The 72,089-nt window shown below is 46.1% G+C and overlaps 2 protein-coding genes across 7 annotated transcripts; both read right to left on the bottom strand.

Annotated features, from left to right (window-relative positions):
• Positions 1–17,876: 17,876 nt before the first annotated feature.
• LOC147965020 (uncharacterized) lies at positions 17,877–18,326 on the bottom strand. Its single transcript, XM_087530250.1, has one exon. It carries the CDS (start codon positions 18,324–18,326, stop codon positions 17,877–17,879), a length of 450 nt encoding a protein of 149 aa, XP_087386376.1.
• A 24,037-nt stretch (positions 18,327–42,363) lies between these two features.
• HEI10 (RING/U-box superfamily protein) lies at positions 42,364–48,231 on the bottom strand. 6 transcript variants are annotated; one of them, XR_015608100.1, is made up of 11 exons: positions 47,874–48,230; positions 45,839–45,933; positions 45,651–45,723; positions 45,308–45,353; positions 45,197–45,227; positions 44,680–44,935; positions 44,434–44,597; positions 43,981–44,245; positions 43,721–43,821; positions 43,058–43,592; positions 42,365–42,974 (listed from the first exon to the last, which is right to left on the bottom strand). XR_015608100.1 is itself a non-coding variant. In XM_048678218.2 (9 exons), exons 2-9 carry the CDS (start codon positions 45,906–45,908, stop codon positions 43,815–43,817), a joined length of 912 nt encoding a protein of 303 aa, XP_048534175.1. In that variant the 5' UTR covers positions 45,909–45,933; positions 47,874–48,230; the 3' UTR covers positions 43,594–43,814. The 6 variants fall into 6 exon arrangements, 4 of the variants coding, with proteins under 4 accessions (XP_048534175.1, XP_048534176.1, XP_087383982.1 ...); XR_015608099.1 differs by having other exon boundaries at positions 42,364–43,592; XM_048678218.2 differs by lacking the exons at positions 42,365–42,974; positions 43,058–43,592 and having other exon boundaries at positions 43,594–43,821.
• Positions 48,232–72,089: the final 23,858 nt, after the last annotated feature.

Raw genomic sequence — 72,089 nt, 5'->3', positions numbered from 1 at the left:
CTTTCCCACCTCACCTACACCATTTGAGTTGAATGAAAACGGTAACATAGGTGACAGTGATGCTCTAGTCCCACTAGTGGACATTCTTCACATTGATGCTTTCATGATGTTGATCACCCTATTGACATGCTTCATGCTAGTATGATTTCCCCATGCGTTGATTTACCCATTTATGATGAGTATGATGATTGCCATGTGGAGTCTCTTAGTTGTGATGCCATGTTACATAGGATTTCTTGTGCTAATTCTCTCGGTCACATCATGTTTGCCAATCCGCTTGACTTGTCATATGCTATGCATGAGATCAATCATACGTCATATTTGCAATCTCTTCATAGTGACTATGCATATGCCATTAATATAAACCCAATTTGCACATATGGCATAGATGACAAGCCCATGGTTATCGGCATTTGTTTTTCTTGTGATGATATTGATATGCTCCCTTTGCATCTTTTATCTCATATGCCATGCCATGACCACCTTGCTTCGGATATGCATTGTTTTGGGTATTACCCATTTTCTCCATATGATGTTTCCAATATTGCACATGAGGAGACCCCCATAGTTTCCTCATACATTTTAGGAAATTTTTATCACTCCCATCAATTGCATGATCCTTATACTTGTATGCTCAATTTGCATCCCCATCATGTTATACACAATAACTATTCTTTCATGATGGATGACATGTTCTTATACCATGCATCAAATTTCTTTGAGCGATGCTTATCTTGTACTAACTCTCACATGCACATACACATCATGATGGATGATGTGTACATTTACCACACACACAATTTCTTTGGTTTGTGTTTCTTTTGTGTAGGTACCCATGAATACTTGTCAACCTCGCAATCCCACGAGTTGACAAAACGAGCTCTAGAGAGCAACGATGACTTGGGATCCCATGGATTGTCTTTCCCACCGCTCTCTTCGCGCAAAGACTTCGCGCAATTCTTCTACATGACCCTCTCTTGGCTATGGGTTATTGTCCACTACATATTCTATGCCCATCTTGCCATGTTCACTTTGCATGATGTGCTCATTACTATGCTTTTGCCATGCATTCGTGACCCATGCTTTGCATTACACATGATGATTGATTCTCATACTTGTATGTGTATTTGCAAGCTTGGTGGAGACATTGCTTGTTATTACCATGTTTGCTTTGTGCCCCATGCCTATGATGATACTATGATCTTGCTTTGTGTTCGTGCTTGCGATATGTCATGTACATTGCCTATGACTATTATTTGCTCACATGACATGATTGCCATGCTTTCCTCTAGTATGTTGCATCTTTGCACTACTAGCTTGCACGACATGATTCCTATGATTGCTTGCCTTGTTGCATCACCAATGATTCATACTTGCTCACTTCATGCGGTTGATGACAACCATTTACATGCTTGTCCCCATCATATCTTTGCTTGTGCTCAATTTATGCACTTATATGCCATGTCACAATCCTTTGTCACACCATATGCTTTGCATGATGACGACACTTGTTTGGTGAATCGCCTCTTGAATGCTTGGTTTTGCACTAACGCTAACCAAATTCATTTTTCCAAGTGTTTGTTGTCCTTGCTCATTTTGAAGGAATCCCAAGATGGTGCGACATTGGAGAGTGCCCACTTCAAGCTTGAAGATGACGACTACTTGGTGAACGTCCACTCCTACACGGCGAATCCATCTCTTTCCCATGGTGATTTGGTTTTCGATCCGAGGTCGGAACTTTCCCAAGGGAGGGGAGATGATGCGGAGCATCCTATGGACATCACCATGTCAAGAGTACGTTTGGCAAGTGACACGTGTGACCTCTACTTCACATGCACAAAGGTGAATCATATCCTTTACACGTGCTCACTTGACCCGTTCGAGGATGGTATACTACTTGACACTTCTCCCGTGTGCATGCATAGGTATTGTCGGAACGCTGCAGACGACGTGGAGGAGTGCAAGCGCCAAGGAACACCTACACCATCCGCGAGGGAAGCGTGGAAACGAAGACGCAAGAAGAAGAGCTATCGAAGAAGCTCCAGCCACCGGACGACCGGTCGGGTCCAGACGTCCGGCGCCTGAAGATCCACCGGACGACCGGTCCAGACCGGACGACCGGTGTCCCTGCACCCGAGCCAAACGAGCGGACGTCCGATGCCACCAGACGGCCGGCGACCGGACGACCGGTCCAGACCGGAAATCCGCTACACCAGCATCCGAGTCAGAACGAGCGGACGACCGGCCCCTACCGGATGTCCGGCCGCCCACGAGCCACTGGACGACCGGTCCCCAGCGGACGTCCGGTACCTGGCTGTGTCCAGTTGCGGGCTGAGGCCCATGTACCCCTTCACTTCACCCCCATTTGCACTAAGACTATAAATAGACCTCTCCCTCCTCCTTTCTAGGGTTAGCGTTGTGATAGCTCATTTGAGAGATAGAGCTACGCTCATCCATATCGGATCTCCTCCTTGCGAGAGACCGCGGCCTCTTCGGAGAAGATCCCCTTTGGATTCAAGCCCCCTTTCTAAGGGAAGATCCCCCCGTGTATTCAAGACCTCCTCACGGAGAACACCGACTACCCTTGTATCGTCCTTAGTTGTCCGTGGATCGTGTATCTTCTCTTATGTATTCGAGGATCTAGCGCATGTGTGATCTATTCTTGTTGGTTGAGTGATTCTCTCGTGTTTCCTCTTGTGTTTTCCCTCGTTTTCCCCTCGTGTTCTTCGCGTTCTTGGACGGGAACCGCTCCTTTCGTGAAAGATCGGCCCCTAGGGTTCCTACCCTACATCACCCGACTCCCGCGGACCCCTGCAGCCTCGCCTCCGGCCGCGCAGTCCCAATCGAAGCCGCCACTGCCGTTCAGGTCGATCCCGGCCTCGACTTTCCCCTCATGCGGCTCCTCTATCTCCGCACGCGTCCAACCATAGGCCTTCGTGCCTTCATCCTACCGCTACCAGCCACTCTGGCCCTTGCACATCATGTTTGACCCAAGGAGACCGACACCGCCAGCAAGACCAAGGATGCCCGAACGAGTGCTGACCGAAACGCCTAAGTACCACTACTTCCACGACGACCGTTGTTCGCCAAGTTGTTGGAAATATGCCCTAGAGGCAATAATAAATTAGTTATTATTATATTTCCTTGTTCATGATAATCGTTTATTATCCATGCTAAAATTGTATTGATAGGAAAATCAGATACATGTGTGGATACATAGACAACACCATGTCCCTAGTAAGCCTCTAGTTGACTAGCTCGTTGATCAATAGATGGTTATGGTTTCCTGACCATGGACATTGGATGTCGTTGATGACGGGATCACATCATTAGGAGAATGATGTGATGGACAAGACCCAATCCTAAGCCTAGCACAAGATCGTGTAGTACGTATGCAAAAGCTTTTCTAATGTCAAGTATCATTTCCTTAGACCATGAGATTGTGCAACTCCCGGATACCGTAGGAATGCTTTGGGTGTACCAAACGTCACAACGTAACTAGGTGGCTATAAAGGTACACTGCGGGTATCTCCAAAAGTGTCTGTTGGGTTGGCACGAATCGAGACTGGGATTTGTCACTCCGTGTAACGGAGAGGTATCTCTGGGCCCACTCGGTAGGACATCATCATAATGTGCACAATGTGACCAAGGAGTTTCTCACGGGATGATGTGTTACGGAACGAGCAAAGAGACTTGCCGGTAACGAGATTGAACGAGGTATCGGGATACCGACGATCGAATCTCGGGCAAGTATCATACCGATAGACAAAGGGAATTGTATACGGGATTGATTGAATCCTTGACATCGTGGTTCATCCGATGATATCATCGTGGAGCATGTGGGAGCCAACATGGTATCCAGATCCCGCTATTGGTTATTGATCGGAGAGTTGTCTCGGCCATGTCTGCATGACTCCCGAGCCCGTAGGGTCTACACACTTAAGGTTCGATGATGCTAGGGTTATAGGGAAAGTATGTACGCGGTTACCGAATGTTGTTCGGAGTCTCGGATGAGATCCTGGACGTCACGAAGAGTTCCGGAATGGTCTGGAGGTAAAGATTTGTATATGGGAAGTCCCGTTTTGGTCACCGGAAAAGTTTCGGGTGCTATCGATAACGTACCGGGACCATCGGGAGGGTCTCGGGGATCCACCAGGTGGGCCCACCAGCCCCAGAAGGCTGCGTGGGCCAAGTGTGGGAGGGGACCAGCCCCAGGTAGGCTGGTGCGCCCCCCCCCACCAAGGCCCAAGGCGTGTGGAGAGTGGGAAGGGGGCAAACCCTAGGTCCAGATGGGCCTTAAGGCCCACCCAAGGGCGCCCCCCCTCTCTTTCCCCCTTGGCCGCACCCTAGATGGGTTTTGGGGGCTGCCGCCACCCCTAGGGATGGAACCCTAGATGGGGGCACAGCCCCTCCCCTTACCCTATATATATTGGGGGTTTTGGGGGCTGCGAGACATAGGAGATCATCTCCCTCTTGGCGCAGCCCTACCTCTCTCCCTCCTCGTCTCTCATAGTGCTTGGCGAAGCCCTACTAGAGTCTCGCGCTCCTCCACCACCACCATGCCGTCGTGCTACTGTTGGACGGAGTCTTCGCCAACCTCTCCCTCTCTCCTTGCTGGATCAAGGCATGGGAGACGTCACCGGGTTGCACGTGCGTTGGACGCGGAGGCGCCGTTGTTCGGCACTTAGATCGGAATCGACCGTGATCTGAATCGCCACGAGTACGACTACCTCATCCACGTTCTTGCAACGCTTCCGCTTAGAAATCTACAAGGGTATGTAGATGCACTCCCCTTCCCCTTGTTCCTAGATTACTCCATAGATTGATCTTGGTGATGCGTAGAAAATTTTAAATTTCTGCTACGATCCCCAACAGTGGCATCATGAGCTAGGTCTATGCGTAGTTTCTATGCACGAGTAGAACACAAGTTGTTGTGGGCGTCGATTTTGTCAATTTACTTGCCGTTACTAGTCTTATCTTGATTCGGTGGCATCATGGGATGAAGCGGCCCGGACCGACCTTACACGTACTCTTACGTGAGACAGGTTCCACCGACTGACATGCACTAGTTGCATAAGGTGGCTAGCGGGTGTCTGTCTCTCCCACTTTAGTCGGATCGGATTCGATGAAAAGGGTCCTTATGAAGGGTAAATAGAAATTGGCATATCACGTTGTGGTTTTGGCGTAGGTAAGAAACGTTCTTGCTAAGAAACCTATAGCAACCACGTAAAAATTTGCAACAATTAGAGGACGTCTAACTTGTTTTTGCAGCATATGCCGTGTGATGTGATATGGCCAAAAGGATGTGACGAATGATATATGTGATGTATGAGATTGATCGTGTTCTTGTAATAGGAATCACGACTTGCATGTCAACGAGTATGACAACCGGCAGGAGCCATAGGAGTTGTCTTAATTTATTTATGACCTGCGTGTCAACATAAACGTCATGTAATTACTTTACTTTATTGCTAAACCGTTAGCCATAGTAGTAGAAGTAATAGATGACGAGACAACTTCATGAAGACACGATGATGGAGATCATGGTGTCATGCCGGTGACGATGATGATCATGGCGCCCCGAAGATGGAGATCAAAAGGAGCAAAATGATATTGGCCATATCATGTCACTATTTGATTGCATGTGATGTTTATCATGTTTTACATCTTATTTGCTTAGAACGACGGTAGCTTAAATAAGATGATCCCTCGCAATAATTTCGAGAAAGTGTTCCCCTAACTGTGCACCGTTGCAAAGGTTCGTTGTTTCGAAGCACCACGTGATGATCGGGTGTGATAGATTCTAATGTTCGAATACAACGGGTGTAAGCCAGATTTACACACGCAATACACTTAGGTTGACTTGGCGAGCCTAGCATGTACAGACATGGCCTCGAAACACGGAAGACCGAAAGGTCGAACATGAGTCGTATAGAAGATACGATCAACATGAAGATGTTCACCGATGATGACTAGTCCGTCTCACGTGATGATCGGACACGGCCTAGTTGACTCGGATCATGTATCACTTAGATGACTAGAGGGATGCCTATCTGAGTGGGAGTTCATTAAATAATCAGATGAACTTAATTATCATGAACATGGTCAAAAGGATTTTGCAAATTATGTCGTAGCTTACGCTTTGGTTCTACTGTTTTAGATATGTTCCTAGAGAAAATTTAGTTGAGAGTTGACAGTAGCAATTATGCGGACTGGGTCCGTGAACTGAGGATTGTCCTCATTGCTGCACAGAAGGGTTATGTCCTTAATGCACCGCTCAGTGTGTTGAACCTCGAGCATCGTCTGTAGATGTTGGGAAACATATGACATACACGTTTTGGAGACTACGTGATAGTTTAGTACATAATACTAACGGTTTAGAATTGTGGCACCAAAGACGTTTTTGAAACGTCGCAGAACATATAAGATGTTCCAAAGACTGAAATTGGAATTTCAGACTAGTGCCCACATCAAGAGGTATGAGACCTCTGACAAGTTTCTTAAGCCTGCAAACTAAGGGAGAAAAACTCAATCGTTGAGCATGTGCTCAGATTGTCTGAGTACTGCAATCGGTTGAATCGAGTGGGAGTTAATCTTCCAGATGAGATAGTGATGGTTCTCCATAGTCACTGCCACCAAGCTATTGGAGCTTCGTGATGAACTATAACATATCAGGGATAGACATGATGATCCTTGAGCAACTCGCGATGTTTGACACCGCGAAAGTAGAAATCAAGTAGGAGCATCAATTGTTGATGGTTAAACCACTAGTTTCAAGAAGGGCAAGGGAAAGAAGGGATACTTCATGAGACGGCAAATCAGTTGCTGCTCTAGTGAAGAAACCCAAGGTTGAACCAAACCCGAGACTAAGTGCTTCTATAATGAGGGGAACGGCCACTGAAGCAGAACTACCCTAGATACTTGGTAGATGAGAAGGCTGGCAAGGTCGACAGAAGTATTTTGGATATACGTCATATTATTGTGTACTTTACTAGTACTCCTAGTAGCACCAGGGTAATAAATACCGGTTCGGTTGCTAAGTGTTAGTAACTTGAAATAAAAGGCTACGGAGACTAGCTAAAGGTGAGATGACGATATGTTGGAAGTGTTTCCAAGGTTGATGTGATCAAACATCGCACGCTCCCTCTACCATCGAGATTGGTGTTAAACCTAAATAATTGTTATTTGGTGTTTGCGTTGAGCATAGACATGATTGTATTATGTTTATCGCCATACGGTTATTCATTTAAGGAGAATAATAGTTACTCTGTTTACTTGAATAATACCTTCAATGGTCTTGCGCCTAAAATGAATGGTTTATTGAATCTCGATCATAGTGATACACATGTTCATGCCCAAAGATATAAGATAGTAATGATAGTACCACATACTTGTGGCACTGCCATTTGAGTCATGTTGGTGTAAAACGCATGAAGAAGCTCCACGTTGACGGATCTTTGGACTCACTCATTTTTGAAAAGATTGAGACATGCGAACCATGTCTATTGGTAGATATGCATGAAGAAACTCCATACCGATGGATCATTTGGACTCACTTGATTTTGAATCACTAGAGACATGCAAATCATACCACATGGGCAAGATGACTGAAAGGCCTCATTTTCAGTAAGATGGAACAAGAAAGCAACTTGTTGGAAGTAATACATTTTGATGTGTGCAGTCCAATGAGTGCTGAGGCACGCAGTGGATATCGTTATGTTCTTACTTCACAGATGATTTGAGTAGATGCTAAGTATATTTACTTGATGAAACACAAGTCTGAATTATTGAAAGGTTCAAGTAATTTCAGAGTGAAGTTGAAGATCGTTGTGACAAGATGATGAAATGTCTATGATATGATCATAGAGATGAATATCTGAGTTATGAGTTTGGCACACAATCAAGACATTATGGAAATTGTTTCACGACTAATACCGCCTGGATCACCATAATGTGATGGTGTGTCTGAACATCATAACTGCACCCTATTGGATATGGTGCATACCATGATGTCTCTTATAGAATTACCACGTTTATGGGTTAGGCATTAGAGACAACCGCATTCACTTTAAATAGGGCACCACACAATTCCGTTGAGACGACACCGTATAACTATGGTTTAGAGAAACATAAGCTGTCGTTTCTTAAAAGTTTGGGGCTGCGATGCTTATGTGAAAAAAAAGTTTCAGGTTGATAAGCTCGAACCCAAAGCGGATAAATACATCTTCATAGAATACCCAAAAATAGTTGGGTATACCTCCTATTTCAGATCCGGAAGCATAAGTGATTGTTTCTAGAAACGGGTCCTTTCTCAAGGAAAAGTTTGCCTCTAAAGAACTGAGTGGGAGGATGATGGAGACTTGATGAGGTTATTGAACCGTCACTTCAACTAGTATGTAGCAGGGCACAAGAAGTTGTTCCTGTGGCACCTACACCAATTGAAGTGGAAGCTTATGATAGTGATCATGAAACTTCGGATAAAGTCACTACCAAACCTCAAAGGCGACAAGGATGCGTACTACTTCAGAGTGGTACATAATCCTGTCTTGGAAGTCATGTTGCTAGACAACAGTGAACCTACGAGCTATGGAGAAGCAATGGTGGGCTCGGATTCCAAAAATTGGCTCGAGGCCATAAAATCCGAGAGAGGATCCATGTCTGAAAACAAAGTGTAGACTTTGGAAGAACTACTTGATGGTCGTAAGGCTATTGGGTAAATGTGGATTTTAAAAGGAAGACGGAAAATGATGGTAAGTATCACCATTAAGAAAGCTCGACTTGTCGTTAAGATGTTTTCCGACAAGTTCAAGGAGTTGACTACAATGAGACTTTCTCACTCGTAGCGATGCTAAGAGTCTGTTGGAATTATGTTAGCAGTTACTGCATTATTTATGAAATCTTGCAGATAGGATGTAAAAAACATTGTTTCCTTGACATTTTTCTTGAGGAAAGGTTGTATGTGATACAACCAGAAGGTTTTGTAAATCCTGAAAGATGCTGACAAGTATGCAAAGCTCCAGCAACCCTTCTCAGGACTGGAGTAAGCATCTCGGAGTTGGAATGTACGCTTTGATGAGATGATCAAAGATTTTGGGTTTATACAAAGTTTATAAGAAACTTGTATTTCCAAAGAAGTGAGTGGGAGCACTATAGAATTTTTGATGAGTATATGTTGTTGACTATTGTTGATCAGAAATGATGTAGAGTTTCTGGAAAGCATATAGGGTTATTTGAAAAGTGTTTTTCAATGGAAAACCTGGATTAAGCTACTTGAACATTGAGCATCAAGATCTATAAGGATAGATCAAAATCGCTTAATAGTACTTTCAAACAAACACATACCAGGACAAAATTTTGAAGGAGTTCAAAAATAGATCGGCAAAGAAGGAGTTCTTGGTTGTGTTATAAGGTATGAGTATTGAGTAAAACTCAAGACCTGACCACGGCAGAATAGAGAGAAAGGACAAAGGTCGTCCCCTATGCTTTAGACGTAGGCTCTAAAGTATGCTATGTTGTGTACTGCACCTGAAGTGTGCCAAGCCATGAGTCAGTCAAGGCGTACAAGTGTGATCTAGGAATGGATCACAGGACAACGGTCAAGGTTATCCTTAGTAACTAGTGGACTAAGGAATTTTCTCGATTATGGAGGTGGTAAAAGAGTTCATCGTAAAGGGTTACGCCGATGCAATCTTTGACACTAATCTGGATGATTCTGAGTAGTAAACCGGATTCGTATAGTAGAACAGTTATTTGGAATAGCTCCAAATAGAGCGTGGTAGCTGCATCTACAAGATGACATAGAGATTTGTAAAGCACACACGGATCTGAAAGGTTCAGACCCGTTGACTATAACATCTCTCAAAAGCATAACATGATCAAACCCAGAACTCATTGAGTGTTAATCACATGGTAATGTGAACTAGATTATTGACTCTGGTAAACTCTTTGGGTGTTAGTCACATGGGGATGTGACCTTGAGTGTTAATCACATAGCGATGTGAACTGGATTATTGACTCTAGTGCAAGTGGGAGACTGTTGGAAATATGCCCTAGAGGCAATAATAAATTATTTATTATTATATTTCCTTGTTCATGATAATCATTTATTATCCATGCTAGAATTCTATTGATAGGAAACTCAGATACATGTGTGGATACATAGACAACACCATGTCCCTAGTAAGCCTATAGTTGACTAGCTCGTTGATCAATAGATGGTTACGGCTTCTTGACCATGGACATTGGATGTCGTTAATGATGGGATCACATCATTAGGAGAATGATGTGATGGACAAGACCCAATCCTAAGCCTAGCACAAGATCGTGTAATTCGTATGCTAAAGCATTTCTAATGTCAAGTATCATTTCCTTAGACCATGAGATTGTGCAACTCCCAGATACCGTAGGAATTCTTTGGGTGTACCAAACATCACAACGTAACTGGGTGGCTATAAAGGTGCACTCCGAGTATCTCCGAAAGTGTCTGTTGGGTTGGCACGAATCGAGACTGGGATTTGTCACTCCATGTAACGGAGAGGTATCTCTGGGCCCACTCGGTAGGACATCATCATAATGTGCACAATGTGACCAAGGAGTTGATCACGGGATGATGTGTTACAGAATGAGTAAAGAGACTTGCCGGTAACGAGATTGAACGAGGTATCGGGATACCGACGATCGAATCTCGGGCAAGTATCGTACCGGTAGACAAAGGGAATTGTATACGGGATTGATTGAATCCTTGACATCGTGGTTCATCCGATGAGATCATCGTGGAGCATGTGGGAGCCAACATGGGTATCCAGATCCCGCTGTTGGTTATTGACCGGAGAGTTGTCTCGTCCATGTCTGCATGACTCCCGAGCCCGTAGGGTCTACACACTTAAGGTTCGATGACGCTAGGGTTATAGGGAAAGTATGTACGCAGTTACCGAATGTTGTTCGGAGTCTCGGATGAGATCCTGGACGTCACGAGGAGTTCCGGAATGGTCCGGAGGTAAAGATTTATATATGGGAAGTCCCGTTTTGGTCACCGGAAAAGTTTCGGGTGCTATCGATAACGTACCGGGACCATCGGGAGGGTCTCGGGGATCCACCAGGTGGGCCCACCAGCCCCAGAAGGCTGCGTGGGCCAAGTGTGGGAGGGTACCAGCCCCAGGTAGGCTGGTGCTCCCCCCACCAAGGCCCAAGGCGCGTGGAGAGTGGGAAGGGGGCAAACCCTAGGTCCAGATGGGCCTTAAGGCCCACCCTAGGGCGCCCCCCTCTCTTTCCCCCTTGGCCGCACCCTAGATGGGTTTTGGGGGCTGCCGCAAACCCTAGGGATGGAACCCTAGATGGGGGCACAGCCCCTCCCCTTCCCCTATATATATTGGGGTTTTTTGGGGCTGCCAGACATAGGAGATCATCTCCCTCTTGGCGCAGCCCTACCTCTCTCCCTCCTCGTCTCTCGTAGTGCTTGGCGAAGCCCTGGTAGATTCCCGTGCTCCTCCACCACCACCATGCCATCGTGCTGCTGCTGGACGGAGTCTTGCCCAACCTCTCCCTCTCTCCTTGCTGGATCAAGGCATGGGAGACATCACCGGGCTGCACGTGTGTTGAACGCGGAGGCGCCGTTGTTCGGCGCTTAGATCGGAATCGACCGCAATCTGAATCGCCATGAGTACGACTACCTCATCCGCGTTCTTGCAATGCTTCCGCTTAGCGATCTACAAGGGTATGTAGATGCACTCCCCTTCCCCTCGTTACTAGATTACTCCATAGATTGATTTTGGTGATGCGTAGAAAATTTTAAATTTCTGCTACGATCCCCAACACAAGTATACCTTCGGATGGCCAAGTTCCTTTTCAAAACGTACGACTACACGACGTTGCGCCAAGTACCCTGATGGCCGGAGCCTTCGGATCCATCAAGTTCTTCTACGAACCGAGAACAACTACCATCTCCGAAGAACCGTGTAACGGAACCTTCAAGTTCGACTATGACTCATGTACGAATACGCAGGATTCCTCGGACGCCAAGTTCAATGATGCATCAAGTTCCTCGCCATGACCCCAAACATCTACGGAAACTCGTGCAATGATAAACATGTACCACTACCATCGCTGAGATCGCGAGAACCTCTACCGTCGACCCTAGAGCATGCGAGAATGACTACTTCCACTACGAACGTCCCGAGAATGTCTGCTTCCCCTACACCACATCGAACTCGAACCGCTTCGATAACGCACGCTTCGAAGGTATAACCCCGAGACGACCGCCCTGAACGAATGCATGTGTGATGTTTGAGATGCTCGTGCTTGCACCGTGCTCGAATTGTCGGTGCATGTTGCCCCTCTTTTGCCTTGTCACCGACATGTGGAAACCCGGATACCGGGATCACCCCGCCATCTTGCATGACACGCTCACGTCACTTTTCCTTTTGCACCGGTATCTCCATGAGCTACCGGAACCGATAAGTTGTCGTGGCACCATTTTCGGATTCGTTGCCGTGGCACCCCTTTCGTTTCCACCACGATGACTAATGCTTCATAAAATGCTCTTATCAACATTTTCATAAAACTTGCATAAACTTGCACATGTCATCCGCATCATGACAACAACATTTAAATGGTTATAAGTGTTGTTTGCTTAAATTGCTAATGCACATGAGGATTTACCGGAATTGTTGTTTGATGTTTCCGGCCTCATTTAAAATGCCTAGAGGTGTATTTTACTCATGTTTCACCTCTTGCCATGTTTAATAACATTTAATATTGTTGGGTACCTAATCGGGAGTGAACTAAATAATGGAATGTGGTGTTTTGTCAATATGCATCTCGATGCATATTGAGCTCCACTTAACTTGTAGTTTTGTTTGTGCATTTTTCCATGCCATGCCTCATTAAACCGGACATGCATCATACTTGATTGTGCATCATGCCATGATTATGTGATGGTTGTTTACCATGTTGTTTGCTTCTTTCCAATGTTGCTTCTTCGTGTTAGATCCGGTAACGTTGCGTTTGTGAGGATCCATTCGACTACGTCCACTTGCCTTCTTCATGGACTCGTTCTTCTTCCTTGCGGGATCTCAGGCAACATGACCATACCCTCGAAATCACTTCTATCTTTGCTTGCTAGTTGTTCTCTCTATTGCTATGCCGCGATACCTACCACTTGCTATATCATGCCTCCCATATTGCCATGTCAAGCCTATAACCCACCTTTCCTAGCAAACTATTGTTTGGCTATGTTACCGCTTTTGCTCAGCCCTTCTTATAGCGTTGCTAGTTGCAGGTGAAGATGAAGTTTGTTCCATGTTGGAACATGGATATGTTGGGATATCACAATATCTCTTATTTAATTAATGCATCTATATACTTGGTAAAGGGTGGAAGGCTCGGCCTTATGCCTGGTGTTTTGTTCCACTCTTGCCGCCCTAGTTTCTGTCATACCGGTGTTATGTTCCTTGATTTTGTGTCCCTTACGCGGTTGGGTGTTATGGGAACCCCTTGACAGTTCGCTTTGAATAAAACTCCTCCTTGGGTTCTGCAGACCCGAGGGTCATCTTATTTTAACCCCCCCCCCGGGCTAGTGCTTCTCTAAGTGTTGGTCCGAAACAGAGCCACTTGCAGTGCCACCTCGGGGAAACTTGAGGGTTGGTTTTAGCTATACGTAGTGTTCATCCGGTGTTGCCCTAAGAACGAGATATGTGCAGCTCCTATCAGGATGTCGGCGCATCGGGCGGCTTTGCTGGTCTTGTTTTACCATTGACGAAATGTCTTGTAACCGAGATTCCGAGACTGATCGGGTCTTCCCGCGAGAAGGAATATCCTTCGTTGTCCGTGAGAGCTTGTGATGGGCTAAGTTGGGACACCCCTGTAGGGTTTTGAACTTTCAAAAGTCATGCCCGCGGTTATGGGCAGATGGGAATTTGTTAGTATCCGGTTGTAGAGAACTTGACACTTAACTCAATTAAAATACATCAACCGCGTGTGTAGCCGTGATGGTCTCTTTCCGGTGGAGTCCGGGAAGTGAACACGGCTTTGGAGTTATGTTTGAACGTAAGTAGTTTCAGGATCACTTTTTGATCACTTCTAGTTCACGACCATTGCATTGCTTCTCTTCTCGCTCTTATTTGCGTATGTTAGCCACCATATATGCTTAGTGCTTGCTGCAGCTCCACCTCATAACCCTTTCCTACCCATAAGCTTAAATAGTCTTGATCTCGCGGGTGTGAGATTTCTGAGTCCTCGTGGCTCATAGATACTTCCAAACAGTTGCAGGTGCCGATGATACCAGTGCAGGTGACGCAACCGAGCTCAAGTGGGAGCTCGAAGAAGATCTTGTTCGTTGTGTTGTTTCGTTTCCTGTTGATCAGTAGTGGAGCCCAGTTGGGACGGTCGGGGATCTAGCATTTGGGATTGTCTTCTTTTATTTTGGTTCCGTAGTCGGACCTTGATTGTATTCTGGATGTTGTATGTTTAACTTGTATTGTGTGAAGTGGCGATTGTAAGCCAACTCTTTATCCCTTTCTTATTCAGTGCATGGGATTGTGTGAAGATTACCCCTCTTGCGACAAACCTACCATGCAGCTATGCCTCTAAGTCATGCCCCGACACGTGGGAGATATAGCCGCTTCGTGGGTGGTACATTGAGGACTTGTCCGTCTTCACATGCATCTTCGGAAGGGTCCTCTTGGTACCTAATCATGCATAACATTCCAAACTTAGGTAGTAGCCATGTCTTGAGTGGATCATGTGTGATATCACTAAGGAAGGAAGTCACCTCGGTCTCGAGAGCTCTAGCTCATGTCATAGGTCCTCTTGGCACTTGGTGAGACAATGATAGGTCCATGGGGATGACCGTAAGATGCTCCGCATCATCTCCCCTCCCTTGGGAAAGATCCGACCTCGGATCGAAATCTTCATCACCATGGTAGGGAGAGAGATCTTTGACGTTGAAGATGTCACTCATGGAGTACTTGTGTCATGGAATTGTCAGATTTTGGGTTCCGGAAAAACCCTTGAGGTTCGAACACCGGGGTGCGCATGAAGATCGCCCCCCTCTATAGGTCGCACACTCAACAATCTCATGGCCTAGCTTGACGGACCCAAAGAACATGAGACACAAGATTTATACTGGTTCGGGCCACCGTTGTGGTGTAATACCCTACTCCAGTGTGGTGTGGTGGATTGCCTCTTGGGCTGAGGATGAACAGTTACAAGGGAAGAACAGCCTCCTGAGGAGAGGTGTTCCCGTGCTTGGTAAACTTGTATGTTTGAGGAAGATCTGGATCCTCTCTCCCAGACCAGTCGCCCCTTACTATGGTGGTGGCTAGTCCTATTTATAGAGGCCCTGGTCCTCTTCCCAAATATTGAGCGGGAAGGGATCCCACAACGGCCAAATTCGAAGGGAGACAACTAGTACAAGTTATCCCGACAAAAGTAGTCTTCGCCTGCCTAAGGCTCTAGTGGTGACACCGTCTTGGGCTCCACGGTGACCTCCGTCTTGCCATCTTGCTGGTCTTGGTCTTGTTGCATCGATATGGAAACCTTTGTCTGATGCCTTGGAACTCCTCGCCTGCGCTTGCTCCCTTAGCACCAAAGAGAAAATGAGGACACTGTGCGCACTGGCGCCCGCCTGGTCTTGATCGTCATGGCTTGCATCATTGGAACCTCACGAGGTTCACCTTGCCTTGATCTCTCCGCCCCTCGTGAGCCAGCCTGGTGAGGCTGCCACTGAGGAGGTCTTGCATCATGCGCCTCGCGGGGCTTGGCCCCTTGCGAGGGTCTTGAATGTTTGCTGGTGAAGATGGGTCGTACGGGGCCGCTGGAGGAGCCACACTGCGGGCCGCAGGCAGGCAAGTCTGGGGACCCCCATTCCCAGAACGCTGACAGTAGCCCCCGGGCCCAAGGCGCGCTCGGGCTTGGCTTCGAGGCGAAGCCAAAGGGCAAGTGCGGAGCGCCACAGGCCCCAACAGCCTGCGGCCTTGGTCGACGCATGGCGACTGATTGGACATGGGCGTCTCCGCTTCCCCACGCAGCTTCGACAACTGCCCGACTTGACGAGTCCTTGCTGCATGCAGGAAAAAAATCGTCATTACCTTAGATCATGGAGGCCGGCGGTTGGCCTCACCCTGGTTATAAATGGGAAGTGGGGGATAGAGCCCCCATCGCCCGTCTCTTCTCAGCCTCTCCCGCTTCCTCTTCTTCCTTACTCCACTGCCGGCAACGTCGCCCATGGCGCCTGTGAAGAGTCTCTCAGCCGTAGAGAAGGGGAAAGCTCGCCAGGAGGGGCCTGGCTCACCGCCGCCCAAGAGGGGGCACGGACGCCCCTGCAAGCACACTGCGACCCCCGCTGCGGCTCCTCGCAGCCGTGGTGGTGCCTCTTCGTGTGGTGGCGGCCGCCCAGGTCGTGGCAGCCCCGTTGATGAGCTGAGGTGCGCCGTGGTTGCGCGCCCTCCCCGGACGCGCGTCCACTCGGTGGAGGTGATGCCAGAGTTCATTGTGTGGTCGGAGAACCCGGCTAGCACCTGGCTTCAGCTCCCGCGGTTCTTCGTCGGCGAACTGCCGTCCGCAGGTCCAGGCGGTCTTTGGCTGTAGGCGGACGGTTGTTGCAGCAGGGCTTCATGGGTCACGGTGGAGATCTCCGCTGTGGGCAACGCGGTCCTGGCCCGCGGCTGGCAGACGTTCGCCCACGCGCGGGGGCTGGGCAGGCGGTGTGCCCTCCATTTCAAGTACGACGGCGACGTGACCCTCTTCGTGAGGGTGTTCGGGGAAGATGGTCGCCATGTTGGGTGCTGCCCCAAGGACAACGACGGCGACGAGGTCCTCGGCCTTGGCGTTCTGGATGGGGACCCCGTCCTGCGTCTCCATGCGCGCGTTGTCAGGCCTGGAGATGTGGGCGAATCGAAACGGGCCCTCCCACATGGGCAAGAGCTTGTACAACCCTTCCCTGGAGAGCACCCGCCTGAGGACAAGGTCACCCACCTCAAGCATCCTGGAGCGAACGTTGCGGCAGTGGTACCGCCGCAACGCCTGCTCGTACCTCGCAGCTCAGAGGGAGGCTTCACGGCGGCGTTCCTCCCCCAGCACGAGATCCATCCCCCGCATGGCGTCCTGCCATGTTTCATCAAACGCCAGGACCCGCGCGGAGCGATGCTTGACCTCGTGTGGGAGAACCGCTTCTGCTCCGTAGACGAGGAAGAACGGGGTCTCGCATGTCGGCCTGGTGGCGGTGGTGCGGATGGACCACAGCACAGACTGGAGCTCGTCATGCCAGCCCCTTCCGCGGGCCTCGAGCTTCTTCTTGAAGACCCTAGTCTTGAGACTCCTTAGGACTTTCGTGTTGGCACGCTCGGCTTGACCGTTGCTCATGGGGTGTGCCACGGAGGCATAGCAGATCTGCGTCCCAAGGTTAGCACAATACGTTTTGAAGAGATTGCTAGTGAACTGCGAACCATTGTTGGTGATGATGCGATTAGGGACCCCAATCGGCTCACAATGCCCTTGATGAACTTGACTACTGACTCGGCTGGGATGGTGCGTACGGCTTCCACTTTCGCCCACTTGGTGAACTTGTCGATGGCGACGTAGAGGTAGCGGTAACCTCGAGGCGCTCAAGGGAATGGACCCAGGATATCCAGCCCCCAAACCGTGAACGGCCATGAGAGTGGGATAGTCTGGAGGCCCTGAGCCGGCTGGTGGATCTGCTTGGCGTGGAATTGGCAAGCCTCGCAGGACTTCACCAGCTCGGCCGCGTCGTTGAGCGTTGTGGGCCAGTAGAACCCGCTGCGGAAAGCCTTGCCGACCACGGTGCGTGACAACGAGTGGTGCCCACAGTCTCCGCCATGTATGTCAGCCAGCAACTCCTTCCCCTGTTCCCTGGAAATGCATCATAGAGAAACATCATTTGGCCGCTTCCTGTATAGCTCACCGTCTTGAATGCAGTACGTCGTAGCCTGCTGGGCCACACGTTCTGCGTCTTCCTCGTTCTCCGGCAGCGTGCCTTGTGTCAGGTATGCCTTGAACTCTTCGATCCAGCTCCCCTCCTGAGGCTCGAGTGCTAAGAGGAGGCGCGCTCCTGAGGTCGGGCCGCAGGCGGGGGCTCCCGAGACGGGCGATTGAGGGAGCTCCTCCTGAGGTGGTGCTGGCTCTGCAGGCTGAGGTGCTACTGAAGGCTTGAAGAACCGTTCCTCGAAGACGCCAGGCTCTTGGGGCAGCCGCTTGGATGCTCTCCTAGCGATGTCATCGGCCTCTTGGTTGGTGCCACGTGGCACATGCTGTAGCTCCAGGCCCAAGAACTGCTTCTCCATTTTGCGCACCTCCGCGAGATATGCCTCCATGTGCTCGTCCTTTGGCTCGTACACCTTGTTGGAGAAGTTGACGAGGAGCTGCGAGTCTCCCTTGACGGTGAGGCGCTTCACTCCCAGGGCCGCCGCCGCCTTGAGGCCGGCGATGAGGCCCTTGTACTCTGCGATGTTGTTGGAGACCTTCTCGCCCCGCTGGAAGCAGAGCTGCACGGCGTAGTAAAGCTTGTCCTGAGTGGGCGAGATGAGTATGGCTCCAGCCCCCGCGTCGTGGCGCGCGAACGCGCAATCGAAGTACATGACCCAGCCGTCTAGCGCTTCATTCCCTAGTGAGAGGGATCGGTTTTCGCCTGCTTCGAGCTCCGGTGTATCGGTCCATTTTGCCACAAAATTGGCGAGTGCAGCCCCCTTGATGACCCTTGTTGTGCTGAACTCCAAGTCAAACGCTTGCATCTCGATGTTCCACTCGGCGACTCTCCCCGCGGCATTGGGACTCCTGAGCACTCTCTCCAACGGGTAGGCTAAGACGACCTTGATGGGGTGACCCTAGAAGTAGTGGCAAAGGTTACACGAGGCCACCAGGAGCGCGAGCAAGAGCTTCTGAGGCATGGGGTATCGCGCTCTCGCATCTCGCAGCACTGTGCTGACGAAGTATAATGGGTGCTCGACAAGGGTGGGAGAGCTGACGGAGTTTTTGGCTCCCGGGGACTGAGGTGTTTCCTATGGATCTCCAGCTCCTGTGGCTTGACAACTAGCCGGTCCAGCTGCTGCCTCCGGAACATCGTCTTGGTGTTGTGCGGCCTTATCGAGCTTGGCAGCTTCGTTTGGCGAGCCCTTGACTTGGGGATCCTCTTTGAGGGCCACCAGCGCCGCGCTAGCGGAATGGGGTGTGGCAGACAGGTAGAGTACCAAGGGCTCGCGAGGACAAGGTGCCACCATCACCGGCGGGCTGGTCAAGTATCTCTTGAGGTCTTGAAATGCTAGGTCGGCCTCGGAGGTCCACTCGAATGGACCCTTCTTCTTCATCAGCTTGAAGAACGACAGGGCACGCTCCCCCAACTTGGAGATGAAGCGCCCCAGCGAAGTCACACAGCCTACAAGCTTCTGCATCTCCCTGAGGTTTTGTGGTGGACTCATGCCTTCGATTGCCTTGACCTTCTTCGGGTTGGCCTCGATCCCTCTGTGGGATACGAGGAAGCCCAGCTGCTTGCCGGAAGGGACACCAAACACACACTTCTCTGGATTGAGCCACAGTTCCACTTGGCGCAGGCTCGCAAAGGTCTCCTCCAGGTCCTGAATCAAAGTTCTTGCTTCCCGAGACTTTACCACAATGTCGTCGATGTAGGCCTCAGCATTCCTCCCGAGCTGCTGCCCCAAGGCGATGTGCATCAGCCGTTGGAAGGTTGCTCATGTGTTGCGCAGTCCGAACGGCATGCAAGTGTAGCAGTATACCCCTCATGGGGTTAAGAAAGTTGTCTTCTCCACATCTTCCACTGCCATCTTGATCTGGTGTATCCTGAGAACACATCCAGGAAGCACAGCAGGTCACACTCCGCGGTGGAGTCAACAATCTGGTCGATGCACGGCAACGGAAGCGGGTCCTGAGGGCAGGCCTTGTTGAGGTTGGTGAAGTCAACACACATGCGTTCCTTTCCTCCTATCTTTGGCGCAACGACCGGATTTGCCAGACACTCCGGGTACCGGACCTCGCGAATGACACCTACTGCCTCCAGCTTGCGGGTTTCCTAAACGATGAAAGACTGCTTCCCCGTGGATTGTCGCCTCGCCTTCTGCTTCACAGGGCGCACATTGGGGCACACCCTCAGATGATGTTCAATTACTCCTCTTGGGACCCCAACTAGCTGCTTGGGCTCCCAGGCGAATACTTCCTTGTTCGCTCGCAGGAAGTCCACCAACTCTTTCTCTTGAGCTGGGGCAAGGTCGGCGCCTATGATAAAGGTAGCATCGGAGGCCCCGTTCACGTTGACTGGTATCTGCTTCGTCTTGGCTTGACCCTGAGTGAACGGCTGCTTCTTCTTGGTTGGTGCAGCCCCCTTGGCCTTGGGCATGGCCTTGTCGGCCGGGCAAGCTGCCATCGTGGCCCTGAAGGCTAGCTTGAGGGCCGCCACTACTTCCTTGGTGTCCCCGGCCACGGTAAGGATGCCATTGCTTCCTGGCATCTTCATGAGGTTGTAGGCGGGGTGGGTCGCCGCCATGAACTGGGCCAGCGTCGGGTACCCGAGGATGGCGTTATATGGCAAACCGATGCGGGCGATGTCAAAATTGATTAGCTCGGTGCGGTAGTTGTCGCGTGTGCCGAAGGTCACGGGGAGGCGCATCTGCCCCAGGGGGTTGGAGGAGCCACCGCTGACTCCGGAGATGGACCGGCTGGGGCGGAGCCGCTCGAGCAGTACGTGAAGGAGACTAAAGGCCTCCATAGAGAGCATGTTGAGGCCGGCGCCTCCGTCGATGAGGGTCTTGGTGACGGTTACACTACATATGGTCAGCGTGCAAAGCATCGGAAGCACACCCGAACCGACGGTGTTGACTGAGTGATATCCTGAGTCGAAGATCAGGTCGGCCTTGGGCGCCACCCACCCCGGGGGAGCCCCGTGCCGCGTGGAGGCGACGTTGATCTGGCGAATGACTGGCTTGATGTGATGGTCCGAGGGTGGCGCCTGCGAGCCACCGAGGAGAGCCGCGATGACCGGGGGTGCTGGTCCCCCGAAGCGCGCGATGAAGAGGTCGCGCAGCTCCTCCCAAGAGGCCACGGAAGATTCTAGCAAATGGAGTAGCCAGGCGCGCGGCACGCCAGCGAGGGCCATCGGGAATCAGTTGGCCATGATCTTGTTGTTGCCTCCGGCCTCCAGGACAGCCTCCTTGTACGCCAGCAAAAAGGCCGCCAGATCGGCCACACCATCGTAACGGGGCGGCATCTCCGGCTTGAATTTGTGCGGCCACTACACCGGCCGCAAGGCGGGGGTGAAATCCCGAAGCCCCCCAGTGCCGCGGAGGGCGCCTGTCGATCCAGTCGGGGAAGAGGCGGCGTCCATGAGAGTCGGTCGGAGAGGCGAGGCCATCGAGGGGTGAAGCTTCGGCGCACCCCTACCTGGTGCGACAAATGTCAGATTTCGGGTTCCGGCAAAACCCTTGAGGTTCGAACACCGGGGTGCGCACGAAGATCTCCCCCCTCTCTAGCTCGCACACTCAACGATCTCACGGCCTAGCTTGATGGACCCAAAGAACACGAGACACAAGATTTATACTGGTTCAGGCCACTGTTGTGGTGTAATACCCTACTCCAGTGTGGTGTGGTGGATTGCCACTTGGGCTGAGGATGAACAGTTACAAGGGAAGAACAGCCTCCTGAGGAGAGGTGTTCTTGTGCTTGGTGAACTTGTGTGTTTGAGGAAGATCTGGATCCTCTCTCCCAGACCAGTCGCCCCTTACTATGGTGGTGGCTAGTCCTATTTATAGAGGCCCTGGCCCTCTTCCCAAATATTGAGCGGGAAGGGATCCCATGTAACGCCCTCGATGCGGCTATATCTCCTACGTGTCGAAGCACGACTTAGAGGCATAACTGCATTGAAAGCAATGTCGCAAGTAAGGTAATCTTCACAACAACCCATGTAAATAGATAATAGGGGACAAATGTACATAGTTGGCTTACACTCGCCATGTCACACAAAGTACATGAATAACATTACAATCATCCAATACACTCATGGTCCGACTACGGCACCAAAATAAAAGATCAACCCCAACATGCGACATGGTCCCGTTCGCCCCAACTGGGCACCACTACTAATCATCTGGGAAAGACACATAGTAACGGTGTGAGTCTTTGTCGAACTCCCACTTGAGCTCAAGCGCATCATCTGGAACGGAGTCATCGGGCCCTACATCTGGTTTGGAAGTAATCTGTGAGCCACGGGGACTCAGCAATCTCGCACCCTCGCGATCAAGACTATTTAAGCTTATAGGAAAGGCAAGGTAATATGTGGAGCTGCAACAAGCGACTAGCATATGTGGTGGCTAACCTGTTCGCAAAAGAGAGCGAGAAGAGAAGGCGAAGCACGAACGAAGAACTATAGAACAACCTATGGCAAACATTACTCCAACACCGTGTTCACTTCCCGGACTCCGCCGAGAATAGACCATCACGGCAACACACGCAGTTGATTCATTTTAATTAAGTTAAGGTTCATGTTATCTACAACCAGACATTAACAAATTCACATCTGCCCATAACCGCGGGCACGGCTTTCGAAAGTTCAAATCCCTGTAGGGGAGTCCCAACTTAGCCCATCACAAGCTCTCATGGTCAACAAAGGATAAACCTTCTCCCGAGACATTCCGATCAGACTCGGTATCCCGGTTCTACAAGACAACTTCGACAAGGTAAAACAAATCCAGCAACACCGCCCGAATGTGCCGACAAATCCCGATAGGAGCTGCACATATCTCATTCTCAGGGCACACCGGATTGTCCAAGGTATAGGTAGGCCAGCCCAGAGTTGCCCCTGGTGGCCACTGGCAGCTGACAGGTTGGACCAACACTCAGAGGAGCACTGGCCCGGGGGTTTAAATAAAGATGATCCTTGAGTCTGCGAAACCCAAGGGAAAAAGAGGCTAGGTGGCGAATGGTAAAACCAAAGTTGGGCATTACTGGAAGAGTTTTATTCAAGGCGAACTGTCAAGGGGTTCCCATTATCACCCAACCGCGTAAGGAACGCAAAATCCGGGAACATAACACCGATATGACGGAAACTAGGGCGGCAAGAGTGGAACAAAACACTAGGAAAAAGGCCGAGCCTTCCACCCTTTACCAAGTATATAGATGCATTAAGATAACAAGATAATTTAGTGATATCCCAACAAATAAACAATGTTCCAACAAGGAACAATCTCCAATCTTCACCTTCAACTAGCAACGCTATAAGAGGGGTTGAGCCAAGCGGTAACATAGCCAATCAATGGTTTGCTAGGACATGGTGGGTTAGAGGTTTGACATGGCAATTTGGAAGGCATAATAAGCAAGTGGTAGGCATCGTAGCATAGGCATAGCAAAAGAGCGAGCATCTAGCAAGCAAAGATAGAAGTGATTTCGAGGGTATGATCATCTTGCCTGCAAAGTTGTCAGAGTTGACTTGATCCTCGTAAGCAAACTCAACGGGCTCCTCGTTAGCGAACTCGTCTCCCGGCTCTATCCAAACAAGACAAACAAGCAAAAGGAATACAATCAACCACGTGCAAAGCTCAAACAAACATGATGCAAACATGGTATGCTATGCGGGATGCGATATGTGATGCATATGCCAGATTTGACAAGGAATGATTGAACCTGGCCTCAACTTGGAAATCCAAGAGTGCCACTGGACAGGTGAGGTGATTTTGGTTGAAATCGATATAAGGATCACCGGAATCGGATGCACGGTTTGGAAATGGCAAGCAAAACAAATATGGCACCGGTCTGCGATAAACAGCAAGTAGCCATCTAAATGCATCAAGATACTTATGCTACAGCCCTCAAACATGGAGACAAAATACATGGCAGGGATCCACTCATAATGCTTGACAAAATATGAACACTGAGCTACGGCCAATTCATCCATTAACAGGTTCAAACAAGCATGGCAAAAGTGCAAATGATAACTGATTTCAGACTTGGTGAAATTAACACAAGCCTGGAATTTCAGATCAAGTAGCACACTTTGGAGCATGGAAACTATATGCTACAGGAACTTAACATGGCAAAGCAAGGCATGACATGAAGCTACTCAAAGCACTTAACAAAATTCCCTTAGTGACCTTGAGCCAAAAGGGATCAGAAAATACAATTGCAAGCGTGTGAACATGGCAAAAACATAATCAGGTCACAGACTTAGTGAAAAACTGAAGCATGCAAATATGTTAACGAGTAGGCATGTTCACGAGCTCGATGCACTCACTACGGAGCATGTCATGACCACCTAAGCATACACCCATCAAGAATACATATCATAGAAGCTAGACATGGCAAGAACAGCAACATAGCATGCATGGATCAACAACAACATCCTTGGCAAAATCGCTAACAAGTAAACAATCTGCCAGGATTCACAAAATAGCAAAAGTAGAGCTCGATTGACTCAAGCTAGGGTGCTCCATAATTGCAAACAAAGACATGTATTGATAGAGCACCACAATATTAACCAATCATCCTTACTGATCATCCTCAAAAGAGGCACGGATCGCTAGGAAACAACATGAACATATGGCATATTGATAAAAAACAGATCAAGGACTTAGTGAAATTCTAAGTCCCTGAAATCAGCATTAACGAATGCACTACTTTGCAAGCTTGTGCTAGTCACCACACACATCACGAAAATACATGGTAAGCACCTATGTAAAGATGGCATGGCATATAACAAAACACATGTAGAACTCAGGAGCATATCATGCACACATTAATCATGGCAAAAAAATGACAAATAGCTATTTGGTGCAGCAGATCTGACAATTATCTCAAATAGCTCTCTTCCAACAGCATTTCAGGCATCAAGATGAGCTCAAATGAAAATGATGCAATGAGATGAAACGATGTGCTCTCTGAGGCAAACATTTTGATATGCTACACGCCCAAAACAGAGTTACGGATGCGGAGTTACGGCATGAGCAAGAATGCAAAAATAACTAGGGTTTCAGGGAGAAAGTCAACCGAGTCTAGATCTCAAATCCAGATCACATGGAAACCGAGGCCGCCGGAGTTACTATATGATAGAGGCTAAGGTGTCCCGACGTTTCGATGAGATGGTGGCTATCGTTTTCTGTGGGAGTCGACCTTGACGATCCGACTACGAACGTGCGAGACGTCGCGCCTTAGCAATCGCTAAACCAACTTCCGAGGGTTATTGACCACGCCGGAGCACGATCAACCTGACCACGAGGGTCTATTTCCTGCGAGCAAACGAAGAACAAGCAAGAAACTGAGATTGCAATCGGGATATTGTGAATATAAGATGAAAGCTTTATTGATCAAGGTGGGGTTCTGTGACGTCTTGGTCTGGTCGTTGGACACAAAGAAGTACGCGAAGTTGCAGCTATGGCGAACTTTTAATCTAAACAAAACCCGAAGTCTAAACGACGCCCTAAGGGCTGTATATATGGAGGAAGAGGAGGGAATTTCATGGCCCTTGAGGGTGGGATCCGAAACCAACCCTAACTCCTGTTTCCCCACACATACGGACTCTAAAAATAGCCTATACTTAAGTATTTCGAAATTACATGGGCCTGGCCCATTAATAAGGTGACACAGCACCTAGAATAGCCTATGGACGAATATTATGAAGTGGCATCTTGTATATTTCGTCCAAGGCTTCATGCACTCCTTATGGCGGCTTCAAAGTCCTGAAATCATCACTTGTAACTCCGTTCTTGATCCCCTTGCGCATGCCATCAACTCCATGCGTGTTCTTGCTCCAATGTTCATCCTTCTCCAAGCTAGGCCCTTCATTTGTAAGCAAAACAAATGTATCCAATTTAGGCAGCATCATAATCTCATGAACATTAGAATCATTACCAAGAAACGAAAGTACCTGGTAATTTAATTGGCGTGCGCGAGCTCTAGTAATTGGTCCAGTATATGTAACAGTAGGGGCTGTGGGTGTAACAATGGTATTGATGTCCTCATCATCCTCCCCTTCTTGAAATGAAGTCGTCCTCGATGGAAGCGCATCTTCCTCACCCAAATAAGGCTTCAAATCTGCAATGTTAAAAGTGGGACTAACCCCAAAATCTACAGGTAGCTCAAGTTTATATGCATTATCATTTATTTTCTCTAACACCTTAAAAGGACCATCAGCGCGTGGCATTAGCTTTGATTTGCGCAGATTAGGAAATCTATCTTTACGCAAATGTAACCAAACAAGATCTCCAGGCGCAAACACAACATGTTTTCTACCCTTATCTCCAGCAAGTTTATATTTAGCATTCATACGCTCAATGTTTTCCTTAGTTAACTCATGCATTTTTAAAATCAATTCAGAACGTTCTTTAGCATCAAAATTAACCTTCTCTGAAGATGGAAGAGGCAACAAATTAATAGGTGCACGAGGTAGGAAACCATACACAATTTCAAAAGGGCACATCTTAGTAGTAGAATGCAATGAGCGATTATAAGCAAATTCAATATGAGGCAAGCATTCTTCCCACATTTTCTTGTTATTCTTCAAAACAGCCCTAAGCATAGTAGACAATGTTCTATTGACTACTTCAGTTTGTCCATCAGTTTGGGGGTGACAAGTAGTACTAAAAAGCAGCTTAGTCCCCAACTTAGCCCATAAACATCTCCAAAAGTGGCTAAGAAATTTAGTATCACGATCTAAAACAATAGTATCATACAAATTTGATGGTATCCACTACGCAAATCAACTTTGGAGAATATTGTAGAGCCACTCAATTCATCAAGCATATCATCTAGCCTAGGAATAGGATGACGATAACGAATAGTAATATTATTAATGCCTCTACAATCAACGCACATACGCGACGTACCATCCTTTTTCGGCACTAAAATGATAGGAACAGCACAAGGACTAAGGGATTCACGTATATAACCTTTGTCGAGCAGTTCTTGTACTTGACGCATAATCTCCTTCGTCTCCTCTGGATTGGTACGGTATGGTGCACGGTTGGGTAGCGAAGCACCGGGAATTAAGTCAATTTGATGCTCAATCCCTCGAATAGGTGGTAATCCCGGTGGCACGTCTTGTGGAAAGACGTCAGCGAACTCCTGCAAAATGTTAGCGACAGCAGGGGGCAAAGAGGAAGGCACGTCCTCGAATGAAAATAATGCCTCTTTGCACACAAAAGCATAGCAAACAGATTTGCTGAAATCTAGCTCATCAATATTAGATTTGGTGGCAAGTAAACATGCACTTTTCAATTTAATTTCAGAAACAACAGTAGATAGTTTATTATTAGGCTTCATTTGGTGCTCAAATTCTTTTGCCACAATCTGATTTTCACTCTTATTTGTCTCCTGTTTTGCTTTATTAGCTCTATTAATATCATCTTTCAAAATGGAATCAGGAGTCATAGGAAGCAAAGTAATATTTTTATCGTTATGAACAAGAGTATACTGATTGTTTCTACCATGGTGTACAGAATTTTTATCAAATTGCCATGGTCTACCAAGTAATAAGGAACATGCTTGCATAGGTACGACATCACAATCAACATAATCAGCATATGTAGAGATACTAAAATGCACACGAACAGTACGTGTTACCTTAACCTTGCCGCTGTTGTTGAACCATTGGATGTAGTAAGGATGTGGATGTGGTCTTGTGGTGAGAGATAGCTTCTCCACCATCTCCATGCTAGCCAAGTTATTGCAGCTCCCTCCATCTATGATCACGCGAACAGAACGTTCCTTCACAACTCCCTTTGTATGGAACAAATTATGCCTCTGATTTTGCTCAGCTTGTGTAACCTGCACACTCAAAACACGTTGAGAAACTAAACATTCATACCTGTCAGCATCTTCAGGAGCCATGTATTGCGTCTCATGATCAGAATCGTCTCCACCGTGTTCGTCACGTGTAATAAGAGCCAAAGTCTCCTCATCATAGTCACTAGCGGACTCATACCCACCATCCTCAGTAACAATCATCACACGCTTAGATGGGCATTCTCTCGCATAATGACCTCCACCCTTGCAACGTCGACAAATAATATCATGTGTTTGCCCTGTTGATGCCATGGATGAAGAAGAGCTCTTTGCAGGCCCAGAAGGTGTGCTCTTGGCAAATAGTGGTGATTGTGCCTGCTTTATTGTATCACGGTTGGAGGTGGTAGCCGACGGAGGCGCCGGTGTAGCAGAACGTGTGGAAGTAGATGATGCACGTGGTGTCCATGATGAAGGTCGACCTGCAGAAAAGTTAGTCCGCGCCAATGCCTGTCGATCCTGCACTTCACGTTCAGCTTTACAAGCAAGATGGAATAAATGAGTGATATTAGTATACTCCTTATACTCTAGAATCGTCTGAATCTCTCTATTTAATCCACCCATAAAACGTGCAAGCATAGCTTCATTCTCCTCAACAATACCACATCTAATCATGCCAGTTTGTAATTCCTGATAATATTCTTCTACAGAATTTTTCCCTGTCTTAAGCGCTGCAATTTTTGAAGTAATTCACGTTGATAATATGGTGGAACCCAACGAGTACGCATAGCAGTTTTCAAAGCAGCCCAAGTAGCCGGAATAGGATATAATCTACAATGCTCAGACCACCAAACACATGCAAAACTAGTGAAAGCACAAACAGCAGCAGGAACACGTCTCTCCTCGGGATATTGTAAACATGTAAATCGTTGTTCAGTTTCTAACTCCCAAGTAAGATATATATCAGGAACATATCTACCCTCAAATGGTGGAATATTCAATTTTAGTTTAGGGAGATGGTCATGATCTCGTACCTGAGGGTGAGCCCTACCATTGCCATTATTTGCATGTGGACGACCTGGTGGTTGTTGTGCTGTTGGTGGCACGTAGTTCTGATTTTGATCAACCTCATCCTCATAATCTCCCACATAAGCATCCTCCTCCACATTAGCAGTAGGAGCCACAGAAGTATCAACAGCAGCACCAACAGTTTGGCCCGACTGAAGAGGGACACGGCTCGCTCGGCGGAGGGCTGTTTCCCGATGTGGAGGTAGTCGGTGTTGTTGCTGTTGTTGCAGAGGTGCGGCAGGAGCAGCCGGTGGGGGTGGTGGAAAACGCGAAAGCAATTCAGCAAACTTGTTATCGAGCTTTGTTTCAAACGTCTTCTCCATGCCATCTATCTTCTCCATGGCCTCTTCAAATCTGTTTATCACATCTTGCACCTGTCCATTCATCATTTGCTGAAACGTATCATGAAGCTCCTTGTTCGTCAAGTTCTCCCAGTCAGTCTCGTCGGCTTGTGATCCTGGCATGGTTAGCAGCAATAGAAACACAAGAATATGATCCTACAGACTACTAACAAGTGGTGGTGGTGGCGGGTGTCACAAATCCGTCAAGCAAATCTCAAATTCTTACCAGTTCTTACCCAGCAGCAGGCGGTGATCGGCAACCGTTGTAGTCAAAAACTCTCAAAAGCTTGGATAGAGCGATTGCCAGCGAGAGTCAAACGCACGACGTAGATGTATGTGGAGCTGGGAAGGCTTATAGTATGGTAGCAAAAAGGGTCAGCAATAATCAATTCCGAGATGCAAAGTTGAATAAACGCTCAACGATGGTACTGTGCTGGTCCTAGGCTAGACCGTGCTAGAGACGCGAGTCTAGAACACTAAAAAAATCACGGCGCTGCACGTAAATAAGGGAAAAGCACACTCTGGAACTTTTTTTTCGCTCTTTTTTTTGCGCTCCTTTTTTTGCGCTCCTCTTTTTTTTGCGAAAAATCACTATAACGGCGAGTGTCTCAAAACTCTTCCCTCGTCAAACTGATAGGATGGGCATGAAAAAAATTTCACTTTTTTTTCGGAAATCAGGGCAGCGACGACGAAAAAGTGCGACAAAAAATCACTATGATGGCACGTGGCTCAAAAGACTCAGAAAAGCCTAAAAATAGGATAGGGGAAAAAAATTTGCCCGTGAAAATTTTGGCCTAAAAACTGCCCGGGGGTCTCCAGACTCTTTTTTTTTCGAGACCTACGCAGGCAAGGAAACACGACTCGGAATTTAGATTGATCTCAAGAACAAACCTAATATGAGAAGAACTCGGATTGGTGGTGGATATATGGTTGTGGTATATGGCAGCGGTGGTGGTATATGGTAGCGGTGGTGGTAGATGGATAGAGATTGGTGGTGGTATATGGATACGGATTGGTAGTGGTATATGGATATGGATTCAGAGCGGTGGCGGATAAGCAAAAGTGGTAGATGCGCGATGATGATGGTGCGGCGGCGGCGTGACAACTTATGACCAGAACTCGAAACTCTAAAAGACTAGACTCTAAGACCAGCAACTTGACACGACGATGCAACCGCAAATTCAACAAAGCAAAAACCCTAAAAAGATTATGCAAAGGCTCAGATTGGTTCGGATATGATGAACTAACCCTAATTTTTTTGTGTGGCTTTTTTTTCGTGGACTGTAGGTATGAAGAACAGACTCGATCTAATCTACGAAAAACTGTAAAAATCTCACCGAGCAACCTGGAAATTCTGATACCACTTGATAGAGGCTAAGGTGTCCCGATGTTTCGATGAGATGGTGGCTATCGTTTTCTGTGGGAGTCGACCTTGACGATCCGACTACGAACGTGCGAGAAGTCGCGCCTTAGCAATCGATAAACCAACTTCCGAGGGTTATTGACCACGCCGGAGCACGATCAACCTGACCACGAGGGTCTATTTCCTGCGAGCAAATGAAGAACAAGCAAGAAACTGAGATTGCAATCGGGATATTGCGAATATAAGATGAAAGCTTTATTGATCAAGGTGGGGTTCTGTGACGTCTTGGTCTGGTCGTTGGACACAAACGAAGTACGCGAAGTTGCAGCTATGGCGAACTTTTAATCTAAACAAAACCCAAAGTCTAAACGACGCCCTAAGGGCTGTATATATGGAGGAAGAGGAGGGAATTTCGTGGTCCTTGAGGGTGGGGTCGGAAACCAACCCTAACTCTTGTTTCCCCACACATACGGACTCTAAAAATAGCCTATACTTAAGTATGTCAAAATTACATGGGCCTGGCCCATTAATAAGGTGACGCAGCACCTAGAATAGCCTATGGACGAATATTATGAAGTGGCATCTTGTATATTTCGTCCAAGGCTTCATGCACTCCTTATGGCGGCTTCAAAGTCCTGAAATCATCACTTGTAACTCCGTTCTTGATCCCCTTGCGCATGCCATCAACTCCATGCGTGTTCTTGCTCCAATGTTCATCCTTCTCCAAGCTAGGCCCTTCATTTGTAAGCAAAACAAATGTATCCAATTTAGGCAGCATCATAATCTCATGAACATTAGAATCATTACCAAGAAACGAAAGTACCTGGTAATTTAATTGGCGTGCGCGAGCTCTAGTAATTGGTCCAGTATATGTAACAGTAGGGGCTGTGGGTGTAACAATGGTATTGATGTCCTCATCACTATAGCTCGCCGGACTTGGCGCGGCGCACGCCGGCGCGGGAGGAAGGCGGCGGGGACGGCGGACGTCGGCGGCGAGGTTAGGGCGGTGGGGGCGGCGAGGTGAGGCTCCGGCCGGCGAGGAGCGCGGCGGCCGCCGGCGATGGCGCGGGGTGGCGCGGTGACCGGACTTGAGGGAGAGGACGGCGGCGGCTCGGGCTCGCGGGAGGAGGAAGGAGCCGGGCGCGGGCGCGCCGATCTGGGCCGCGGGAGCCTCCCGCGGGCTCGGGCGGGCCGGCGGTGATGTGGGCGCGGCTGCCCACGTGGCGGCTCACGGTTGGTCCGGGCGAAGCGGGCGGACGTGTCCGGCGCGTGGAGAGGAAGGGGATCTAGGGTTTGGGGAAGAAGACCCGAAAATTTCGGGAGAGGATCTATATATAGGCATAGGGGGAGCTAGGAGAGTCTAAATGAGGTGCGGTTTTCGGCCACACGGTCATGATCGAACGCTCTAGATGATGGAGAGAGTTTTGGTGGGTTTTGGGCCAAATTGGAAGGGTGTTGGGCTGCAACACACACGAGGCCTTCTCGGTCCCTCGGTTAACCGTTGGAGTATCAAACGAAGTCCAAACAGTACGAAACTTGACAGGCGGTCTACCGGTAGTAAACCAAGGCCGCTTGGCAAGTCTCGGTCCAATCCGGAAAATTTTAAGCCCCACACACGAAAAGAAGGTAGAAAGGACCACGGGAGGAGATAGGAGCGCCGGCATGCAAAACGGACAACGGGGAAAAAGCTCGGATGCATGAGACGAACACGTATGCAAATGCAATGCACATGAGGACATGATATGAGATGCATGACAACGGCAACAACACACGGAGACAAAAACCCAAACCCGAGAAAATAAAATAACTTAGCGCCGGAAACGGCAAGACTTGGAGTACATATAAGGTAAATTACATCCGGGGTGTTACATCCCACAACGGCCAAATTCAAAGGGAGACAACTAGTAAAAGTTATCCTGACAAAAGTAGTCTTCGCCTGCCTAAGGCTCTAGTGGTGACGCCGTCTTGGGCTCCACGATGACCTCCGTCCTGCCGTCCTGCTGGTCTTGGTCTTGTTGCACCGATATGGAAACATTTGCCTGATGCCTTGGAACCCCTCGCCTGTGCTTGCTCCCTTAGCACCAAAGAGGAAACGAGGACACTATGCGCGCTGGCGCCCACCTGGTCTTGATCGTCATGGCTTGCGTCATTGAAACCTCGCGAGGTTCGCCTTGCCTTGATCTCTTCGCCCCTCGCGAGCCAGCCTGGTGAGGCTGCCCCTGAGGAGATCTTGTGTCGTGCGCCTCGTGAGGCTTGGCACCTCGCGAGGGTCTTAAATGTTTGCTGGTGAAGATGGGTCGTATGGGGCTGCTGGAGGAGCCACACTGCGGGCCGCAGGCAGGCAAGTCTGGGGACCCCCGTTCCCAGAACACCGACAGGAATGTCGATCTTGTAGGCGTTATTGTTGTAGCGTTCAAGCACCTTGAAGGGTCCATCCGCTCGTGGTAGAAGTTTGGACTTGCGTTCGTTGGGGAAGCGGTCCTTGTGAAGGTTTAGCCACACAAGATCTCCAATGTTGAATACCATGGGGTGCTTGTTGAGTTTGATCTTGGTCGCGAGTCATTGTACTTGGTGCTCAATAGTGTGCCTTGTATTTTCATGCATCTTCTTGAGATAGTTGACTCGGGCACTCGCGTCCATGTTTGTGCGCTCTTGTAGTGGTAGGGAAGAATGTCCAATGGGGACAACGGGTTGAAACCATAGACGACCTCGAAGGGGGACTTGCCGGTAGTCGAATGTCTTGCTCAGTTGTAGGCGTACTCAGCGATGGGTAGACACTCCTCCCACTCCTTGATGTTCTTCTTGATCAACACGCGAAGTAGAGTGGAGAGTGTGCGGTTGGTCACCTCTGTTTGGTCGCCGGTTTGTGGATGGTATACCGTGGAGAAAAGTAGCTCGATTCCGAGCTTGGCGCATAAGGTTTTCCAAAAGTAACTCAAGAACTTGATGTCGCAGTCCGAGACAATCGTCTTTGGTACTCCATGTAGGCACAATATTTCCCTACAAAAAAGAGTGGCAACATGTGAAGCATCGTCTATCTTGTTGCAAGGAATGAAATGAGCCATCTTAGAGAATCGATCCACAACAACAAACACAGAATCCTTTCCATTTCTAGTTCTAGGCAAACCAAGCACGAAATCCATGCTAATATCTTCCCATGGGTGATATGGAAATGGAAGGGGCATATAAAGGCCATGAGATTGAACTTTGGACTTAGCTTTGCGACATGTAGAACATCGGGTGGTGAAGCGTGAGACGTTGCGGAACATCTTGGGCCAAAAATAGTTCTTGGAGAGCGTAGCAAATGTCTTGTCACGTCCAAAGTGTCCCATTAGTTCTCCTCCATGAGATTCTTGCAAAAACAACAAACGAAGAGAAGACTCGAGGATGCATAGTTTGTTAGCTCTCATAAGATAATCATCTTTGATGTAATAGCGTTTCCAAGATGTATGTGTCAAACATTTGGCATATGTAATAGCAAAAGTAGGATCATGCGCATACAAGTCTTTTATGTGCTCAAAGCCAATGACATTCAATTCAAGTTTGGTGACAAGCATGCATATGCGGGAAAGAGCGTCCGCCACAACATTTTCCTTACCTTTAATGTACTTGATGACATAAGGAAATGACTCAATGAATTCACTCCATTTAGCATGACGGTTGTTCAACTTAGTTTGACCCTTAAGGTATTTAAGTGTTTCATGGTCGGTATGGATGACAAAGTCATGCAGGCGAAAATAATGTTCCCATTCATGCAAAAATCGCACTAAAGCATATAGCTCTTTGTCATGGATGGGGTAATTGAGTTGCGCTCCGGAAAGTTTCTCACTAAAGTAAGCTATGGGGTGCTTCTCTTGCGTTAACACACCTCCTATGCCATTCCCACTAGCATCGCAATGAATTTCAAAGGGTTTGTCAAAGTTTAGTAATGCAAGCACAGGAGCATGAGTAAGCAAATTTTTAAGCTCATTGAATGCGCTATCTTGAGATGGTCCCCAAACAAAGGGTGCATTCTTCTTACTCAAAGCATGTAAATGAGAAGCAATGGTGCTAAAATCCTTCACAAATATACGGTAGAAACCGGCTAAACCAAGGAAGCTACGCACTTGCTGCAAGTTGGTTGGTTGGGGCCAAGTTTTAATAGCATTGATCTTAGATTCATCTACATGAACACCCTTAGATGATACAACGAAACCCAAGAAAACAAGCTTATCAACACCAAAAAAGGCATTTGTCCATATTAGCATAAAGGCGCTCTTTCCTAAGAGTTTGCAACACGGTTCTAGGATGGGTGATATGATCTTTGAGAGATTTGCTAAATACAAGAATATCAACAAAATAGACCACAAGGTCGTCTCAGCCTACCCGTTGGAGAGAGTGCTCAGGAGACATGGTCTTTTAGATATTTTCTAAAGACAAGAATATCGTCAAAGTAGACCACAACAAATACACCAATATAGGGTCGAAAAACAAAATGCATGAGTCGCATGAAAGTACCGGGTGCTTCGGATAAACCCATTGGTATAACAAGCCATTGATATAAGCCAAATTTGGTCTTAAATGCGGTTTTCCAGTCATCACCTTCTTGGATGCGTATTTGATAGTAGCCACTTTTAAGATCAATTTTAGAGAAAATTGTGGCTCCGCTAAGCTCATCAAGCATATCATCTAGGCGTGGAATGGGGTAACGATAACGCACGATAATAGCATTGATAGGACGACAATCGGAACACATGCGATATGTACCACCTTTCTTGGGAACAAGGATTACCGGGATGACACAAGTTCTCAAACTTTCTCATACATTGTCGTTGTTGATGAGTTGTTGTACTTGCCGTTGGATCTCCTTATTTTCCTCGGGGTTGATGTGGTAGGGAGCCTTGTTAGAAAGGGGTGCTTCGGGGATGAGGTCGATTCGGTGCGCGATGCCTCGTAGTGGAGGTAGACCCGGAGGTAGTTCATCGGGGAAAACATCATGGAATTCATGCAATAGAGAAGATTACACTAAAGGTAGATTGTGAGAGGTGCTAGCTTTTGGTGCCTCATCCTTGCACAAAAGGACATAGTGCATGACACTTGATGGGTTTGCACACACTTCTCTCATCTCATGTTTGGTGGTGAATAGAACTAAGTTCTTCTTATCGCTCATCCTGGAGGTACTCAATTTGGGTTTGTGGCGCTCACTCTCTTTTGGTGGTTCGCTCTCTCACTATTCTCTCCATGATGGGTGGTTTGCTTGTCGGTGATCACTTGGCTTGGAGACATAGGTCCAAGTACGTACTCCTTTCCTTTCATCTTGAAGATATAGTGGTTCGTTCGGCCGTTGTAGATGACACCTCGATCAAATTGCCATGGTCGCCCAAGAAGAAGGTGGCAAACAGACATTGGAATGACATCACACTCCAAAGTGTCTTCGTAAGCTCCGATCTTGAAGGAAACTTGTACTCTATGCTCGACTTGGATAGTGCCGGAATCTCTTAGCCATTGAACTTTGTAGGGATCTGGTGCTTCATCTTGGCCAATTGGAGCTTGGAGCATAGTTCTTCGCTTGCCAAGTTATGACAACTCCCTCCATTAATGATGACCTTGATGGACCTTCCATTGATGCTGGCCTTGGTATGAAAGATATGGCATCTTTGGTCTTCTTCTTATTGATGTTGAAGAGTCAAGACCTTGGAGACAATGAGAGCGGGGCTTGAGTCTTCGTCACAAAAGACTTGATCCTCTTCATCTTCGTTCACTTGCCAGTGCATGGCCACTTGCTCAAGTGCTTCCATTTCTCCTTCACTCATAGAGTCGTATGTACCATCGCCATTGAAGATCATGGTGCGCTTGTTGGTACACTCAAAGGACTTGTGGCCTCGGCCTCCGCATGTGAAGCATTTGAAGGAACTTGTCTTGATGGTCTCATCGGTTGGGAAAGAGGATGATGAAGCTCTTGGCTCGAAGTTTCTTGTTGTAGGAGCACGACTTGAAGTTGTTGAAGTTTTCTTGTAACTTGACTTATCGCGGTTGCTTGTGATGGCTTGGTTGAGGTAGAAGGTGTTGGAGTCGTTGAAGCTTGGGTGTTGGAGAAACCGTAGCTCTTTGATGAGAACTTGGCATACTTGAAGTCATCTTGCACTTGACGTTCCGCCTTGGTAGCTTGATGCACTAGCTCGATAAGGTTCGAGTATGGTTGGAAGTCGGTGATCTTCTTGATAGGATGATTGAGTCCATTCAAGAAACGTGACATAGTTTGCTCATCATCTTCCATGACATTGGCTCGTATCATTGCAATCTCCATTTCATTGTAGTATTCTTCAACGCTCTTGGTTCCTTGCTTGAGGAGTTGGAGTTTCTTGAAGAGATCGCGGTTGTAGTAGGTTGGCACAAAGCGTGCTCTCATGACATCCTTCATTTGCGCCCAAGTAGTTATGGGTGGTTCTCCTCTTGCCTCTCGGCGCTCAATGACTTGTTCCCACCAAATGAGGACGTAATCTTGGAACTCAAGGGATACCATCGCGATCTTCTTCTCTTCCTCATAGTTGTGCAAGCGGAAGATTTTGTCAACCTTCAATGCCCATGAAAGGTACTCTTCGGGATCATTGCTTCCATTGAACTTGGGCATGGTGAACTTTAGTTTGCCATAGTGTTGCTCTTCATTGTGTTGGGGTCGGGGATGATGACGTCCTTGACGAGGAGGATTGTCTCCCTCAACTTGCTGTTCTCTTGGAGGATTTCCATTATCTTCTTCTTCTTGGTGAACTTGATGTTCTTGGTGAGCTTGTGGGTCTTGACGATGCACTCGATCTTGATAGTTCCTCTCTTGAACTTCTTCGCGAAGCGCTTCTTGTTGATCATGAGTTTGCCGGTTGCGTGTGGCTACGGCTTGACTTGAATCTCGGAGGGAACGTTGCGCCTCAAGTGTTTGGGCTTCACGTAGTTGTTGTTCTTGATGTTATGCCTCGGCATCTAGTGCATCTTGGTGTAGTAGCCCTCGCTCTTCCTCTTCTTGTTGGCATTGGCGTTGCCGTTCTCATGCTTGCACAAAAGTAGCTTGGTTTTGACGATGTCTTTGCTCTTGAGAGGTGTTGTCATGTAGAGGGTTGCGGTTTGCTTGACGGTCTTGGCGTGCGGCACGTCGAAGAGTGTTTGATGTCGGTGTACTTCAGCCGGAGATGGTGTCGTCGGAGTATCGACTCGAGTGGCTCCGTCTTGTGTAGGACGAAGTGGAAGAAGAGAGGTTGAGCAACAAAGCACGAATCTCGTCCATTCCTGCGTCATTCTCTTGTTTGTGGTCGTCGAGCTTGCGGTCGAAGAGTCACAAGTCGGTGGCGAGGTTGTCGATGCACTCGTTCATTGCTTGTTGCTCTTGATGCAAAGCTCATTGTGCACCAAAGAGGTGGCTCTTTGTGACGTAGGAGGACATGTCGTCGTCTTGCTCAATGAAGAGTGGGTTGGTAGAAGTACTTGGCCTATAAATCATCTCAAGGAAATATGTGAGTGGAAGAAAGAGAAGAACTTATACCAAATGTACATTAACCGATGTTGAAGATGGATCAATGATCACTCAAATGTGGAACAAGGAAATAGGACAGTTGGTATCAATTCTTGCCGGTTTCTCACACCTACACAAGTAAAAGCTTATAGTGGAGCTCGGTTAGGATGGTGGCACAAAATTTGATGCAATTGTTAGTGAGCTTCAATAATGTTGGAAAAGATTCACAAATTTGCAAATGCAACAAGTAGATAATAGCAAAATGTGGTACACGGAGACACACACGCAAATAGATAAGTGGGGGTGTGCAACTAAGGAATAAGCCAAAATGTGGAATCCACGAAAATGCTCTTGTTGCACAACACTAGAGAGACGCTAGCACGATTGCACAATAGGCGGATACGAAGACTTGTGCACAACCTACTAAGCAAAAATTCAACGACTTCTATCCCAAGTATGCTATATGTATGGTATTCCGATGCTATGGTTCTTGCTTAAAAGCTCTTTATCTTTCCCTTTTGCTTAAAAGCTTGTTTGACTCTTTCTCCTTTGAGCTCTTTTCTCATACAATGCTTCACGAACCAAGATAACAATTGTGTATGCAATCACAACTTTGTGACACAAAGGGTGATACCAAGATATGTACCAAAATGATATGGTAAGTATGCAATGTGAAGTATGACCACTAATGTGCACAAGTGACGTTCCCGGCAATACTCAGAGGCTAGTCTCGATGGGTAAGTGTAGCAATCCGACCTTAGGTGGTCAAATCTCTGTGTATAAGTGTCATCCCTGGATCAGTAATGCTGACACACACAATACTTCGAAGGATTTATAACAGAGTTGCAATCACACACTTATTACATTGAATGTCTCAAAAGAGAACTTATTACAATAATATGGCTTAAGGCCACCTAGATACGATAATAGTGGAAGGCTTGGAAGATAAAGTGAGTCCATCAACTCCAACAGCATAGCTGAGTGCACGACAACGACCTAGTGCACCTTACTCTTTGTCTGAAAAGTTTGCAACATGATACGTTGCAGCCCAAAATGGGTCAGTGCATGGAATATGCTGGCAAGATAACACAGTAGAGCAATGAACAAGTAAAGGCTATCACTACATGCATATATGGCTGGTGGAGGCTCTATGGTTATAATGTTTTGCGAAAAGCCAATTTTTCCCTACAACAAAGGAATATATTTTATTTAACTATCATGATAGTTGAAACATTGAGAATGGTAAATCCCCATCTCAATCCCAATTAAGAAGTAATTAACAACCCCACAAATTAGTTAAGAGTGACGAGATCCACATGATAGTTCAAGAACCAAATACTCAAGATTGTCCATAACCGGGGACACGACTAACCATGATTAGCTTGTACACTCTGCAGAGGTTTGCGCACTTTTCCCCACAAGACTCGATCTCCTCCGTTGGATTTCTTGCACTACATGGTGTTTGAAAAACGGATGACCGAGACACAGTCTTTCAGAAGCATTAACTCTAACCCCGGGTAGACAGTACCAACCTACATCCCCTACATCTGCTAGCCTACCACTGGAAGAGGTCATGCAACATACTCAACTATGCTAGAGCCCATAATAGTTTGTGGCTGCATGCGGAAGTTTCCAGCATGAATAATATTATGATACCTTTGAGTCTGGGTGGCGAACCAAAAAGGACAGCACTTGTATATCCCCATGTGCCCACAACCAATCCACCCAAATGTGTGTTTAAGTAGCCACCTTAAGTTAACCATTAATTAACAATCTCACATCTATCATGGATACACTCAAACCCAATCCACGTCTACAAGCATAGCATGGCATTATAAGTGTAACGTAGAAGTAACTTCCAGGGGTTTGATAATAAAAGGGCAATAGGTTCTACCTCATCATCTACTTCCCAAAACCCACATGTTAAGAGATCCTACTCATGCAATGTTTGAGGGTTGTAACTAATGCATAAAAACCGGGAAATAAAGAGTATGATCAAAGTGTTAGTTGACTTACTGATGATCCACAAAACCTAGAGACTCGTAGTAGCACGCTGCGCACTCCGGGAATTCTATCGCAAACAAACAATAGCATACATAAGCACTCAAGCATACATGCACATGTAAAACTCAAATAAGATGATCCAAACTGAAAGTTCAACTAAAAAGCGTCGATTTGCAAAAAGAAACAATTGAATCGGAGCTATGAAACTGAAACTATGGTCAAGAGAACTTCGAAAACAAATCTGCTTGAAACCAAATTTTAAATTGTCAAAACCTTGTTCAAGTTGATTAAACAGAAAGAGGGGCTCGAGATGAAGATTTTGGTGTTGGTTTCACTGGATTTGGGCAAACGGTTTAGAAACGGCAAGGGTTTGAAGATCAGGGGCTAATCTGTGATAAAAATAACCGCGGATAAGTCTGTGGCCAAAAATAAAAGAAAAACAAAAGACTAATAAACAAACGTTCGTTGTCTGAACCTAACCGGCGAACAACGTTCATTAAAACGAACGGACGGACGAACGTCCGCTAAATAAAATAAACCGATGAAAACCGATCTAAGAAATTAAACCGGAAAACTAAAATACCGGGGTTTAACCGAGAAAAACCAATCGGTCAAACGGGGTCAACGGTGGCTGCTCTGGCGAGATCCGCAGCGGCGACGACGACGGTCGACGGCGTCGGGCGGCTGCGGGCGCGGCGCGGCGTCAGCGGCGGCGATGCGACGGCGCAGGCGAGGGCAGGCGGCGGCGCGGCGGCTTGGGGCTCTAGGGGGCCGGGCGGGCTTATAAAGGGGGCGGGCGGCGGCGTTGCTTGGGGAGGGGCCGGCCCGGGGAGGAGTCTGGCTCGGACTCCCCTCGGTGTCCGTGCGCGGCACGGCGACGGGGAAGGCGGCGGCGCGCGGGAGTGGGCCGGCTGGGCTTCGGCCTAGTCGGTCCAGGAATTTTTTTTAAACAATTCCGCCAAGAAAATCCTAATAAATATTAAAAAATCTAAAAATACCAAAAACAATTTCCACCGTCTAAATAAAAATATTTAGAATAAGGTGAACATTTTCTTGGCCTAAAATGCAATTTTAAAAAAATGCATATTTTTCTAATTCAAATAAAATCCAAATAAAATTATGTGTTTGATCTTAACATTTTTCCTCCAATATTCCTTTTATTTGGAGAAGTCATATTATCTCCTCTCATGTATTTTAATATTGGAAATATTATTTGGAGAGAAAAATAATTTAAACCAAAATGATCCTCTTTTCAATATTCGAGAAAATTCAAATATGAAAATAATAAAATCCCCGCCCCCTCGTCTTGATGATTGTTGTTGTTCCTTCTTGGCAGCGGCGAGAGGGAGGAAGGCCAGTGTTGCCTTGAGACTCTCTCCATGGGTCCTTCAGTTGCTTAGGATGTTTAGGATCACAAAACCAAAATGCAAAATAAAATATGTTATGCATATGATGACCTATGTATAACATTCCGAATTGAAAATTTGAGATGTTACAGTAAGATACGTAAAATTGGGCTATGGTGGTTATCAATGTAATGGCAAGAATGTATAATGATGGGAATATCACGATACCAAGATGAGGTTACCGTTCTTGCTTACGGTATGGTGTCAAAATGGTGGAGTGGTCGTTGTTGATGACGCGTCCGTGGCGAAGATGAGCCGCGGTGATGTTGATGTTGAACCATACCTAAATAGCCGAAACACAATAGGACACCGAACCGTAACTCAAATTCTCAAAGAAAAATGTGACCAAATTGTCGGAATTGGTAGCGGTTAAGCGATGGTGGTGTTTGCAGGAAATGGTGGTATGCGGAAGTGAATGTGGGCACTGGAGCAAAATTTGGCAAAAGTTAGGCGGAAAACGGTGCGGTGGATGGAGATGTTGCTGCCAAGGGCCGGATGTCCGAGCTTTAGGGCCAGATGTCCGAGGGTCGGGCCGGATGTCCGGGCTCTGGATCCCTGGACGAACTCGAGGAACTCCGTGTGGAAGAGGCAAATTCGGAAAAAAAAATCGGGAGATTTTGTGGATGGAAATTGGGGAAAAGATGGGGGAAAGCTAGATCTACCTGCAACACATGAAATTTGTGGATCAAATCCAACAAAATTTCATCACACCAACAAATCACAAAAAAAATCGGGGGGCTATTTTTGTGGGGAATTTTCGAATTAGGGACGAAATCAACAAAATTAGGTTAGAAAACAAAGAGGGGGGCTCCGAAATCATGATCAACATGGCTCATGATACCAAGATAATGTAGGGTGGAACCCTATACGGTTGATCTTTCACAAAAGGAGCGGATCCCACGGTGAACACGAAGAACACAAGAGGAAAACACGAAGGGAAACACAAGAGAATAACTCAAACCAACGAGATTAGGTCACACATATGCTAGATCCGAATACACATAGAGATCACACGGTCCAAATCCAACAAGGGACGATACATAGGGTAACGGGTTCTTCTCCGTGAAGAGGCCTTGAATCCGCGAGGGATCTTCCCGTGAGGAGTCTTGAATCCAAGATGGATCTTCTTCGAAGAGGCCGGGGTCTCTCGGTGGAGTAGATCCGGATGGATGAGCAAAGCTCTATCTCAAATGAGCTAAACCAATGCTAACCCTAGAAAGAGGGAGGAGAATGAGTATATATAGTCTAGGGGGTGAAGGGGTACATGGGCCTTGGCCCTACACTGTGCGCAGACAGGGGAGGTCGGATGTCCGGGCTTTCCCGAGGGGCCGGATGTCCGGGCTGGCGGGGTCGGCCTTGATGCATTCGTGATGGAGGACGCCGGATTTCCAGGCTGAGGCCGGATGTCCGGGGTCTGTAGGTACTTGGCGGCTGTCATGGTGGACGCTTCAGGGGCCGGATGTCCGGGGTCATGGCCGGATGTCCGGGTTCTGGAAGCCGCTCTTGACTCCTTTTATTGGTTCTCTTCATCCGTGAATTTGGAGACTTGTCCGTCTTCACATGCATCTTCGGAAGGGTCCTCTTGATACCTAATCATGCACAACATTCCGGACTTAGGTAGTAGCCATGTCTCGAGTGGATCATATGTGATATCACTAAGGAAGAAAGTCACCTCGGTTTCGAGAGCTCTAGCTCTAGCACGTATCATAGGTCCTCTTGGCACTTGGTGAAACAACGATAGATCCATAAAGATGACCGTAGGATACTCCGCATCAACAAGCCTTTTGCTAGTAAGATAACAAAGTGCCGCTGATCACCCTGGTACAGTTGTAATTACTCGGATGTTATTTCAGAATCACAGGACATGCATCCAGAAACTTTGGTTGCTCAAGTATGTCAAGCATATACACGTAGTAAGAGTGGTGCTATATTTTTTTTTATTTTTTTTGGAAAAGGGGGTTAAAACCCCGACATCTGCATCAACCAATGCATACGACCATCTTTATTAATTATTCAATAAAGGTCTAACAAAAACATGTACGATACTTCCCGTATAATCCATGTCCGACACATCAGATCGAACTGCCGGTGAGGTGGATTCAATGTGCAGCATCCCCGCAAAACAAAAGGATTTAATGTGCAGCAGACCACTCGGTGTTGCATCGTACGAGGATTGGACAAGGAAACGTCGTCTGTGCAGCAGACCACTGGAAGAAGTACATTTATTATCTTTCAAAAATCAAATACCCAGGATACAACTACATTACTGATTGATCTCCTACAACAATTTCTAGATGGAACGATGGCAAAAGAACAGGGGGGGAGACATACATACTTATCTTACAGCATTTGTACTGAACAATTTTCCTTACATCAAAGACAAGATTAAGACGGAACAGAAGCAGAACATCTCCTCGGCTCTTCCAACTCTATAACCTGGCATACCAAAGTTCCCGGAGTAAGTACGTACAGTAGAGGGATAGACAGGTATCGCATGCCACCGCTGAAACAATTAGCTCTCGAGCCAGTTGCATAATAGCTTCCCTCCAAATTTAATCATTTAAATATATGAACGAGCAAAAAGGAGAATATTACGTGAACATTTGTGGACGGTTACGGGGCTGGGGACGCTTCACTGGTGAGATTATCATATTTCTCAGAGCTGTCGAAGAATTGTTCATGTTAGCTCCAAAGACGGACCGTGGCGGCTGTCTGGGTCTCATATCCATCGGAGGTGCAGCAGTGTGACCAGGAGAACCCCCAGACAGCTCAAATGGACCAGAGTTCTCACGTCGTTGCCTTGGTTGTGGAGCCCATCCCTCATCTCTGCGCCCTGGGGTTTCAGGAGGATCAATCGATCCTGCAACAAGTGAATGAGCTGTTTTTGTGGAGAGGTAGCTTCTAGAAAGCCAAAGTGTTGTATTGAACTTATTCATGGCTGGATGTTTAGCAAAAGTAGCTATTTAATAGCTTCTCGAAAGGCAAAGTATTGGGACGAGTGAGCGGTAGACAACTAAAATCAACTGCGTGCATAATGCCATAAATTACCTTGTCTCAGAGGGTCGCCGCTGTCCAATATGTTGGGCATGCCTGAGAACAAGTCAGGCTGAGCTCTAGGGAAGTAGTTGTTTGCAGGTTGAATGGCTGAACGTTTTACTGATTCATACTCGTTTCTCAGCTGATCATACATCTCATCAAGCTTCCTCTTCTGCCTGGAAGGAAAGCACATTTCATACATATTGGATGGAGCGGAACTTTGTTCCTATAAGGAAAATAATGGCACACTAGACTAACCTGGATTTCTCTGCAAATTTTTCTTGTAACTCCTGCTTATCCCTTGTCAAGTTTTCAATCTCTTGTTCCATCAACTGGCATCTTTTGGCCATCTTCTGGTATGCCGCGTGCACTTCTTCCAGTTTTTCAGTGAACTTTGCCTGCATAACTTCACACTTTTGCCTACATTGACCAACAATTCTGTTCATCTTGTATTGCATCTCCAGATCCTTTTGTCCGATGTAAAACATGACACTTCTGTATGCACTCTTCATAACTGATTAGTATCATGTTCAAGGAAAAGCTAAATGATTATCATATTAGCAACAAAAGAACAAGCCTTCAACAGTAGTTACATAATCGCTGACATCATTGTCTCACTACAGCAGTTTTTGTTTTCAATTTTAGGTTGCTTGAGTTACTGGAATACTAAAACAGGAAGTTAATCAGGCACTAGATTCCATAGAGGTGAGCTATGTTATTCAACAAAATAACATAAGAACGATTCTAGGTCCAGTGAATAAAATATCAAGGATACGTATCTGTGGAGAAACTCCAGTCATTGACATCTGAGATAACAAACAAAGTTATCACAACAGGAAAATCGACTGCATATGTCATTATGAATCGAATTCAGAGGGGTACTTACATCTGTCCATTCATCGCTTGGATTTATGTCAGTAGGCTTCATATGGCTAAGAAATAATTAAAAAAAGGATTATATGATATCGGCATATTAATACATGGCTATTAATTTGATCTCAAGACTAAAACAGAATCCACTGTAACATGTTAAGAAGTGACATAGGTATATAAGGTTCTCATTAAGAGAAAAGTAAGAATGTGAAATACACACGAAACATGATGTTTTGTAGGCACTCCAGCATCTGTAGATATCCCAAATTGATATGGACAAGAGAAACGTAGCTTACACGAAGGATGAAACATTAAGCATGAAATAATGAATGCTATATCAAGAGTTTATAACTGACCTTTTGGAAAGTACTTGGTCACAAATTGGACATGCACCATCGTTACTGAGTATTTTCTTTGCATCCTCTGTACCTGCACAATAAGTATCAGTTCAAGTAAAAAAAAATGTATTCAGCAGTCCTCATGAACTTTACTTATTTACAGTTGAAACGATTAAACAGAAAGAGATAGAAGATTGCAGGCATACATAAAAGATGGCCACAAGTTGTTGTTATGGCTTGTCCTTCCAACTCCCGCCAGCAAGCGTTGCACTTCATTTTGTATTCTTTGTTCAGAAGAACCCTGCAGGTCGAAACACAGATAAATGACTTGCACTAGATGAACTGATCATAACCATCTAATGTATCCTGCATTACGGCCCTAAATCCTAAGAGGCTAAGAAGCACAAAATGCATGATTAGTGCAAATAATCACAAAATAAATGCAGAAATAACTGCATAAACTGTTTTCATGGAATGTGTAATCATGAGGGCATTTGCATAATGAAATGCCAGATCTTTTTGTTTTGAGTACCGAAATTTAACTATGAATCAGTTTTGTTGTGCATCACATATTTACCACTGATACCACAATACGTAAAATTTCTCAAGCATTGTAGTTTTCCCACTGCAAACAATAACTGGAAGCAAGACAATGAAGATGAAAACGAGAAATAAAGTTGGCCTTGAAGTGCAGCACACAATTTCTGTTATTTCCATTACACATTACCTCGCTTTTGACTACACTGGGTTGGACTATACATCACAGATCAGAGATGAGATAAAGGTATATATTTACAATGAAATAGGAAACCTGAGGAGCCATAGTTCGCCCACTGAATTCCATCAACAAAGAAGCATAAAAGGTCTTAATAGGCCAGAGAAGAATCATCTATAATGTTCTCCGAGTATTCTTTAAGTGATTCCGTATCAAATTTGTATAGTACTCATGAGTTCAGATTTAAACTTGTTAATGTTTAAAACCCTTCTGCTGTGCTCGGGAAAGCCGGAGCACTTTTCCACACGTCTTCTGATACTATACCGCGCACTTCTTTTAGCAAGCTCGGGGGACCCTGTATCCCATGTCACTGACAGGTATGTAACAGAATTCCATCACATAAATTCCTATTGAAACTTTTGGCATATAAGAAAAAGGGTAATCAGCATTTCTTCAAGCATTTTTTTAATTCAAATTTGCCATTCGGTTATGTGCAAAATATATCAAGATATTACAGTAACTAACCTTGCACTTATAATCGCCTAAACAGTAGGATCTCATATAACACAAGACATGATCAACATTACAAACATACCAGGTACATACAGAAGTCCTGATGCAGAATTCATCTAGTATATTGTAACCCAGTTACCTATTCCGCTGATTTGAGCTTAATCAAGTAGATAAGCTATCTCAGAGCACCTAAGTAGCTATAATATGTTTGGACGAGTGCTCAAATAAACTGTGATAACAGTGGTAGTGCCACTAAATACTGCTAATTAGGTAGCTTTATGGGAGACTTCTACAAACTCTCTCTATACTCCATAACAGAGACAAGAGTTCTGACTGATGCATCAAGCGATATGCATTTAGAACTATTTCTGCATTCCATAACATTTCACTCCTAATTAACTATTGCAACTAAATGGCATGATCCAACTTGCTTCAAATATAATAGTTCATTACATGTCAAGTTTTACTCTCATAATCTCAATTGTCAACAGTGAACATAGTGAATATATTTCAAATTAACACAGATCCAAACAAGCCAGCATAATAATTTTGTTAGCGGTACAGAAAACACCATAAATTTGTTGCATCCAGAGCACCAAAAATGCAAGAACAAAGCAGACACGATACACGATGACCCTATACTCTTCAGAACCTACCATTTGCAGCTAAAACAGACTGGTTAAAGCACTATAAAGCGAGCAGCAGAGCAGCTTTTGTACTCTTAACTCAACCGCACACACATCACAAATGGAACTGTATAAATGCGAATAGTTGCACTTGTACTACTAGCTAACTGTCCGCACTTGCCCATGAGGAGCGCAATCGAAGCCTGAGCACAATTTGGTGCAGTAGCGACTCCAAAACCCGCTGTAATGTCGGAAGCAAATTTCCCCAGGAGATCTCGCGACCAATCGCGTCCAATCCAGCAATCCACAAAGCAAAACTAGCTCCGACCCAGCGCCCAGCGCAGCCTAATAGCAAATCCGATGCGGTGAGATGGAGCGCTCAGTTACCTCCACACGAGCGTCAGGAAGGTGACCTCGTGAACGACGGTGGTGGTGGTGATGAGAGGTGGGTCTCCGGCGGGGACGAAACCCTCTTCGTCGAGGGCTCCAGAAGCCAGTATTCCGCTCCGCCGAGGAGGCGACGGGGAGCAGGAGGCGGGCCGGGAGGAGTTGGGGTGGGCGAATGGGAGTAGCCGTGGCCGTGGCGGCAATGGGGCCGCGAGGGTTTCAAACGAGTGGGATTGCTTGCTTCATTCGCGGAGAAGAGGAGGAAACGGCCGTTGCGAATGCGAGTCGCGGGTGACCGCGACGAGAGGCGTGGTCGTCGACTGTGGAGACGGCCGCTGTCCTTCACGCATTTGGTGCTGTGGCCTATATTTGGAACAAATCCCCCTCAAATCTAAACTAGATTAATCACCCCCCTCAAATCTAAACTAGATTAATCACCCCCTCAAATCTGTCATACCAGATCAATGAGGCCTCAAGGTGGCATTGAATCTGATTTAAGGTGGTTTTCGTGTTAAAGTTGCTGACTGGACGAGCTGACGTGTCAAAATTAATTGAATTAGATAAAGTTTCCCTTTCTTTATCAGGATGAACCTTAACTCTCTCACGCATGACAACGCACATCGATTTCTCCCACGCAACAAACCCGGCCTCTAGCAACAAACCCTAGGTCGAATTCATGTAAGAGGGTAGTCGTCGTTCGTTTTCCATGGCGCAGTCATCTGATAGCTCGTTCAATAGTTGTCGTTCGTCTTCATTGACGTTGTTGGCACCTCAACGGAAAGGGCCAATGAAGTACGTGCCCGACCAGATATGCCATTGCAAAGTGAAGGCGTCAAAATGGATATTATGGAACTGGCGGAGCCACGGTGCTAAAGTTGGACGGGCCAATACAAAGGAGAGCCCATTATTTTTACATTCACGACACAATCTACTCTCAGTATCTCACTGTATTTGCCATGAAATGGGCGGGCCATGGCCCTTTTTTACAACACATAGCTTCACCGGTTTCATGAAGCCTCCTCCCCAATCCTGGCCCGATGTTCTAGGGTACCCTATGGTGATCTTTCAAGAATTGGAGTGGGATTCCACGAAGAACACGGGGAAGAACACGAAGAAATCACAAAGGAACTGATACGGCTCAAATAGCTTTGAGACGATTTTTGGGTTGCCCTGATCTTTCACCGCACGCACAGACAAAAAAAATGAGTTTGGCAGCAAAGACCGAATAATAGCAGATGAGAGGGTTTGCTGATAGACGTGTAGTAGCTAGAGAAAATATACAACTTGCTGAAGTGGTGGATGTGCACGTGAAGGAATCTAGTAGCAGTTGTGATGTAGTAGTAGTACTGGGACAGACGAAGAGATTAAGGTAATGATGATTAGCGACGGCGACAGCGACGGAGTAATTATCACATGAATAATGAGAAGAAGGAAACGAGGATTCGTCCTTTGTAGAGAGCAAGAAACGAATTGATCTAGTGCTCTAGCTATCAATGGTCGCTTGAACACATGCGATAATCGAACCATCATGGATCACATGAACACAGAGTTAGGACAAGGACATCCATTGATGCATTTTCTGAGTATCTTTCTTTCCCCAAAACTGAAACCTCCTAGACGACGCTGCAGCTATTGCTTTATATAGGTGATGCGCTAAGATGAGCCAAACCTGACTTGAACTAGGAAACGATGAGGACTCCTCATCTGTTACAAATTGTACGTGACAAACAAAAAGGGAACTACAAAATCGGAACAAACTATGGAAAGCAAATAAAAGGGACACACGTACGTATACTTGCATGTATGATTTCTAGGCCAAAACTAAAATTAACTTGATGATGTAGCCTTCAAACTTACATTCTGCTGACGTAGGTAGAAGTAATCACAAGGTGTTCTGAACGTGAGCTTCACTTCCTCCCTAGGCATGAACTGAGGAGCAACAGAACAAACAAAAGAATTATTTGTGGTGATGTTGTTGTGTTCAATCGATAGAGCATATGGCCATCTCCTTTCAGTAGCATATGAAACGGGCTTCACACCTAAGACCCCCCTCTGTTCTGTAGCACACATGATCTTCTTATGATGTAGAGTGGGAACCACATACTTTTGCATCTTGTTTTCATAACGAGTCTCTCAGTTGGAAGAATTTTACTTGACAGTAATGGAGGAACGACAAGAGTACCTGCGATGACCCTATCATCCTCTCCCCCCTTTAAGTGAAACCGTTCTCGGTTTTGGTGCACTCTTCAAAAATTCCTTATGTAAAAACACATGATCAATCTTGATAGCATTGTTACCAACGGGCTGCAGCACACATTTGATGCCAACATCTCGAAACACATAAGTGTTGGATCTCCCCTCATGTATAGCATTGCGATCATATTGCCACGGATGACCCAACAACAACTGACACACATCCTGATGTAGGGTGGAACCCTAGATGGTCGATCTTTCTTGAAAGGAGCGGATCCCGCGAAGAACACGAGGAGAAATCATGAAGGGAAACACGAGAGAATCACTCAAACCAACAATAACGATCACACATATGCTAGATCCTCGGAACACAAAGAGATACACGATCCACGATCAACAAGGGACGATACATAGGGTAACCGGTTCTTCTCCGTGAGGAGGTCTTGAGTTCTTCCCGTTGGGGGTCTTGAATCCAAGTGGATCTTCTCCGAAGAGGAATGGTCTCTCTCGAAGGAGTAAATCTAGGTGGATGAGCAGAGCTCTATCTCTAATATGAGCTATCACATTGCTAACCCTAACTAGGAGGAGGGGGTCTATATATAGTGCTAAGCGATGAAAGGATAAGTGAGGAGCGAAGGGGTTCACGGGCCTCGGCCCAAGTCATGCGCGCAGGCAAAGGCCGGATGGTCCGGATGGGGGTCCGGAAGGTCCGGGCATCGTCCGGATGATCTGGGTCCTTGTCCGGATGATCTGGCTCCACCGGGTGAATTCTGCAAGCTTCGGGTGTCGTGGCTGTGGGATTACCCGGATGATCCGGGGGGCATCCGGATGATCCGGCTGAGTCCGGATGATCCGGACGGGGGTCGTACGTCCGGGCTGACTTCAGCAGCCGCTCCGTCTTCTTCTCCTTTCTTCCGTCTTTCTTCCATGCTTGGCCTTGATCCTTTGAATCTCCATGGCCATCTCGTATGAGACTGAGTATACACAAGGTCCATGCATGAGGTAGTAACCATGTCTCATATGTGGAAAGTGATGGTTCAAAGAGGAGTGAGTTCACCTTGTGTCCAATGGCGTATGATCGAGGTCTCATCGTATGTCCACTTGGGGCTTGGGGAGTAGTCGAAGTGTACATGGGGATGATCGTGGGATGCTCCGCATCATCTCCCCCCCTGGGAAAGATCCGCCCTCGGATCATGATCCTCGTCACCATGGAAACGGTTGTTGTGGACGGACTTGTAGTTGGACGGAGTTGAAGACATTGCGCAATCCAAGTACTCCAAGGTGTCGCCGGAGTGGTATACATGCAAAAAGAGCAAACACAAATGACACTCGAAAATACAGTGGTTAGCGCACACAAAGTGTCGATCATGTAAGAATGAGTCTGTGCGGCAAGATTGTTCATGACAAAGCGCATGCAGCTTATCAAGATGATATAGAATGATATGCAAAGCGTTCATGGGAGCAAAAGAATTCATTGTGCACACAAATGTGTTGTGAATATGATCAATGCAACCACGGTGCAAAATGATGTCATAGTGAGACGGTTTATCAATAGCATGAATATGGCAATGGATGCTTAATATGAATAAGTTATCATGCAATTGATGGTAGGCAATATGATCATGATGTATGAATATGTCATCAAGAAAGATCACAACAAATTTGCTAAGAAAGTGCACAAGCTCATATATCATGGATGACATGGTAATACAAGATGCAATAAGGCAATCATAATGTGGGTTAATCCATGCATAAGATGCAAATTTGTTATGTGTGGTGTTGTACCAAAGCTCGATGTTGTGGCACTCCTCAGCTTGAAGGTCCATAGGGTCCATCTCCAATGTCGGTCCTCCCTCCAATATGTGTAACATGTAGACAAGAAGAAGGAAACAACAATGAAAGAATAACCCATCCAATATGCATATGTGAGGATGGATCAAAGGGAAGGAGGTCACCTTTAGAAATGTTTCAAGGATGTTGGAGTTGCGCATCTTGTATGCCTTCACATAATCAATATGTCTCGTGATGGTACCACCTTGTGAATCCTTCAAAACGAAAGAACATGACAAACACTCAGAAAAACAAATGAGGTTAGCGGAAGTGCAAAACCAATCATTCGCGTGGTAAGATACCAACAAGTGTATGCATCATGCTCATCATAAGAAAGGACAAGGGAGCATTTCATAGTGTGGAGGCATATGATGCGAGAACAACCAAATACAATAGGCTCAACCAAACAAGCATGCATCACAAGTAATATGTCCAAGTCTCCACGATCAATAAGCATAGCAAGTTGGCACTCAATATAAGGGTATATAAGAGACAATGATCAAGATAAATCATGTGAGAGGCAAGAGCATATATGTCATCAACCCAAGAAAGCGAGTAAGAATGGAACATGGGTGATGCGATAAAGAAAGCAACCAAAGTGATCAAGTCAAACAAGCTAGTAGTGCGAAGATGCAACGTACTAGTAGGAATCATGGTAATCATGGCATGTGTGCAAATAGTGGGCATATATAATGCACATGACATATCACAAGCATGAAAGGAAGATATGAGCAAAGTAGGTTCATGGTGTTGGCAAGAAGTCCTATGTAAATAGCAATGGAACATCATGACTCTCCCAACACAACAAGCATCAATAGCATGAGGCACATGGTAAACATGGCAATAGCAACAAGGATCACCACCAAGCATGCAAATACACACATGAGTAGTAAAATGGTGAATCATGGGTAGATGCAAGCAAGGGTCAAAATTGCATGGGAAAGGCATAGAAGCAAGCATAACATGCAAAGTGAACATGGTAGAATGGGCATAATGTGACAAGTGGTAAATAGCCCATAGCCGTGTGAGAGCCAAGTAAAAGAGGTGCGCGTAGTAGTTGCGCAAAGGGAACGGTGGTAAGGACAATTCACAGAATCCCAAATCGCTGTTGCTCTCAAGAACTCGTTTTATCAACTCTTGAGATTGAGAGGTTGATGAGTATATGTGAGTACCTACACAAAACAAAGACAAAGGGAAAATTGTGTGTGCATGGTAGATGTACACATCATCCATCATGATGGAACGTGCATGTGTTGGTTAGCACAAAATAGACAATGCTCAAATAAATGAGATGCGTGATATAGAAACATGTCATCCATCATGAGCGGTTTGTTATTGTGTATAGCATAATGAAGACTCAAATTATGTAATGCATCATGGGAAATATCTAGAGCATTATTATGCGTGGAATGCATATGGTGCAAGCAATTATGAGAATCATGCAAAGTATGGAATGCATCAAAATCTCCTAATATGTATGAGGAAACTATGGGGGTTCCTCATGAGCATTAATGGAAACATCACTTGGAGAATATTGACAACATCCAAAACAAAGCATATTTGGAACAATGTGATCATGTCATGGTATAGTAGATGAATTGCGCAAATCATGTAAAGGAAACATGGTAATATCATCACATGAAAAACAAAAGCCAATGACCATAATCCCATCATCTATGCCATAAGTACAAATGGGATTTATTTTAATGGGGCATGCATAGTTACTATGTTGAGATTGAAATGATACAATATGGAAGATCTCACTCATAGCATATGACAAGTTCAATGGATTGTCAAACATGACATGACCAATAGAATTTTCACATGATATCCTATGGAGCATAGCATCACAACTAGGCAACTCAACTTGATCATCATCATATTCATCATAAATGGGTAAGTCATGACATGAGGAATTCGCACTAGCATGAATCATGGGTGGATCAACATCATGCAAGCAATCATTAGTGGGATAGTCCGCTAGTGGGACAAAAGAAGCATCATCACCTATGTTACCTTTGGAGAATCGCTCATTTGTTGTAGGTGAGGTGTCAAAGATCCACTCGTTGTCATCTTCAGCTTGATGGAACCATGTGGGGGTGCATCTTCTTCCACCATGGCCATCGTTGTCTCCATTGGAGGTATGGACTCGTCGAGGATAGGCATGTCATCATGTAGGAAACCTAGCACCAAAGAAGAAAATACACTTGGAGTAGAGGTTAAGTTGTTAGAAATCATAGTGGCCTCACGTGCCGTGTCAACTACCTCACTCACTAAGTGTTGTGGCTCACTCACTCTCTCTTGGATGCTCGCACTTGTATGGTTGGTGGAGTCACTCAAATGGCTCTCAACCTCACATAGGATATGTGGCATGCTCTCAAGTGTGGGGCTAGTGGTGGTCACACTCATCCTCTCATAGAAAATGCACTCAATGTCATATATGGTGGAGTCACTCATATCACTCATGGTGGGGTGGCTCTCCTCACATGGGAATCGGGGCATCTCGTCATACGTGGGTGCTAGAGAGATGTTGGTGCAAATGTCTCCATGCTCAACTCCTATCGCTGCCTTGGTTGAAGGGATAGTCCCATGCTCAACCTCCTCATCCATAATGACTCCAAAGATGAATGCCGTAGGATGTGGCAAAACATCACTCTCCTCCGAGACCAAAGATAAAGTCTCATGCGCGCTTGCGTAGCTTGACTCGGAGTAGGAGACATATTGGGGCCCCGTCTTCTTGTTGTTGAAGAGGTTCATGCTCGTCGCCGTGGTCGAAGGGGATGGCCCTTGCTCGACCTTCTTGTCACCACCTTGTTGTTGGAGGCCCATATGATGTGGCACCTTGTAGCTCGTCTCCATGACCGAAGGAAATTTTCCATGCTTGGCCATCTTCCTTGAGGGGATTCCAAAGATGGAAGTGTCTCCCTCACTTGTAGGTGGTCGCCTCGTACTTAATGATGTCGATGTAGGCGAACTCATGGGAAGTAGGTGAAGATGCCATACGTCCAAAGGCGAAGATGCCTTGGTAACACTTGGCGAAGATGCCGAAGTGGTTGCTGTAGCCGTAGCACCGTCTTGGTTGTTGTCGTCTCGCGGTCTTCTCTTGTGCTCATGAAGTTTTGCCATAGCTTGATGTAGAGCTTGTTGGGACTTGTAGGTTTGCGCGTGTCGAGCATCTTCATGATGATGGTGTCATTGTCGTGCTTGAGATCGTAGAAGATATTGTTCGTCGTCGTCGTGCACATGATGCTTGGAGGTGACTTGCCCTTCATGACGATGTGGATCACGAATGTGATGGTGGTCGCCATGGAAATGTGGACATGGACGAATTGCGCTTACATTGCTTGGGCGCTCTGAAGATGATCGACTTGCTCGCCGCCGCCTTGAGGATGATGAAGGGGAAGAAGAAGACTTGTAGTCGGCCACCATGTCTCGTAGTTGATCCTCTAGTTCGTCCAACTTGGTGCCGATGTAGTCCCTTTTCCTTTCTTCGGAGTGTCGTATGTCGATGGTGAGGTTGTCGATGCGCTCTCTCAATCTTGAGTGTGCGCCTTGCATTTGTCGTTGTAGATTGAGGATGGACGCTTTGGTGATGTAGTTGTTCGCGCCGTCGTTGTTGTTGAAGACCGGAGATGAAATGCCTTGCCTATCCATCACAAGACTCGAGCAAATATGAGTGGGAGAAAGAGAAGAACTTATACCAATTGTACCTTGACCGAAGTTGAAGATGGATCAATGATCACTCAATGATGTAATAAGGAAATAGCACAATTGGTACCGTTTCTCGTCGATTTCTCACACCTACACAAATAAGGCTTATGGAGTAGCTTGGTGAGGATAGTGGCACAAAATTTTGATGCAAAATGTTAGGAAGAGTCAATAATGTTGAAAGAGATTCACAAATTAGCAAGTAAAACAAGTAGACTAATAGCAATATATGGCACACGAAAACGCACACACGAATAGATAAATGGGGTCGTGCAACCAAGGAATGAGCTCAAAATGTGGAATGCACGGAAAACGCTCGTGTTGCACAACTCAAGAGAGACTCGAGCACGATTGCTCTATAGGCGGATACGACACTTGTGCACAACCTATAAGATGCAAAATGTATGAACTTTCTATCCCAAGTATGCTATGTATGTATGGTTCCCGGTGTTTCGCACACGATGATCCAGGATGATCAATATGGTAGTATGATATGTAATATGTCGATGCTCTGGAACTTGCTTCAAGCTTCTTTGTTCTTTCTCTTTTGCTTAAAAGCTTTATTCTTTTTTGTTGATATGTCCACAATGCACAAACCAAGATAGCAATTGTGTATATGCAGGAACAAACTTGTGACACAAGGGCTGATATGATGATACCAATATGATATGGTATGTATGCAACTGAAGGGCGGATCGATGATCACTAATGTGCACAAGTAACATTGCCGGCAATACTCAAATGGGTAGTCTCGATAGGCAAGTGATGCAAAATAGGCTAGGGGTTATCAATGCAATTGCAAGGGGAATATACAATGATGTCATCGAGGTTACCGTCCTTATGTATAATGACGACCTCGTGGCGATGATGAGTGGCGGTGTTCTCGATGTAGAACCATCCCTAATTAGCTGAAACACCTTAGGAAACGAAAAAACCGCGAACTCAAAATCTCAAATGGCAAATGTCAAATGGTGGTAGCCGAATGCGGTGGTGGTTGTGGAAGTATCAGTGGGAACCCGGTCAAAATGGGTTATGGTGGTGGAAGGATATGATGGGTTATACACAGTGTCGGAGTTGAAAGCACAGTCCCTAAGTAGCCGAAACACCTTAGGAGACACAACTCACAACACAAACAAAACTGGGTTAAGTTGAGGTGGCGGAAGTGTATGGTGGGCAAGGTTATGCGGAAATGGTGGTGGTTGATGAAGAAGCAACTGTCCCTAAGTAGAAGAAACACCTTAGGAGACTCTAATCACTACTCAAACAACCACATATGCAATGGGGATCAAAATGGGTTAGGTTGCGGAAGTCGATGGTGGTAATGCGGATGATATGGTGGAAGCCCTAGGCAAAGATGCCAAAGTTCCAAAAATTTGATTGATTCAAATGATGTTGGAAGTATTTTTGTGGGATGGGGGATGTCAATAGCTTCCAAACGAGCTAAAGAACGTCAAAAACGGACTCCGGATGAATTAGTTATGGCCGAAACAAAATTTCAGCACAGTTAGTTTCAGGGTTACCCGGACATCTGGGAGTTGGTTCGGATGATTCGGGTTCGTCAACCGGATTTTTGTCGCATGGGGTGTCCGGACGTCCGGGAGAGGGTCTAGCTGATCCGGGCTGGTCCGGATGATCCGGGCAGGTCAAACTGCTCAGGATTTTCTCTGGGGGACGAATTTTTGGGCGGAAATTGAATAATTTCGGGGCAAAATTGAGGAGATTTCGTGGATGGAAGGTGGGGAAACTTGTGGAGATGCTAGACCCACTTGAAACCAAGCAAATCCATGGATCAAAATCAAAAAAACATCATCCAAACCAACAAATCACAAAAAAATTGGGGCTATTTTTGGTGGGGATTTTCAGATTTAGGACGAAATCAACAAAACAAGACTAGAAAAACAAGGATAGGGATTCCAAATTCGTGATCAACCTTGATTTGATCCAAGATGATGTAGGGCGGAACCCTAGATGGCCGATTTTTCATGAAAGGAGCAGATCTCGCGAAGAACACGAAGAACACGAGGAGAAATCACGAAGGGAAACATGAGAGAATCACTCAAACCAACAAGAACGATCACACATATGCTAGATCCTCGGAACACAAAGAGATACACGATCCACGATCAACAAGAGACGATACATAGGGTAACCGGTTCTTCTCTGTGAGGAGGTCTTGAGTTCTTCCCGCTTGGGGTCTTGAATACAAGTGGATCTTCTCCGAAGAGGAACGATCTCTCTCGAAGGAGTAGATCCGGGTGGATGAGCAGAGCTCTATCTCTAATATGAGCTATCACATTGCTAACCCTAACTAGGAGGAGGAGGGGGTCTATATATAGTGCTAAGCCACGAAAGGGTAAGTGAGGGGCGAAGGGGTTCACGGGCCTCGACCCAAGTCATGCGCGCAGGCAAAGGCCGGATGATCCGGATGGGGGTCCAGAAGACCCGGGCATCGACCGTATGATCCGGGTCCTCGTTCGGATGATCCCGCTCCGCCGGGTGGATTCTGCAAGCTTCGGGTGTCGTGGCTGTGGGATTACCCGGATGATCCGGGGGGCATCCGGATGATCCGACTGAGTCCGGATGATCCGGACGTTAGGGCTGACTTCAGCAGTCGCCCCGTCTTCTCTTCCATGCTTGGCCTTGGTCCTTTGTGATGTAGGGTAGAACCCTAGTGGCCCGATCTTTCACGAAAGGAGCGAATCCTGTGATGAACACGAAGAACACGAGGAGGGAAACGAGTGGAAAATCACGAGGGGAACACAAGAGAACACTCAAACCAACAAGGATGATCACACATGTGCTAGATCCTCGAGTACATAGGGAGAGATGCATGAATCCACGGACAACTAAGGACGATACAAGGGTAGCCGTTTCTTCTCCGTGAGGAGGTCTTGATGTTCTTCTCTGCGAGGAGGTCTTGAATCCACAAGGGGATCTTCTCCGCGAGGAGGTCTTGAATCCAAGTGGATCTTCTCCGAAGAGGGGCCGCGGTCTCTCTCGTGGAGAAGATCCGGATGGATGAGCGAAGCTCTATCTCGAAGTATGGGCTAAACCAACGCTAACCCTAACTAGAAGGAGGTGGAGGAGTATATATAGTCTAGAGCCATGAAGGGGTAAGTGAGGAGGGGATACATGGGCCTTTGGCCTGGTTAGGCACGCGCAGGTGCCAGACGTCCGGGCTGGGGGCCGGATGTCCGGGGCTTTGGGACGAGCCGGATGTCCGGGGTCGCGGCCGGATGTCCAGGGTGAAGTGGAGGTTCAGCTGCTCTCTGGATACGTCGGTGCCAAATTTCCGGGGCGATGCCGGATGTCCGGGCTATCGGGAGGCGCCGGATGTCTGGGGTTGGCGCCGGATGTCCGGGCCCAAGTGGTGGCACTTGTTGCTCTCGGGTTTGGAGGGGCCGGATTTCCGGGCTGGGAGCCGGATGTCCGGGGGCTCGGGAACGGCTGGATGTCCGGGCTGGCGAGGCCGGATGTACGGGGCCTGGGAGCTTTTCTCCGTCTTCTTCCGTCGTCGCTTCCATGCTTCCCTCGCGGATGGTGTAGTTGTTCCTTGGCACTCGCACTCCTCCTCAACATCCGTGAAGCTCCGACAATACCTATGCATGCACACGGGAGAAGTGTCAAGTAGTATACCATCCTCGAAGGGGTCAAGTGAGCACGTGTAAAGGAGATGATTCACCTTTATGTATGTGAAGTAGATGCCGCACGTGTCACTTGCCAAACGGACTCTTGACATGGTGATGTCCATAGGATGCTCCGCATCATCTCCCCTCCCTTGGGAAAGATCCGACCTCGGATCGAAATCCATATCACCATGGGAAAGAGATGGCGTCGTCGTGTAGGAGTGGTCGATCACCAAGTTCTCATCATCTTGAAGCTCGAAATGGGCACTCTCCAATGTCGCACCATCTTGGGATTCCTTCAAAAGTAGAAAAGACAACAAAGACTTGGAAAAACAAATGTGGTTAGCGTTAGTGCAAAACCAAGCATTCGATAGGTGAGTCACCAAACAAGTGTCGTCATCATTCAAAGCATAAGGTGTGACAAAGGATTGTGACATGGCATGTAAGCATATCAATCGAGCGTAAGAAAAGAAATCATGGGGACAAGTATGCAATTGTGAGGTAGTGATGCAAATATGTGTGTCAAGAGAATAAGCATCTACCTCAAGATCATAGCAAGCATTCAGAAAGTTCTCAGTGAAAGGTCTATGGTAGGCATATGAATCATTCACAACACCAAAGAAGGTGAGATGTCTAAACACATGGATCAAGCGCAAGACAATCCAAGCAATACGTGCATAGGGTGTAGTGAAGATAGTGTGGCACTCAACACAAAAGAAAAAGCAATTGTTCATCATGTGTGAGGCAATCAAGGCAAGCATATAGCAATCAATGAGACATGGCATATGTGAAGAAATGATATTGTTGCAACCAAGCATGTGATAGGAGCAAATAATCCAAGAATTGGATGCAACACACAAGGTATACATATCATGATGCATGGAAAAATGACAAGTTGAAGCAAGATCTCTAACATGTGTGCAATCAAGTCTCATGGCGCAAGCAACACAAGTAATATGATCCGCAATATCCATGCTCATGGTTTGGGGGTTCTCAAAAGAGAAGGATATCACCTTGAAAACATGTCCTTGTGCGTCCTTCACAATGCCGAAGTACAAGCAAGTGCGATGTAGAATCATCATGGTAGGAGGTGGTTTGCTCTCAAGAGCTCAGATTATCAACTCACGTGACGTGGAAGTCGACACGAAGTCCAAGTATCCTACACTTGCACACAACAAAAAGAACGTATGCGCATGGTAGATAAACACATCATACATCATGATGGTTCTCTTCTCTTACACATAACCATTATAAACACAAGTGCATGAATAATATGATGCAACAATGGCAATATTCATGGCACTAGGTATATGGTGCAAAGAGGTAAGACAAGCACACTTCACAAGGAATATGTCAAAATCTCCAAATAGATGTGAGAATGCTATGGGGGCAATCTCATGAGCAAGGCGAAATGCATCGTTGCACTCAATACATGGCAAATCATCTAGCATGAGAGAGGCAACATATGGAGATATATGACAAGAAGGAATAACAATCATGTCGTGCAAACTAGTGGAGCGAAGATGCAACACACTAGAGGAAATCATGGCAATGATGTCATGTGAGCAAATAATAGGCATAGACAATGCACATGACATATCGCAAGCACGAACACAAAGCAAGATCATAGTATCATCATAGGAATGGGGCACAAAGCAAATATGGCAATAACAAGTGATACCTCCACCAAGCTTGCAAATACACATAGAAGTAGTAGAATCAATCATCATGTGTAATGCAAAGCATGGGTCACAAATGCATGGCAAAGGCATAGGAATGAGCATATCATGCAAAGTGAACATGGCAAGATGGGCATATAATATGTAATGGACAATAACCCATAGCCAAGTGAGGGCCAAGTAGAAGAAATGCGCGAAGTCTTTGCGCGAAGAGAGCGGTGGGAAAGACAATCCATGGGATCCCAAGTCATCATTGCTCTCTAGAGCTCGTTTTGTCAACTCGTGGGATTGCGAGGTTGACAAGAATTCGTGGGTACCTACACAAAAGAGACACAAATGAAAGAGATTGTGTGTGTGGTAAATGTACACATCATCCATCATGATGTGTATGTGCACATGTGAGTTAGTACAAGATAAGCATCGCTCAAATAAATTTGATGCATGGTATAAGAACATGTCATCCATCATGAAAGAATAGTTATTGTGTATAACACGATGGGGACACAAATTTAGCATACAAGTATAAGGATCATGCAATGGATGGGAGTGATCAAAATCTCCTAAAATGTATGAGGAAACTATGGGGGTCTCCTCATGAGTAATATTGGAAACATCATATGGAGAAAATGGACAACATCCAAAACAATGCATATCTGAAGCTAGGTGGTCATGGCATGGCATATGCGATAAAGGATGCAAAGGGAGCATATCAATATCATCACAAGAAAAACAAATGCCAATAACCATGGGCTTGTCATCTGTGCCATAAGTGCAAATTGGGTTAATCTTAATGGCACATGCATAGTCACTATGAAGAGATTACAAATATGACATGTGGTCGATCTCATGCATAGCATATGACAAGTCAAGCGGATTGGCAAACATGATATGACCGAGAGAATTGTCACAAGAAATCCTATGTAACATGGCATCACAACTAAAAGACTCCACATGGCAATCATCATACTCATCATAAATGGGTAAATCATCGCATGGGGAAATCATACTAGCATGAAGCATGTCAATAGGGGGATCAACATCATGCAAGCAATCAATGTCATGAATGTCCACTAGTGGGACTAGAGCATCACCTTCACCTATGTTACCTTTGTCATTCCACTCAAGTGGTGTAGGTGAGGTGGGAAAGACCAAATGGTGGTCATCTTCATCTTGATGGAACCATGTGGGGGGTGCATCATATTCCACCATGGCCATCGTCTTGTCCAAAGGGAGGACGAAGTCATCACGAATCGGCGCGTCATCATAGATGGGACCTAGCACCAAATGAGAATACACAATAGAGGTAGAGGTCAATTTGTTAGAAATGCAAATGGCCTCACGAGACCTATCAACTATCACACTCTCTCTATGTGGTGGTTCACTCACTCCCACAAAATAGGTGCACTCAATCTCACGTATGGTGGAGTCACTCATCTCACTCAAGTGGTGGGGGTTGTGGCTCTCCTCACATGGGAATTGTGGAAACACATCATATATGGGGCTAGTGGTGAAGTCACTCTCACTCTCAATATGGAGGCTAAAGTCACTCAAGTCATCACATGTCGCCATGGTCGAAGGGAAAATCCCATGCTCAACCATCTCATTGTTGTCGCCGTGGATGAAGGCCAAAGATGGCACATCATCACTCTCGCCTCCTAAGATGGAAGCATCATCCTTGCTCGCCACCTTGTCGCTCGCCTCCAAAGCTTGGTCCTTGAGGTTCTCCGTAGTCGTACTTGTCGCCGCACCATCTTGAAAAAGAGTCAAAGTAGAATCGACATCATCAATGCCACAAAGAGGGATGGCGGTGAAGTCGAACTTGGGAGCATCGTCTTGGAGCTCGTTGGGCTTGGACATCTTGGTGGTACTAGCCTCATGTTCGTTCTCATGGAGCTTGGTCGTCGCAAAGTGAGCTTGGGGTGGAGAAGCCTTGGCCTTCATGAGTTCTTGTTCCACCTTGATAGCACCAATGTAGTTGTCGTCGAGGGACTTGTAGTTCTCGAGGAAGATCATCTTGGAGATGTCGTTGTGTAATCCCATCATGAAGTGGAACTTCATAGAAATGGGGTCGTCCACGCCGGCTCATCGCAAGGCAATCTTCATCTCTTTGAAGTACTCGTCGATGGACTTGGATCCTTGGGTGGTGTTCTCCAATTGGCGTAGAAGTTGTTCCGTGTAGGTTGGAGGCACGAACTCTCACCGCAAAGCTCTCTTCGTCTTGGGCCAACTCATGTCGTAGCTCTCCGAAGGTGCGTGAAGCCACCATGTGGACGCGTAGTTGTGGAATTTTCTTGTGGCGCACTTCACTTGATCTTCGGGAGGAACTTGATGTAGCTTGAGGTAGTCGTCCATCAAACACTCCCACTCGAGATACTCCTCGGGTTCTAGAGTCCCATAGAAAGGAATCTCATGGTCGATGTCGAGGTCGTAGTAGCTCGTGGAAGTCACGGACTTGAGCTTGGGGAGCTTCTCTTGAAGTGCTTGTGGTGCTTGTTGGCGAAGATGCCATATATCCGAAGGCGAAGATGCCTTGAAGTCACTTGGCGAAGATGCCAAGGGAGATGTTGAAGTCTTTGAGCGGTTGTTGGTGTTGAGCTCTTGACCTTCACGTTCATGATGGTGATGGTGTCAATGCCGATGTGACCTTGCCGGAGGTGGTAGCTCGGAGGCATGTGCTCTTGAGCGTCTTCTCGAAGATGAGGAAGATTGCTTGTAGGACTTGATGAGGGCTTTGATCTCCTCCATTTGAGCTTGCATCTTGGCGTCGGTGGAGTTTTGCGTGGCATCAAACTCGTCGTTCTTCTTGTAGACCAAAGATGAAATGCCTTGCCTATCCATCACAAGACTCGAGCAAATATGAGTGGGAGAAAGAGAAGAACGAATACCAAATGTACCTTGACCGAAGTTGAAAGTGGATTAATGATCACTCCAATGTGGACAAGGAAATAGCACAATTGGTACCAATTCTTGTTGGTTTCTCACACCTACACAAATAAGGCTTATGGTGGAGCTCGGTGAGGATAGTGGCACAAAAATTTGATGTAAAATGTTAGCAAGAGTCAATAATGTTGAAAGAGATTCACAAATTCGCAAGTGAAACAAGTAGACCAATAGCAATATGGGTGGCACATGGAAATGCACACACGGATAGATAAATGGGGTCGTGCAACCAAGGATGAGCACAAAATGTGGAATCCACGGAAAACGCTCGTGTTGCACAACTCAAGAGAGACGCTAGCACGATTGCTCTATAGGTGGATACGACACTTGTGCACAACCTATGATATGCAAAATGTATCGACTTTCTATCCCAAGTATGCTATGTATGTATGGCTCCCGGTGTTATGATCCAAGATGATCTTATATGCAATGTTGTATGATGCTATGGCTCTTACTTACAAGCTTATTTGCTCTTTCTCTTTTGCTTAAAAGCTTATTCTTTTTTTGTATATGGCCACTTTGCGAAATGCACAAACCAAGATAGCGATTGTGTATATGCGGGAACAAACTTGAGGCACACGAGATGGTATGATACTGATAGAGGCAAAGGTGTCCCGTCTTTCGATGAGATAGTGGCTATCGTTTAAGAGGAAGTCGACTTTGACGATCCGACTACGAACGTGCGAGGACGTCGCGCCTTAGCAATCGCTAAACCAACTCCGAGGGGTTATTGACCACGCCGGAGCATGATCAACCTGACCACGAGGGCCTGTTTCCTGTGAGCAAACAAAGAACAAGCAAGAAACTGAGATTGCAATCTGGATATTGCGAATATAAGATGGAAGCTTTATTGATCAAGGTGGGGTTCTGTGATGTCTTGGTCTGGTCGTTGGACACAAACGAAGTACGCGAAGTTGCAGCTATGGCGAACTTTTAATCTAAACAAAACCCAAAGTCTAAACGATGCCCTAAGGGCTGTATATATATGGAGGAAGAGGGGGGAATTTCGTGGCCCTTGGAGGAGGGGTCCGAAACCAACCCTAACTCTTGTTTCCCCACACATACAGACTCTAAAAACAGCCTATACTTAAGTATTTCGAAAATACATGGGCCTGGCCCAATAATAAGGTGACGCAGCACCTAGAATAGCCTCTGGACGAAATTTATGAAGTGGCATCTTGTATATTTCGTCCCATGCTTCATGCACTCATTATGGTGGCTTCAGAGTCCTGGAATCATCACTTGTAACTCCGTTCTTGTTCCCCTTGCGCATGCCATCATCTCCATGCTTGAACTTGCTCCAAGGTTCATCTTTCTTGTCCAAGCTAGGCCCTTCATTTGTAAGCAAAACAAACGTATCCAATTTAGGCAACATCATATTCTCATGAACATTAGAATCGTTACCAAGAAACGAAAGTACCTGATAATTCAATTGGCGTGCGCGAGCTCTAGTAATTGGTCCAATATGTATAGCAGCAGGGGTTGTGGGTGTAACAATGGTATTGATGTCCTCATCATCCTCCCCTTCTTGAAATGAAGTCGTCCTCGACGAAATTTCATCGTCCTCACCCAAATAAGGCTTCAAATCTGCAATGTTAAAATCGGGACTAACCCCAAAATCTGCAGGCAGCTCAAGTTTATATGCATTATCATTTATTTTCTCTAACACCTTAAAAGGACCATCAGCATGTGGCATTAGCTTTGATTTGCGCAAATTAGGAAATCTATCCTTACGCAAATGTAACCAAACAAGATCTCCAGGTGCAAACACAACATATTTTCTACCCTTATCTCCAGCAATTTTATATTTAGCATTCATACGCTCAATGTTTTCCTTAGTTAACTCATGCATTTTTAAAATCAATTCAGCACGTTCTTTAGCATCAAAATTATCCTTCTCCGAAGATGGAAGAGGCAACAAATCAATAGGTGCACGAGGTAGGAAACCATACACAATTTCAAAAGGGCACATCTTAGTAGTAGAATGCAATGAACAATTATAAGCAAATTAAATATGAGGCAAGCATTCTTCCCACATTTTCTTGTTATTCTTCAAAACATCCCTAAGCATAGTAGACAATGTTCTATTGACTACTTCAGTTTGTCCATCAGTTTGGGGGTGACAAGTAGTACTAAAAAGCAGCTTAGTCCCCAACTTAGCCCATAAACATCTCCAAAAGTGGCTAAGAAAGTTAGTATCACGATCTGAAACAATAGTATTTGGCACACCATGCAAGCGAATAATTTCATGAAAGAACAAACCAGTAACATTAACAGCATCATCGCTTTTATGACATGGTATAAAGTGTGCCATTTTCGAGAACCTATCCACGACAACAAATATGCTATCCCCCCCTTCTTTGTTCGAGATAAACCTAAAACAAAGTCCATAGATATATCCTCCCAAGGAACACTAGGTACAGGCAAAGGCATATATAAACCATGAGGATTGAGTCGTGACTTAGCTTTTTGACATGTAGTGCAGCGAGCAACAAAACGCTCAACATCCCGTCTCATCTTTGGCCAAAAGAAATGTGTAGCAAGTATATCCTCTGTCTTCTTGACGCCAAAGTGTCCCATTAACCCTCCTCCATGCGCCTCCTGCAACAACAAAAGACGAACCGAGCTAGCTGGAATGCATAGTTTGTTAGCACAAAACACAAATCCATCGTTAAGAACGAACTTGTTCCAAGTTCTCCCTTCCTTACAATTCTGCAATACATCTTTAAATTCAGCATCATGCACATATTGATCTTTGATGGTCTCCAAACCAAATATTTTAAATTCAAGTTGTGAAAGCATAGTATAACGATGAGACAATGCATCAGCAATAACATTTTCTTTACCCTTCTTGTGTTTAATGACATAAGGAAAAGTCTCAATGAATTCAACCCATTTAGCATGTCTACGGTTCAGTTTTGCTTGACTTTTAATGTGTTTCAAAGATTCATGATCAGAATGTATAACAAATTCCTTGGGCCATAAATAATGTTTCCATGTTTCTAAGGTCCGAACAAGAGCATATAATTCTTTGTCATAAGTAGAGTAGTTTAGACTAGGCCCACTCAATTTTTTAGAAAAGTATGCAACAGGTTTGCCATCTTGTAATAACACACCTCCTAATCCAATTCCACTAGCATCACATTCAAGCTCAAAAGTCTTATTAAAATCAGGAAGTTGGAGTAAAGGAGCATGTGTCAACTTATCTTTCAATACCGTGAAGGCCTCTTCCTGTGCGGTACCCAAACAAAAGGCACATCCTTATTTGTAAGCTCGTTGAGAGGTGCAGCAATGGTGCTGAAATCTCTCACAAAACGCCTATAGAAACCAGCGAGGCCAAGGAAACTCCTGACTTGTGTGACCCTTTTGGGCTGAGGCCAACTCTCAATAGCTTCAATCTTGGCTTTATCAACTTCAATTCCCTGTGGAGTAACAACATAGCCAAGAAAAGATACTCGGTCGGTGCAAAAGGTGCACTTTCCAAGGTTACCAAACAAACGTGCATCACGTAGAGCAATAAAACAACACATAAATGTTCCAAATGTTCCTCCAAAGATTTGCTATAAATCAATATGTCATCAAAGTACACTACCACAAATCGTCCGATGATAGCACCTAAAACTTCGTTCATTAACTCATGAAAGTACAAGGTGCATTAGTTAACCCAAAAGGCATGACTAACCACTCATATAATCCAAACTTAGTTTTAAATGCTATTTTCCATTCATCTCCCAATTTCATACAAATTTGATGGTATCCACTACGCAAATCAACTTTGGAGAATATTATAGAGCCACTCAATTCATCAAGCATATCATCTAGCCTAGGAATAGGATGACGATAACGAATAGTAATATTATTAATGCCTCTACAATCAACGCACATACGTGACGTACCATCCTTTTTCGGCACTAAAATGATAGGAACAACACAAGGACTAAGGGATTCGCGTATATAACCTTTGTCGAGCAGTTCTTGTACTTGACGCATAATCTCCTTCGTCTTCTCTGGATTGGTACGGTATGGTGCACGGTTGGGTAATGATGCACCGGCAATTAAGTCAATTTGATGCTCAATCCCTCGAATAGGTGGTAATCCCGGTGGCACGTCTTGTGGAAAGACGTCAGCGAACTCCTGCAAAATGTTAGTGACAGCAGGAGACAAAGAGGAAGGCACGTCCTCGAATGAAAATAATGCCTCTTTGCACACAAAAGAATAGCAAATAGATTTTCTAAAATCTAAATCATCAATATCAGATTTGGTGGCAATTAAACATGCACTTTCAATTTAATTTCAGAAGCAACACTAGATGGTTTGTTATTAGGCTGCATTTGTTGCTCAAAGTCTTTTGCCACAATCTGATTTTCACTTTTATTTTTCTCCTATTTTGCTTTATTAGCTCTATTAATATCATCTTTCAAAATGGAATCAGGAGTCATAGGAAGCAAAGTAATATTTTTATCCTTATGAACAAGAGTATACTGATTGTTTCTACCATGGTGTACAGAATTTTTATCAAATTGCCATGGTCTACCAAGTAATAAGGAACATGCTTGCATAGGTACCACATCAAAATCAACATAATCAGCATATGTAGAGATAGTAAAATGCACACGAACAGTACGTGTTACCTTAACCTTGCCACTTTTGTTGAACCATTCGATGTAGTAATGATGTGGATGTGGTCTTGTGGTGAGTGATAGCTTCTCCACCATGTCCATGCTAGCCAAGTTAGTGCAGCTCCCTCCATCGATAATGACGCGAACAGAACGTTCCTTCACAACTCCCTTTGTATGGAACAAATTATGCCTCTGATTTTGCTCAGCTTGTGTGACCTGCACACTCAAAACACGTTGAGCAACTAAACATTCATACCTGTCAGCATCTTCAGGAGCCATGTATTGCGTCTCATGATCAGAATCATCTCCACCGTGTTCTTCACGTGTAATATGAGCCAAAGTCTCCTCATCATAGTCACTAGCGGACTCATACCCACCATCCTCAGTAGCAATCATCACACGTTGAGATTTGCATTGTCTCGCAAAATGTCCTCTTCCCTTACAACGACGACAAATAATATCACTTGTGTGCCCTGTTGATGCCATGGAGGAAGAAAAACTATGCGCAGGCCCGGGAGGTGTGCTCTTGGCAGATAGTGGTGGTTGTGCCCGCTTTCTTGTATCACCGCTAGAGGTAGCACCTGATGGAGGTGCTGGTGTAGTGGAAGTAGAGGATGCACGTGGTATCCATGATGAAGATCGACCTGCAGAAAAGTTAGTTCACGCCAATGCCTGTCGATCCTGCACTTCACGTTCAGCTTTACAAGCAAGATGGAATAAACGAGTGATATTAGTATACTCCTTATACTCTAGAATGGTCCGAATCTCTCTATTTAATCCACCCATAAAACGTGCAAGCATAGCTTCATTCTCCTCAACAATACCACATCTAATCATGCCAGTTTGTAATTCCTGATAATATTCTTCTACATAATTTTTTCCTGTCTTAAACGCTGCAATTTTTGAAGTAATTCACGTTGATAATATGGTGGAACCCAATGAGTACGCATAGCAGTTTTCAAAGTAGCCCAAGTAGTTGGAATAGGATATAATCTACAATGCTCAGACCACCAAACACATGCAAAACTAGTGAATGCACAAACAGCAGCGGGAACACGTCTCTCCTCAGGATATTGTAAACATGTAAATCGTTGTTCAGTTTCTAACTCCCAAGTAAGATATATATCAGGAACATATCTACCCTCAAATGGTGGAATATTCAATTTTAGTTTAGGGAGATGGTCATGATCTCGTACCTGAGGGGGAGCCCTACCATTGCCATTATTTGCATGTGGACGACCAGGTGGTTGCTGTGCTGGTGGTGGCATGTAGTTCTGATTTTTGATCAACCTCATCCTCGTAATCTCCCACATAATCCTCCTCCTCCGCATCAGCAGCAGGAGCCACAGAAGAATCAACAGCAGCACCAACAGTTTGACCAGGCACAAGAGGGACATGGCTCGCTCGGTGGAGGGCTATTTCACAACGTGGAGGTAGTCGTCGTCGTCGTTGTTGTTGTTGTTGTTGTTGTCGTTGTCGTTGTCGTTGTTGTTGTTGTTGTTGTTGTTGTTGTTGTTGTTGTTGTTGTTGTTGTTGTTGTTGTTGTTGTTGTTGTTGTTGTTGTTGTTGTTGTTGTTGTTGTTGTTGTTGTTGTTGTTGTTGTTGTTGTAGAGGTGCGTTAGGTGCAGCCGGTGGTGGTGGTGGAAGACGCGCGAGCAATTCATTAAACTTGTTATCGAGCTTTGTTTCGAACATCCTCTCCATGCCATCTATCTTCTCCATCGCCTCTTCAAATCTGTTTAGCACATCTTGCACCTGTCCACTCATCATTTGCTGAAATTTATCATGCAACTCCTTATTCGTCATGTTCTCCCAGTCAGTCTCGTCCGCTTGTGATCCTGCCATGGTTAGCAGTAATAGAAACACACAAGAATATGATCCTACAGACTACTAACAAGAGGTGGTGGTGGATGTCACAAATCCGTCAAGCAAAACTCAAATTCTTACCAGTTCTTACCCAGCAGCAGGCGCTGATCGACAACCGTCGTAGTCAAAACTCTCAAAGCTTGGATAGAGTGATTACCAGGGGAGTCAAACGCACGACGTAGATGTATGTGGAGCTGGGAAGGCTTATAATATGGTAGCAAAAAGGGTCAGCAATAATCAATTCAGAGATGCAAAGTTGAATAAACGCTCAACGACGGTACTGTGCTGGTCCTAGGCTAGACCGTGCTAGAGATACGAGCCTAGAACACTAACGAAATCACGACGCTGCATGTAAACAATGGAGGAGCACACTCTGAATTTTTTTTCTTTTTTTTCACTTTTTTTGCTCCGCAACAATTTTTTTTAGAAAAAGTCTACAAATGGTCTAAAAACTGCCTAGCCAGAATTTTCCAGACTTAGTTTTTTTAGTTTGGAACTATTTTTCTTCTGCGGGTAGTACGTAATCTCGGGAGTCCTACTCAGTCACGACTTGGAGTATGGCGTGATCTGGAACTCGAAAACAAAGCAACAAATACTGGACTCGGACTGGTGGCGGAGATGAATCTGGTGGAACTCGGACTATGGTGGTATATCTGGACTCGAATTGGTGGTGGTATATGGCGATGGTATATCTGGACTCGGATTGGTGGTGGTATATAGCGATGGTATATGTGGACTCGGATTGGTGGTTGTATATGGCAGCGGCGATGTACATGGTGGGGTGGTGGTATATGGTAATGATGATGATGATTGTGCGGCGGCGGCGTGACAACCTGTGAACAGAACTCGAAACTCTAAGGGACTAGACGCTAAGACCAGCAACTCGACACGACGATGCAACCGCAAATTCAACAAAGCAAAACTCTAAAAAGACTATGCAAAGGCTCAGATTGGTTCGGATATGATGACCTAACCCTAATTTTTTTTGGCTTTTTCGTGGACTATAGGTATGAAGAACATACTCGACCTAAACTACGAAAAACTGTAAAATCTCACCGAGCAACCTGAAAATCTGATACAACTTGATAGAGGCAAAGGTGTCCCGTCTTTCGATGAGATAGTGGCTATCGTTTTAGAGGAAGTCGACTTTGACGAACCGACTACGAACATGCGAGGACGTCACGCCTTAGCAATCGCTAAACCAACTCCGAGGGGTTATTGACCACGCCGGAGCACGATCAACCTGACCACGAGGGCCTGTTTCTTGCGAGCAAACGAAGAACAAGCAAGAAACTGAGATTGCAATCTGGATATTGCGAATATAAGATGGAAGCTTTATTGATCAAGGTGGGGTTCTGTGACGTCTTGGTCTGGTCATTGGACAAAAACGAAGTACGCGAAGTTGCAGCTATGGCAAACTTTTAATCTAAACAAAACCCAAAGTCTAAACGATGCCCTAAGGGCTGTATATATGGAGGAAGAGGGGGGAATTTCGTGGCCCTTGGAGGAGGGGTCCTAAACCAACCCCAACTCTTGTTTCCACACACATACGGACTCTAAACACAGCCTATACTTAAGTATTTTGAAAATACATGGGCCTGGCCCAATAATAAGGTGACGCAGCACCTAGAATAGCCTCTGGACGAAATTTATGAAGTGTCATCTTGTATATTTCGTCCCATGCTTCATGCACTCATTATGGTGGCTTCAGATTCTTGGAATCATCACTTGTAACTCCGTTCTTGTTCCCCTTGC

This window comes from Triticum urartu, chromosome 6A, assembly GCF_056163025.1.
Source record: "Triticum urartu cultivar PI428250 chromosome 6A, HENAU_Tu73, whole genome shotgun sequence".
Classification (NCBI taxonomy): Eukaryota; Viridiplantae; Streptophyta; class Magnoliopsida; order Poales; family Poaceae; genus Triticum; species Triticum urartu.
Note: the sequence above shows the minus strand (reverse complement) of the source record. Positions and strands in the feature narration are given on the sequence as shown.

Excerpts from the sequence above, each read along its gene's own strand:
- LOC147965020 (XM_087530250.1), bottom strand. The coding sequence starts at position 18,326 with ATGGAGGCATATCTCGCGGAGGTGCGCAAAATGGAGAAGCAGTTCTTG.
- HEI10 (XM_048678218.2), bottom strand. The coding sequence starts at position 45,908 with ATGAAGTGCAACGCTTGCTGGCGGGAGTTGGAAGGACAAGCCATAACA. Across the intron at positions 44,936-45,196 it reads TGGAGTTTCTCCACAGATAC|TTATGAAGAGTGCATACAGA; the intron begins GTATCCTTGATA and ends GATACTAATCAG. Across the intron at positions 44,598-44,679 it reads AAATTTGCAGAGAAATCCAG|GCAGAAGAGGAAGCTTGATG; the intron begins GTTAGTCTAGTG and ends CTTTCCTTCCAG.